The sequence below is a fragment of the Cucumis sativus genome, chromosome 5 (genome assembly GCF_000004075.3).
Source record: "Cucumis sativus cultivar 9930 chromosome 5, Cucumber_9930_V3, whole genome shotgun sequence".
In the NCBI taxonomy this organism is placed as follows: domain Eukaryota; kingdom Viridiplantae; phylum Streptophyta; class Magnoliopsida; order Cucurbitales; family Cucurbitaceae; genus Cucumis; species Cucumis sativus.
Window position 1 is genome coordinate 15,386,849 of NC_026659.2, and position 72,089 is coordinate 15,458,937.

Here is a 72,089-nt window from a genome sequence, read left to right on the forward strand (position 1 = left end):
TCTTATTGGTTGAGTTTGATTGCATACTTCCATTCATATATTTTTTTATCAATCTTGTTATTTAACAAAGTTTACAAAGTTCTTTATTTAAATTTAAAAAATATCTTGTTATTTAAGTTTACAAAGTTTTTTATCAATCTTGTTATTTAACAAAGTTTACCAACCTCTCTTTTGTTTGGTGCTGATAAAATCTTATTTACATTATTCTTTTCCTGCATGTTCTCTTTTGATATTTGTTAGACTTTTTTGCTTGGTTGTCCTTAGTGTTTTCCTCTTTAGTTGAAATTTCTCTATCTTGAAAAAAATAGAGCTTTAAAATTCAACTTTAACTTTATTTGATACTATCTTAGTCTATACTTATTTTGGTATTTCTTTCCTTTCTCACAAACACACCTAAGAGTTGCCTTCACAATATGGCAACCTTTTTCATTGAAAAACATATTAGAGGTTGGTTACTTAGTTAGCCTTATTGGGTAAATAATTGACATTTAGGTACATTTTAGTTTGTATATTTGTAGATGTCAAATCGATATGTGAATTTTAACTGTTGCTTATTTGAAACATTGCAACCATTTGATAAAATGTTGCTATGTGAATCCATTTTAACTTGATATATTGTTTTATTTTGGTTCAGGTTGTGGAATCCAAGTTTGTATTTGAAGCCAAATCCATCCAAGATCATTGAGTTTCAAAGCTTCTTTAATTAAGATTTTGTTTTTTGAACTAGAATTGTAGTCTTGTGATTTTTGGAATAGCATAGTTGGATTGGTTTTGTAATTTTGGGATTATCATATTAGGTTGGGGTTGACTGAAGTAGTGTTTTGTATATGACAGTATTGAACAAATATATAAAATTTTCGAAATGTTCATACATATATGGTTAAATGTTAATATATGTTAAAGTTTTGGAATTGTATTCGTGCATATTTATGAGATTGTTGGGCCACACTACAGGAATTATAGGGACAATACAGGAACAAAAATATAAATAAATTATAATTTAGAAAAAAATCTGATACAGGCTTAACATTTTTTAAATGTCATAAACAAGTAAATTCTTGACGTTTTTTCAATGTCATTAACAAGTAAATTCTTGACGTTTTTTAAACATCATAAACAATTGTGTTCTTGACAGTTTTTAAATGTCATAAATTACATTCTTGATGGTTTTTAAATGTCATGAATACTCATTCACTTGACGGTTTTTAACTGTCATGAATATTTGTATATTTGACGTTTATAAACTGTTAAGAATCACTGTTCTTGACGTTTTATTAACCGTCAAGAACTTTGACTTTCTTGACGCTGGCTTCAACGACGGTTTTGAAACCGTAAAAAATAGTGGTTCTTGAGAGTTTAAAAACGTCAAAAGAGTCTATTTTTGTAGTAGTGTGTCAATACGGAGAGCCACTCTATAAACAAGAGTTGTCAACAAGGCAACCAAACTACAAAATGAAACAAACGAAACAGCAAATAATCCAAATAAGGTAGGAAATCCAAAGAGCCAATAAGAGAACAGAAAATCAGAGACAACAATAGAGTTTCTGATACTATATTTTTTCAAATCTCTAGCACACGTTACACATCATTGATGGTAAGTATTTTTCCAGAAGTCTACTTTAGTAGGATCTTCTCTTTGCCTTTCACAGTGTTGAAACCATAACAACAACAAGATCGTCATTTTCCACAATGTTGACATGATTGTTGGAACTTTGACACTTCTTTACACACATTGCAGTTGCAATCTTTCACAAACCTAACAATTTTCTCAAATGCACTTGCTAGCATCATTCCCATGATTAACAACTTTTTCTTAAAATTTTGCTTATTAGGTTTGTACTTAGAAGGTTTAGCAATATGAGCCTTGCCTTCAACTTCCAGTAGTGTTTTATCTCCTTTTCTGTTATACTCATCAATGTAAAGTGTAACTGCAAGGTTCTCTATGGATAACTTCCTTCACATTTGTTTGAGATAACATTTAAAGTCCTTCTAGGAATGAGGCAACTTCTCAATCATAGAAGCAACTTAGAAGGACTCACTAATGTCCATTCCTTCAATTCTTAAATCAATTATGATAATTTACAATTCTTTCATCTGATTAACTACCAGCTTGGTATTAATAATCTTGTAATCTAAGAATTTTCAAATAAGACTTTTTTATATCAGTATCTTCCAACTTGTACTTTTTGTCCAGTGCCTCCCGCAATAGTTTTGAACTATTTTAAATATTTCTATAGTAATTATATAAAGTGTCATTAAGATCAATAAGTATATAATTACGACACAGGAAGTCTGCATGCATCCATGCTTGCTTCGTAGCTTTTGTTTTAGGAGCTACATCTTTTACTGGAATAATTCGGTAATCTTTCTTAAAAAACGTGAGCAATATTCAGTTACGTGAGATTGAAGATAATCTTCTATTGGCATATCTTGAAGTAATTGCCCTTAAGCTTCTCTGGTTTTTTAGCATGAGGTTTGACAATGAACAATTCCATCATGGTAGAAGTAGCAACATTATTAGAGGAGTTTGTAACCATCCATTCAGATTTTAATTGTCTTTAGATTATTAGGAGAAAAATGAATATGTATAAATTGAGTACACATTAGCATAATGATTAATCCTCAACTAGAAACAATACACTTAAGACATAATATTTTGTGTCAAACATAAGTCAAGATGATGTAACAAGGCATAGATGTAGAAATAGTCGTCAAAGACTTGCAAGAAAAACCTTAAAACCCTTATAGAATCCAATGTAGTCAAGACGTACACTTCTGATAAGCATCGTCTTAAAAACAACTTTTCACTTTACACAGGCTTGAAAGTAAACTACAACAATCATCTTTGGATACAACGATCGACTAACATTGGTAGAACATTGACCTTCAACTACTCAGATCTAGCAAAAGTGTTAGATACTTGCTCTCAACTCAAGAACAAAAATGAATGAATTGAAAGAGGGAGAGAAAGAATAAAAAAGGGAACAAATTTCTAATTTTGGAATGTGATGCTAGAATTAAAAAACTAAATTGCTATTTATAGGCTAACAACTTAATTAGTAACTGTACAAAATACCAAATAAAATCAAATAAATACAAAGTTTGAAGCATTTGTCTAATTTAATTCAATTTAGTGGTTATTTGACTATAATCAACCACAGTTTTTTCAAATTAAAGAAACTACATATTTAACTTTTCATACATACTAAATTTATACATGAAACATCTTCTTAATTTGATAGTTTCAATCCAATTTAAAGTTTTTAACTAATGAACAATTAATTTTATATTTTTTCAACATTCTATTGATTCACTTTCTTTCACTATATATACCTCGAACATATATAATTGGTGTACAGTTTAAATTAGTTATTCAATAATTCTATTTACAAATGATTGTTTTATAAATAAGTCTAGTTGCTTAGATATAATCGCAGTTAAATTACTAAGAACAAATATTTAAAAAAAACACACACACACAATTTCAATTCATCCAACTATTAAATATTCAAAAGCACACCCAACTCACAATCATAAGCTTCACAATCTCAAATTCTTGAAAGCCCACTACCACTTTCTTCGACACAAAATTAAGATAACACTAAAAAAACAAAACATAGAAATTGAAAACAACAATCATATCTTATGCCCTAAAACAGAGCCAAATTTGTCATTGAATATGAGAAGCACACATACCATGATACATACTACATATATATGTGTGTGCTTCTCTATTCAAGTCCAAGGTTCTTTCTCATGGAGGTTATAAAGTTATAAATCTTCTCAGGGCAAGGAAGAACACTTGCAACAGTGTCCTTTTGCAAACACCTCTTTTCCCAAGCTGAGAATTTAGGGCAACATTCTTCCACTTTGAAGTTCCCAACTTTCTCATAAGTATAGAACCAACTTGTGAATGGAATTAAAATCACATCCACAATCCCAAACTTTTCACCTCCAAAGAAATCTTTGTCCCCTAAAGCTTCCTCCAATTGCTTCAAAATCTCTATCAACTGTTTCTTGGCTTCTTCTTGCTCTTCTCCATTGCTCTTCCAAATCTTCGAACCCACATCAAATACCTTACCCAAAAGAAAACAAATTTTGAATTTATTTATTCTTGAAAGTGAAAACATATGGAATGTGTGTAACTCTAGCTAGGCAGAGAGAACAATAGTATTGAAAACCAGTTTACATGATGTTTGATAACTGATTTCAGAAATGTTTGAAAACTATTGGGTTTTTATTTTTAGTCTTTTAAATACTAATTGAATATACTATTTGAAAACAAAAACAAAAAAAAAGAGTTTTTAAAAGTTTTGTTTTTATATTCAGAATATGACTTAAGAACTTTGTATTTTTTTGGAAAAGACTCAACTATTGCTTTATGTATAATTTTCAAAAGTATAAACCAAAAACCAAATAGTTATTAGTTTTATTATTAGGTAGTTAAGTTATCAACTAGTTATGACTATGGAAGATTGTATATCGTAATTATGAGGGTTAGAGAAAATAATTAATATTGTCAAGTTTGAAGTTAAATCTAAACCTTTTAATCTAAAACTAAGCGCACACAAATAGGTAAATTTCAATAATTTATGTCCCCATTTGGTATTTAAAAAAAAATTGAAAACCATGCATATATGCCTTAGATATTCAGAGTTTTTGGTCTAACCCAATTTCAAATGCAATTCATAATATAAGATAAAGCAATTCTAAAATGCATGTTTGCAATGAGTTTCGAAGTGCATTTCAAAGTCTTTCATGTTGTAAAATACTTTAAGAAAAATGTGAAAACAAACAAACAAACCTTTTTGTCGATGTAGTCAATCCAGAACCGAGCTTGAGCTCTTTCGTAGGGCAACGAAGGAAGAAGTGGGGAAGAAGAAGGCCATGTCTCATCAATATAGCTAACAATAATGGAGCTTTCATTCAATGGCTTACCATTATGCAAGAGAACAGGCACTTTCTTATAAATAGGGTTAGATTTGAGCAACAACTCACTTTTCCCACCTTTGAAACCAAACAAATCCTCTTCCTTACTCTCATAACTCACTCCCTTCTCATTCAAAGCAATCTTAACCCTATTGCAAAATGGGCTGAGCGAACAATCCAAAATTATAACTTCCTCTTTTGACATCTTCAAGATTTTCCCTTTTTCTCCCCTCTAAAAAGGCTCCTCTCTTTTTCTATAAATCTTTGGTTTAGCACTTTGGCTCCTTGTAGATTGTGAAGCAAGATGATGATGTTTATATAGTGATGTAGATTTTGACAATATGGTTGGTTTGTTAAATTGGGATGAACCATAGAATTAGACAGGATGGGAAGATTGGAACATTTGGCATCTTGGTTTGTTCAAATTTAAACTTATTTATTTAATTATTTTCTAATTATGATTGTGATTCACGTTCAAGACAACCAAAACTTTGTTACAAAAACATTGGAGTAATTGATATATATTGGGAGTGTATAGCAAGGGACGGCTCAACAAGGAAAATTAGTATAAGCATAGTTTACAAATTCAATAATGAAAGAAACTATATAATCAACTTGACCTGCCTCTTTTTCGTTTTACTTTTATATTAATAATGCTTCCAAAGAATTGAGTTTAACAATGTGATAAGAGTATATAAACGTTCAACCTCTCTTCTGTGTTATAAATAAATGGGATTTCTATATTTTATTATATATTACAACTCGTTTATAAATTATATAGTACGGAAAGATTTGAATTCAAGACCTCTTGTCCACGGATATATACAAAAGATACTGAGTGAGCTAAACTTATATTGATAATCTCAAATTTATAATACAAAACATGTTTCAATTTTCGTTCAAATGATAGATACTCGTGGAAACAAGAAATCTAAAGAGTTATTTAAGTAAATGAATATTATTATGGACGTCTTAATTAAAATTAAAACACTTATTTGTCGAAATATATTTAAATTAGTGATATTTTGTTGTTTATTTATTATATATATGATTGATTTTTTTTAAGAATATAATGAAAATATTGATATAGTCTCCTTGTATTATCGGGAAATTTGAAAAATGGACAAGTTGTCCACAGGATTTGATTTTGAAAAGAAAAAAGATAAAAAAGTTAGGAGGACTTATTTGTGGGTAATTGTTTTAACCCACCAAATTGTTTTTGTTTTTATTTTTATCTTATTACAAATATAGTAGAATTTTGCTCGTTAACCTTCGATAAACATTGATAGATATTTATGAGTGTCTACCAGATAAACATTGATAGATATTTATGAGTGTCTACCATTAGTAGATATTTACTAATGCTTACCACTAATAATAGACAGTCACATTTTACGATATTTACATATATTTTGGTTTGTTTTTCTACATTTGAAAATATATAACTTTGAAAATAAATATTTTAGAAAATATATAACTTTGAAAATAATATAAAAAAATATTACAAATTTAAGTAATGAAAAGGAAAATTTTCAAAAATAGTAAATTTTACAAAATATAATTACGATCTATAGTAAATTATATCACTGATAGCTATTAATATGTTATAGTGATAGAATTCAAAATTTTGCTATATTTACCAAAAATGTATTAAAAAAAATTAAATATCGCTATAAACAGTGAAGATATTGCATAAATCTAAATACTAAAAAATTAAAAATAAAAGTTAATAAAATATCAAATATCAAATTAAGCAATAAAAGAAATATTAAAAAAAAAAGAGTTTTCTCAAAAATAATAAAAAATCAGTTTTTGTGTCACTTGGGTTTTAAAGACACAATTGGTTACCATATATATATCTATGAAAAATAGAATAGCAACTTAGCTAGATTTTTTTTACAAAAAAAAAAAAAACCGAAGGAGAAAACCCATAAAAATGAGGTGAAAAAACAGTACGTATCGTTACATTCATCAAAATGATAAAAGAATGTGATGATGATACAAAGAGAAGCCAATAAATATATAGAAGAGCGGCATAAAACCCTTCAATCACGTGCAATCTAAATAAAAAAGTATAGGGATAGTTGCAAATTTAGCAATTAGATTCAAAATAATTAAGTATATGGAAACATTTTAAAATTTTTACAAATATAGCAAAATTTGTCAAATTCTATCGATAATATAAGTCTATCACCAATAGACCATGTTGTAAATATTGGTCTATCGTGATAGACCATACGAAGTCTATCAGCGATACAAGTCTATCAGTGATAGTTTTGTTATATTTGCGATTTTTTTTAAATGTTGTTATATATTTAATTATTATTGCTCCAATTTTTCTAAAATATAATAAAAAACAAGAAATAAGTAAAGTACAGTCAATGGGCTTTTAGGCCAACGTTAATGGGCCTCAATCTTAACACCCACTCAAACTAACAAAGGAGGAGTCTATGACGTTGAGCTTGAATCTGTGCTTACAAAAAGGGCTGATTGGGAATATAGTATTTCACTTTAAATTAATTAATGATATAGAAAAAGTTTTAAAAAAATGTAAATATGACAAATTTTAACTTCAACCCAATTAAAAGACCAAAATGCCCCTACAACAAGGAGAAGATCCATTTCACGCTTCTACCCCTTTGTATTCCAATTTCAAACACGGACTTTCTTTGATTTCTTCACCTTCCAGTTTTGATGCCTTCACGCTTCCGCAACTTCACGTTTTCCTTCCATCTTCCACTTTCTTCTCATTTCTTCATCTTTAATTTGGTCTTTGGGTACCTTCGTTTCATTGTTTATGTTGTTTTCGATTTCTCCACTGCATCATCTATAGACTTATTTGCTTTTCGTTTGAAATTGTAAGTTATTTTTGTTCTTCCAGTATCTTTATTTTTTGTTTGGTCGTAACCTGTTTGAAATAGATATTCTTCTATTTCTATTTGTTTGAAATCGATTTCTTCAGTTTGGTAATGCTCTGTTTATCAGTTTGTGTGTTGTTACTTAGGGTTAAGGTACATAAGTAATATGTTTATATCACTTGTAGACTTTAGGGATGTTTAATTAGTTTGTTTGCATTGGAATGTTAGTAGATAATTTAGTTTAATGTACATTTTTATATGTTGTTGTTTAGGTTCTATCAGTGATATGTTTCTATCAACTTGCAGCATGTTTAACTTGTTTGTGTTGAAGTGTTAGTAGATGTTTTAATTTAATGTGTATTTTTATGTGATGTTACTTAGGGTCTTATCTTAATAGATTTGGAGGATGCTTAACTTGTTTGCGTTTGGATGTTAGTAGAGGTTTTAGTTTAATGTGCATTTTTAATGTAATGTTGCTTAGGGTATATCGATTATATATTTCTATGATTGATAGATTTGGAAGATGTTTAACTTGTTTGCATTGGCATGTTAGTAGATGCTTTAGTTCAATGTGCATTTTCTATATGTTGTTGCTTAGGTTCTATCAATTATATGTTTCTATTACTGATAGACTTGATAGACTTGATAGACTTGGAGGATGTTTAAATTTTGTTTGCACTAGGGTGTGTTAGTAGATGTTTTAGTTTATGTGTATTTATTTATGTGATGTTTCTTAAAGACTATCAATGATAGAACATATCATTGATAGACTTGGAATATGTTTAGCTTGTTTGCAATGGGATGTTAGTTGATATTTTAGTTTAATGTGTATTTTTTATGTTGTTGCTTTGAGTCTATTAGTCATATATGTTTTTGTCACTAATAGACTTGGAAGATGTTTAGATTGTTTTCATTATAATATATATTTATAAACTCTAATTCAACATTATCATTTCAGGTCGTTCAAGAAAAGGGAAAAAAAATGAAAATGACGGAAGTAACAAAGGATGTTAACAATGTTAGGCCAAAGAGACAACTTAACTGACCAAAGAAAATGTTGGAGAATGCAAAAGACTATAATATTTCAAGAGACTGATTGATTTGTCCCTAGTTTTGATTTGCAACTCTCTGATTGAGTAAATGGATATTGTATTATTAGTTTTGCAGATATTTCATGATAGAAAATATCAATGATAAACTTCATATTTTATTTGATTTTGTTTAATTGATATAGAAAAGTGTTGGACCACAGGTTGAGTATTGCAAATTGACTGATCTTCAATGGATGTTAAAGTTTATTAATGATAGACCATAACGGTGAAAAAGACTTCACAGTGACATTACCTCTTCATATTTAGTTGATTTTATCATATTAATATAAAAAAATGTTGAATAATCATTGCAAATTATGTGCCTATCTTGAATCATTGCAAATTAGTATTAATGTGTGCATTTTATTGAGAAAATGTTTTGTTAATATACATGTTGAAGTCTATCATTGATAGAAGCTATCAACGATAAACTTCATAGTAAAGTTTATAACCAATAGAAACTATCATCTATAATTTAAACTTCATTATGACATTACTTCATATTACTACTTTACAATAGAGTAATTACTACTAACATAAAAGCCTTCTATATCTTCAAGAAAAATGATTTTTATCAATAGCTTAATGTCACATCATTTTGTGACTAGCACAACGAAAATGACTACATTTTGATGACTTTTCTTCTCATCAATCAATATATATTTTTTTCGTGGTCATTCTTCTCGATGATTTCAAAATAGAGGTAGTGTAACACTTATAACATTGATTAATCATAATTTTGAATTACTACAATATATATATATAGACAATTTATCATCTCAGTGTTACACTCATAACATTGATAGAAGATAGAGTCTATCACTAATTAACTAATATCAGTGATGGACTAGGATACGAGTCTATCATTGACAAACTACTATCAATGATAACTTAGGATATTATTAGTGATGCACTAGGATACAAGTTTATCATTCATAGACTAATATCACTATGCTCATATAAACTAGTCTAACTAATAGTCTATCAGTGATAACTTGTATTTATCAATATTTTTAGGAAAAAAAAACTCAATTTCTTTTAACCAAAAAACGTAAAATTGATTGAAAAAATCATAATATGCTCAATTTCTACAAAGCTTCAATCTGATGAAGTCCAATACAAGTAAAACTAAACACATTTTTTTAATATAAAAGTACTAGTAAAATCATCCAATTGAATTGAACAAAATCAACCTACAGTGATGAAATAAAATCAAATTGTAAAATTGGATGAATTCGAATGAAAATTTTAGGGAAGAATCACAATTTGAAATATCAAACTGAGATGATGAACATAAATTGGATGAAAAAAATGAGAAAATATAGTGGAGAAGGAAGAAAATCATAGAGAATGAAGAAATGATCTTAACGTAAATGGCGAAGGATGAAGAAGTGATCTTTAACATAGGAGAAAATCATAGACAAGATGAAGAAGAAACGACCGTGAAGATGGTAAGGGAGAAAATAGTGAAGAATATGGAGAAGGGAGAAAATTGGGGAAAAATGAAGTTTTCTTTTAAAACAAAGGCAATTTTGGAATATTTTAAAAGATAATAAAAGAATTGCTATATTTGCAAATTGTTTAGGAAATTGCTATACGATTATTATTGCAAAAAGGTTATCTGTATATAATGACTAGGTCAAAATATTAGTAGTTTGAAAGGTAGCTGGGAGAGTGCACAAGAATCTTCTTATGCATCACTAAATCACGCACAAAATAAATATGTAACTCCACATGTTAGTATTAGAGTGAAGATATGATTTGATCTCAAGTGGACAACATTTAAATTATCACACCATAGTATGAGAGGTTAGAGAACTCTAATTCTAAGATTAGGAAACAAAGAACTCAATCACACCAATTCAGAAGTCCAAATAACCAAACAACGATATATTCGACCTCAGTACTCAAACAGTAGATAATTGACTACTTTTTCGTCCGCTATGAGATGAGATTGCCACCAAAATAAACACAATAATTAGATGTAAATTTACGATAATCAAGGTCGAAAGCCCAATCAAAATCAACAAAACCATGAACAAATAAGTCAGTTGGTTTGTGAAACATTAAGCTATGATGAAGAGTACCATGCAAATATTGTAGTATTTGTTTCACAAGTTTCCAACGAGTGACTTTTAGAGCATGCCTAAGCTAACATGCTTTATTAACGCAAAAAGATATGTCTGAGCAAGTTAAGGTAGCATACTATAATGCTCCAACCACACTCTTGTACAATCCCACATCAGAATGAAGTCCTTACCACCATGAGCTGAAGATAATGAACCACTCACCAATGGTGTAGTAATCGACTTGGCAGCTGCCATGTTAGTCTTCTGAAGTAAATCAGAAATGTACGTAGGTGGAGATAGAAATAAACCACCTGTTGAAAGATAAGACAATTCAATACCAAGGAAATAATGAAGTTTACCCAAGTCTTTAAGAGAAAAAGTGTCATGCAAAGTAGCAATCATGTAAGACCTTAATCGTGTACCATAAACGCGATGAAAGTTCTGCAGTAGGGATGCTGTGCGAGGAGACTTCTAATGATCAACTGCGTCTTGCAAAAGGATTATGTGATGAAATGTCCAAACACCAAGAAGGTTGTGCGATGAATGACTGGCAATTGAGCTACTTTCAACAAGAAATAATGTTGTGACCCTGATGTTAATAGGGCAACAATTCATTGAACCCCATCACCCAATCTAAATTCAAGATTAAGGTTGGGCAAAGACGCGTAGCATTTTTTAGATTGGACCACTCCTTTCCACCGATAAGATTAATCATTCCATCATATAGAAAAATTCACCTGAGAAGACTTATAAATGAGGAATTCAGACCGGTTTGAAGTTGCTTTTTTACCCTGAGCTTGTTTAAGAATGAGTTGGAGGAGTATCCATGATCTCAAGACGTAGAACAAACTCATTCCAAGCAAAGATTCATAGAAATAAAAGGGAACTCTTAGACAAGGAAGCTAGACTACGGAGCTAGCCCACTTTGAACTGTGAGTGATTTTCCTCTTACAAGTGTTTTTAAATAAAAAGGATTTCTAAAATGTGTTGAATCCTTAAAACCATCTCTACTGAGACCATGATTGTGCGGATTTTCTTATGCTTTTAGATTTCCAAAATGCATGTACTTTATGAATGAAATGGATTTCGTTTGAAAAATGAGAAGAGGAGATAAACTATATAGGTATCCTATTGGGTGAACATCTAAATGAAAAAAATGGTTTGCATATGATTCCTCTAAGCCTTATGAGGCAATTGTGTTAAAACATGTGATGTGTGTCTCTAATGACGTTAGCATTATGTGAAAAAATGGAGAACCCATGTTCCATGAAATAAGATCATCTTTGTACCCTATGTGATGCAATGTCTTATCCTTGTTGTATGATTTAGGACAAGATGTCTTATTATTACTATGTGATTTGAGATAAGATGCCCTATCCTTGGTGTGTGATTTGGGATAAGATGTTTTATTCTTATTGTGTGATCTGAAATAAAATATCTTATTCTTGTCGTGTGATTTGGTACAGGATGTCATTTGCTTGCTATGTGATCTGGCATTGGAAGACACGTTAAGCATAATGGAATTGATGGTAATCATTGAATGCGCGTTGAGATTTCTTTGCACAACTGAAACTTGACAAAAGAGTGTGGCAAATGCTTGAGCCAAAGGATGGGTACAAAGACGTAATAGATCAATATGCAGAAAAATTCTTCGAAATGAGTATATAGCATGCAAGAGGCATACAAGGCGATATGAACTGTGAGGACTAGTAAACGTAGTGGTCCTTGAGATTTATGAGTAGTTAAAACTTTTTTTTTTATGTTAAAAACATTTTGAATAAAGGTTAAATCTAAATTGTAATAGTTAATTAATTTTCAATTGCTCTTACGTAATTTACAATTGCTCTTACGTCTTTTTGGCAACGACTTGTGCGGTTAGATAAGATTGGTTTACATAAAGAGATTGAGAAAAGATCCCACTCACTCGACGATTCAGTCTAACGCCTTTCAAATGTTTCGTTTTGTTTTGTTTTCTCCTCCCACCCAGATAGCAAACGACAACTAGCATTGAACTTGCACATTTGATTGCCTATATGTTCCTCTTGATCACATCATTTTGATAGTGGTCACTATCTATTCGTTTAGCATATAGTAGCTAGGCGAGAAAAGTTCATGTATTGCTTGTGTCATGTGTGTACTAATTGTTATAAGTAGTACTAGAAGTACTTGTATTTTAAATATTAATGAAGCTGTTGCAAACCATCTTAATCCAAAATTATGGGTTAAATTTTCTTTCATTTACATTTTCATTTTCATTCTGTTTACTAGACATTTGGCATGTTACTTCATAGAGAATATCACTCAAACTATCTAGGCAATCACGTCTTCATTCCATCACATAGAGCCAATTGGGGCAGGACATGACAAATCAAGTGAGATATTTCAAATGAGGAATTGTCCATAATGAGAATATCATCAACATAAACTAATACATAATAACAAGAAATGGTAGTATGTTTAAACAATCAAGAGCTATCAGCCTTTGAGATAACAAAACCAACTTTTTGAAAGAAAAAAATGTTGGCTTTTTGGCCCTTAATCTCAATTTTATTTATTTTAATTATTCAATTAATTTATGTTTTGATGATAACAAATCTGATTTTTTTTATTGATAATTTTATTGATTTGAATAGACCATATCGTAGAGCTTGGAAAAATGATTCTAACGCCTCTTGAATCACCCAAATCAAAGTTCAAATGAAGAAAATATTGCTAAAAGAATGTTAACGGAAAAATACCCGAGATGGTGACGTGGCGACCAAGCATTCAATTTGAACCAATTAGAGAAAGCCACCTGGAGCAATGAAGGAGTAACAAATGTGGCTTTTTGTTATGTTTTATTGGCTTTTATAAAAAAAATGAATTTAAAAAGAAAATGAATTTAATATTATTATTTTTCCTTGTGTCTAACGGCTAGTTGTTTAAAAGATGGTGAAGTTGCTTTATTGATTTCTTTTTAAACAAAGTATTTTGAAAAGACATATTATTATATTATTATTTGTATTGTGTCTAACGGCTAATTAAGTTTAAATCTCAACCATTCATTTTTCTTTTACTTATATCTAATGACCCAAATGATTTTGAATTTATCTTTCCTCTCTTTTTAAATACTTCACATTTGCACAAGATCATCAAAATCTTTACAATCCTCAAAAAGTGCAAAAAACCAACATTGTTATTCTCTTTAAAGCTTCCAATTTTTATTCTTTTCATCTTATTCTTGAGAGCTTCTTATTATATTGTGAGGATTAAATTTGTGAGCTTCAAATTGTATACTCACTCTTTTAGAGAGTTTTTCTTTTGCATGATTTAAAAACTTCAACATATTGTAACGGTTGGATCCTAACCCGTGGAAAGGATTGGGTTTGCTCTTAAACCCGAAAAAGGAGCAAGAATCGGTTCGGCTCAAATCCGTGGAAAGAATCCAAAGAAGATTTTCAATCAAAATCCCAAGAGGTGCTTGGGAAAGTGGATGTAGGTTGAGTTTAACAGAACCACTATAAAATTACGGTGTCTTCTTCTCTAACTCTTTTCTAATTATTTTTTAATTTAATTTTAGTTACATATTCTTATTGGTTGAGTTTGATTGCATACTTCCATTCATATATTTTTATCAATTTTGTTATTTAACAAAGTTTACAAAGTTCTTTATTTAAATTTTAGAAAATATCTAATTAGTTTACTTTTTATTTGTCAAAAAGTTTATTTAAACCCTATTCACCCCCTCTAGGGTTGCCATACCGATCCAACAAAAAAAAAGGTGACTCTGTCAAACCAAGAGTGTGGTGCCCGTTTAAGACGATAAAATGCCTTATTTAACCAATAAATCGTAGATGAAGCATCAGAAGAGATAAAACCGGCATGTTGTTCCATGTAGACAATATTAGATAAAATGTCATGTAAAAAGGCATTTATTAAAGTCAACTTGATGAATAGGCCAATTTTAAGCAAGAGTAAGCGTAAGTAAAACACGTATAGTTATGGGTTTCACCACATGACGAAAAGTTGCACTTAATACCAATAAGTCAATCCATTGAAGTTGTGCTTGATTTTAAACACTCATTTGCAACCAATTTTTTTTTTATCATTAGATGTGTGGACTAAATCCTAAGTATGATTGTACGTTAAAGCTTTGTATTCTTCTTGCATGGCATCACACCAATGATGACATTTCATTGCTTTGTTAATTGTGGGAGGCTCAATATTAATATAATTTGGTTGGAAGAAGAGCTTTTGGTTTTAAAATGTCGCTTTTCGTACGTGTGACAATAGGATGATGGTTTGATGAGAAAGTAGAAAAATAAGCCAAATGAGGTAACATAGGCAACACGAGAGTGTTGTATATTGGGTTGAACAACTTCATGTTCTTTGTGGTTGTTCACCAGATTCATTTAGTGTTGGGATAGGTTCAGGGATTGTAGGATGGGTAGGCAACCGTTAATGAGGTAAACAACAATGGAGAATGTGTCATCCCAAAAATTAATAGGCATAGAGGAATGTGATAATAATATATACGGTAATTAAGATCAGTTTTAACTGTGGAAGGATGTTTTTTTCAACTATGTGATTTTGTTTTGACGTATATGAACAAGTTGTGCAATGCTCAATACCATGTGCTTTAAAGAAAGGAATGAGAGGCTTAAATTCAGCCCCATCAATTTGGAAATGAAGAATGAACTTGCCTAATAATTTCTCAACATTAGTTTTAAAGGAAATAAAAACATGTAATGCTTCAAACATAGTTCAAACATAGTTGTATTGAGAGAAAGGAAGAACACGATTTTGCCAATAGCACATGCTTTGCAAAAGGATGATATATTATTGGATAAAGCATTAGACATACAATGTTTAACAACAAAATTAAAAATAGGAAGAGCAAGATGACCAAGGCGTTCATGCAAACCATAGGATTTAGTTGGGTGTTGTAGGGAGAAAAACCATTCTGACCGAAAGTTCCAAAATGTGGAGGATTTAACAGATTGATTTGTATTTATGCAAAATTGATGTTGCACTCCATCGATGGTTATGGAGTGAATAACATCTATTTGTTGTATGTCCAAATTTGCTATACAATTGACATTGTGGCTTATTTCGATTATTCCACGAAGATCTACCTCCACGATTATAGTTAAAATGCCCCCGTTCGTTGTGTAAATTATCAAAATCGTGATTATTATCCCTCAAATTATCCATCTCTTTTGTGGCAGGGTTACAATAATAAGAAGATTTGCAAATGAAAATGTCCCATCTACATGGACAATCTTGTTTTCAAAATCGATTTTCATGTGTGAGAAGAGGAGCCCATCACATCTTAAACATTTTTAGAGCAAATTTTAGCAGTAATAACAAAGACCATTATTGACTCATATTCAGGACCCAAACCAAACAATATATATAGGATATGAACTTCTGTTGAGAAAGATATATTTGTCCACTGCAGTTAAAGCATCGATACACTTCTTTATTTTGGAAATATATTCATCTGCCTTTTCACTTACTTGAAGAAACTTAGGTGCTGCCTCAGCTTGTCAACATACATGTTTTTCTCAAAAGCCATGACCTTCGAGGAGAAATCCGACTTGAAATTTCCACAAGAGGAAATTATCGTTGTTTAATTTGACTGTCGAGACTTTATTTCTTGGATTGATCATCATCATAGATGTTACCTGATTATTTGCCAAAACCAAGCCAGTGTCTAATTCATCCATGAAAGAGGAAGAAAAATTTGTTTTTTGAGACTACTATATTGTTATTAAGTATGTTTGTAACCCTGGTTGAGGTTGTTTTTTTAGTTGACAATATTGTAGATCCTGAAAGATATTGTCCTCTTTTGATAGAGTATTTAGAGAGAGTATTTAGAGAGAGCCTAAATATAGAGAATGTGACGAGATCTCACCCTCAGGGGAGTCTAAGCATATTGTATTGAGGGGACCTCGTAAGAAAGCTTGAAAAAAAGCATATTGTGGAAGGTGAGAGGAGTTCAAACTTAGGGGGTGCCTAAGTTGAAAGATAGAAGAGTAAGTTATATAAGAGTCAACATAGAGGGAGTCTATTTGCAGATAAATACTTATGTTGTAATTGTTAAACTCTTTATAAATTGAAGTTTCATTCCACCGAGCACACTGTCCCCATATGTTAGTGATTTTACACGAAAATAGATTATCAATTTTTGTGTTATTATTTTTCTATTTACTTTTGTATCGATCCTTTTGTGGGATATATTGTCAGTAACATTGTTCTTGATATTGTGCCTTTGTTAGAACCACCTGTTCTTTTAGCATGAAATAAAATGACATCCTTTTATTATTAAAATTTAGTGATCAATTTACCTTATAAACAAAAAAACATTATTCAATAATTACGAGAAATATATCAAATAAAATATCAAATCTTATCATCATCTAATCGTGGTCATTATATTTGAGTACCCTACAACTTTTTGTAAATTATAACCCTCTTCAATATCTTTCACAATTTAACAAATAAGTCCATTTATTTTCATACAATCCTCTTGTCTAATTATTTGTATCTCTTATTCATATATTGTTTTACATATGCATTTATGCTTCATAGATTGTATTTAATGGATTTATGTAATTTGAGTCAATGACGTAATACCTAGGATTTAACAAATTCGATTTAATTACAGAAAGTTTGAAGGAAGCAAAATTTAGAAGGATATTGTTGTTCAATTTTTCTTTTCTAGAAAAGAATAATGTTGACTTCTTAATATTCTATAGATATAGATTAATTAAGAAAGAAAAAAGAAAAGTGGATAAATAAGAGGCATTTTTTAACAGTAGTTAACCCTATTTTCTATTGCCTACATAGCTAAACAAATAAATTTTTTAAATGTTTAAATGTTTAGATTTACCTCATTAATTAAATACAGTGTATCTCAACATTAATTGACATGATTTATATCTTCGAACGTGTTTGGCAACTTGAATAATTTGGAAGAGTTATATTGGATGAGTAAAAAGAACCCATCTATTTGGTTTAACAAGAATTAAAGAAGTTTACTATCTGGTTATTCACATCACCAAAATATTCACATTTTTCACATTGTTCTTCGTGTCAACTTCTCCAATAATATACCTATTATTATTACCAACTCAACTTTGTTAGAAGATGTCTGGGCCTGTGGTTGTTATTTTTGTTCGGAGTTTTCCGCTTGATTGCTTGATGTGGCAAAAAACATTCTTCTATGGAAGTTTGTGAAGAATATTGTGCTTTGAAAAAGATATTGTTTGGGCTCATTATGAAAAAGATTCTTTCCTTAAAAGTAGAACATTTGTTTTTGAAGTAGATATTCTTGTGTCTGATTTTTTTGATTGGCTTGGTCAAATATCTTGGTTGAGAGAGTTGTCACCGGCAATGTGTGCTGTGAAAGAAAGTGCAGAACAACGTTTTGTTCGTATCCTCAGTTCAAAAAGAACCTCAAGCGTGTAAGTTCTCATTCATTAGTGTGATTTGTAGCTACTGCTTTTGTTTTCGTGAAGATTAGTGCCAATGTTATAATATTGAAGTTTAAGCTTCTGTTGCGTGATGAAATAAAGAACTTTTGTTTATGTCTTGATGATGGACATGATTCACAGGACCGAGTTCCTCTAGTATACTCCCTAAATATATTGATTGATGAGAAACTTGATTACATGGGAGATTTTGGTTAGTCAATTCATCTTTCAAATAGTTTAGTGATAGAATTACTTTTTGTAATATTGTTTCACTTATAGTATAAAGTGAAGAATAGTTGTTTTAAACTCTGTACTGAAAATCATAAAAGTGTGACTATGATTTATATAGAAATAAAACCTCTTATCCCAAGTCAAAGACCACCTAGACGTAGATATTGTTTCATCGAACTGGATTAACAATGTCTTTTGTTCTTACTGTGTAACGACCCAACTTCCACTACAAGAAAAGGGGCTCTCCCGATCGACGCACAAAATTTTCAAGAGATATCGAGTAAGCCATGCGTCGGGATACGAGTAAAAAAAAAAAGTGTATGGAGAGGAACTCTCGACACACAACATGCAACATCGAAAGTTCCTAGAAATCTCTCGACGGTGTATGAACGTCGAAGACATTGTTAATATAGCATCGGAAGATGTCTAGAAACTCCCGATCCTGCATGTTGTGCATTGAGAGGTTCTCTATTTTTTTTAAAATACCTTTCATTATTAAATGAAATGTATATACATCCACCCTTAGGCTTGTATACAAATAGTATAAAATGTTTATTAAATTGCCCTCAGAATTACATTAATTTCTAAAATAAATAAATTAAATGAGATGACTATAAACCCTACAACCATCCGTAAGCAAGCATGTACCTTTCATATTAAACAAAAATACTATATCACTAGAAATCTTTAATCGTAACAAACACAACAGTTTGCAAATACAAGCTATACATTCAGGCTTTTCTCATTTGATAAGGAAATAAAAGAGCAAATACAACTAAACGATCTTTCATTATTAACATCAAGTTCACATCAATTGAGGGCAAAAAAATTACCTTATCGAGATCTTGTAATTCCTTGATGTCGTATGGACTTTCTCCCTCATCAACATCCATAATTATTGAGACCTAAGGTGAAAATATTGTTGGTTAAAGTATAATATTTTTCATAAAATGCTTGTGCATCAACCTATATGCCTTCAAACATCAAGCATTCAAACATTCAAACATTCAAACAATCACAGTGTATCCAATATCTTGTAGCAAAATCAATCTCATCAATATCAATTAGTAATTTCAAATCAAATCAAGTATCTATGATCTAGCTACAATGGAGCGACGTAGCCCCATATGGGTATTGCCACACCTAATTTGGAGAAGTTTATTACTAAAATTTCCAATTCTGATAACTATGCTCGAAGTTATGGAGAAATTTATTACTAAACAAAACTAATAACTTATCAAGTACTTCAACTAACTAGTAATCTTTAGTAGGAAGTTGAACGACAAATACTAATACAACAACATCCCACAACAATAACAACGCATTCATCCATAAACTAACTCTAATTCAACCATTCCTACAAATTCAAATATAAATCCAATTCAACCACAAACTAACTATAAATTATAAAAGCACCACTTTTCAACCAAACCATAACTAAAATGTACACAACAATAACATTCACCAACAATGTATATCCATCCACATACAAATTATTATTTAGAGCAACGTCTACAATCCAAAATATAACCCCCCCCCCCCCCCCCATTCAATATAACCCTCTTCGAATTCAATATAATTCCTAAATTCAAATTGAAATTTTGAACTTCAAACTCAACTTCAATTTTAAATCCTAACAACACTTCAAATTCGAATTGAATAATAAAACCTACAACTAATTCAAAATATAAATATTAAAAACTAATTTGATGATGACAAATGGCGGGACAAGGACAGTAGCGTGGATTTCCCTTCTTCTCGATCTCTCTTTCAACTCTCTTAGCCTTCTCCATTTCGGTTATCTAAATTATAGAACTGAAGTGGGTTTTTATAAGAAAATTTCTGACGCACATCAAAGACGTCGGGAGACACCTCCTATTCTCAACGTCATAATTAAAACGTCGGGAATAGTTTTCACTTCTTCCAACATTTTACTTATGACGTCGGGAATGACTAAACTTTTCCCAATGCCGTGAAAAGAGACGTCAAGGAAAATGCGAGAATTAAATACTTATTTATCTTCTTCCGACGTCTTGAACCACGACGTCAGGAATATTTATCTCGACTGACGTGTATTTTTATGCGTCAAGGATGGACCTTTGTTCTAACTCTTCTTTTGGTTTTTCCAATGCTTTTTTCTACGTTGGGAGAGTTTCGATTTCTTGTAGTGTTCTTATACTACGTTGAAGTCGTTGCTACTTAAATAAATAACAATTTTATTTCATTTAAATGAAAAAGAGGAAACCAAGTTCTTAAATAAATAATTTCAAATACTCGTTTATAATCCATAATTTGGAAAGATAAAAATAAATACTAGAAAATTTAGTTCTAGTTCGGACCCTTTCTAACTTTAAAAGAAAAATAACATAAAAATAATTCATAAGTTCTATAAATTTAAAATCAAATACTAAAAACATGGAAGGCAAAAGCAACATAAGATATCCCCTACGGCAAGTCACGGTCATTTCTTGTCATTTGACAGTTTTTATCTACCTTTACCTCTGCCTGAAAAATTAAACATAGAAAGAGTAAATATAAATATATACTCAGTAAGTGACCTACTACTAGTCCTATTAGGTGTCTGTTAACTTCCCATTAGGGTTCCGTAAGGAAGTACCCAAAAATTATCGTGCTCTCAAACACATGCTATCTAGTGATCCCGTAGTAGCACATCTGGTTTTCGGTGAATCCGAAGGAACACCTAAGAGAAACTGGTCTTCGAAGAACTTGAAAGAACGCCTAAGAGAATCGGATTGTAAGTGACCCGTCGAACCACTTATAAAATATATCGCGATAGACTGGTGGTCCAGTTGAACCACAAAGTCATAAAAAGGTGGTGATCCTGAGGGACTCTAATAGACAAAATATATGGGTACGGCCCTAATAGACAAAGTTAACAGAACACTCATCTATAGCATGTAGCATATCGTAAACATCATAAACATGACATCATCAATCATACAGTTTTTATCATGTGATTAATATATCATGCATCATAACATATCAGTCATCCATATCAGTCACATTATACATCATAGCTAAATCAATACATAATGGAAAAGACATGCAAACTCTTAATTCTATTTTTGAAGGTTTAGTAGTGGAATCTCTTATCTTGAGATTAGCTAAAACAATATTTTCTTTGTTGATAGTCAATTCCTAAACAAAAAAAGAGTCAATTTATTTAATAACTTATAAAATGTCTCTAACATCCAAGTCTTTTCGAAGTCAACTTACCAACAAGAGGGGTTTAAACCAATTCAATCTTGGTCGGAAGAAATTCCAAAAAAACTCGTCAACAACCTTCAAACGACAATAATCTGACTTTAATCCAAATAATAATTTACTTGGTACCAAAAAATAATATTTGATGAGTGTATTGAACCCAATTGAAAAAGAAATACCAAAATGGCTCAACTTGGCTCATCAAAAGGAAACTTGAGTAGGGTTGGCTGAAGACAACTCACCAACAGAGGCAAGCGACTGAGAGATAGAGATTGTCAGCTCGAGTTGGGGAATTCAACTCGGACAGTTGGTGACCGATGCACGCAGCTTGAGATAGAGAGGGATGGCTCAAGGACGTTCTCCAATGCGGACCGAACAAAGCTTCGAAGACGATTGCACAAGATGGAGGACGGAGCTAATAAAGCATGGAGCAGCAGAGACACGAAAGGAAAATAGATGGCTGGCGGATGAGAAGAGAGGGAGACGATAAAGAACGCAAGCTTCACGATGTTCACTTGTTGTGGCAGCCGGTGCTGCGAAGAGAAAAGAAGACGACGGGAACTTGCCGAAAAATTATGCGCAACGGAAAAAGCGTGAGAAGGAGAAGGTGTGAACAGCTACAACTGGGTGAGGAAGAAGGTGAATAGTTAATGCATGCTTCACCAAGAGACCTATATTAAATAATAATTTATTGTTGTTATTATTATTAACGTACTCCCCTATTTTGTCCTGTCTTTTTTATTTTTTTTATTTTTTTATTTTTTTTTTAAAAAATTGAGTTTAAATTTAAATTTAAATTTTATATTTTATATTTTAAATCTTAATTCTTAATTCTTAAATTTTAAACTTACGTTTTAAAACAAAAACATATTTAAAATTAAAATTAAAATTAAAAGTTTTTCTCTTCCGTATTTTTTCTCAACCATCCCCTATTTTCATATTCATTCGTCAGCACACTCTGTTTTTCGGCGCTCCCACTTTCTCCCAATCTCTCACCTTCTCCCAATCTCTCACCTTCTCCCACTCTCCCACCTTCTTCCTCTTGTCTGTTGCACTCCACTTCACTATCTAAAACTTCTTCACTTCACTATCTAAAAAAATTAGACCTTGCCCTATAAAAAGAGAATAGAAGATTCAACTAGGGAAGAATTTTTTCTGGGATTTGATAGAGAAGAGAGACACGTAAAAGAAATTTTTTTATCTGTGATTTGGAAAGAGGATCAAGAAAAAACCTTTTGCATTTAAGGTAGTAAGTTCTTTCTTTTATTCATGCTTAATGATACTAGGTTAATTATTTGGCACCCATTTGGTGCTATCTTAATTTTTCATTTAAATCACTCATCAATTAGCTGTCGTGTTAATCATTTGGAACTCATTTGACATCGTTTAATTATTTGCATCATATTATTTAATTAGCACCATGTATTTACATTCTGTGTTAATTACTTGTATTCATATGACATAATGCGTTAATAATTATCCCTGATTAATTAATTAGTATCTTGTATTTGGTAATACCCATTTTTTCATTTGACCTATTAATTAATTAGCACCCCTATTTGACGTTTTTAATTTTTGGCATCTTTAGTTAATTATTTGACATCCATTTGGCTATTTTGATTGTTGCGTTCTTCATTTTGTTAATTAATTAGATGTTGTGTTAATTATTTGGTTGATGTGTTAATTATTTGGTTCTTGTGTTAATTATTTAGACCCGACACTCATTTCATGCTGATTTAATTATTTGCATCTTTTTAATTATTTAAGCACTCATTTTACATTCGGTTAATTGCTTGTATCCATTTGGTATATTGAGTTAATAATTATCCATTTGGCATACTATGTTAATTATGCATTTGAAAATAATTATTCATTTGGCATACTATGTTAATTATGCATTGTTAATTAATTAGCACCCTATATCTGACAGTTTTAATTTTTGGCATCATCCATTCTGAGCTAATTATTTGCGTATCGTTAATTATTTTGGCACTCATTTGGTCTCTTGTGTCAATTACTCATTCGAATTATTTGCATTATGTATCAATTAATTAATATGCATTTTGCTGTAATTATTTGACATCCATTTTGGTACTGTGATTATTTATTTGCATCTTGCCTTAAACCTACTTTGGCGCAGTTAATTATTATTTGACACCCATTTGGCATTCTCGTTTAATTATTCATTACTGCTGCCTAGCCCGATTAATTATTTTGTATCTGCATCAATTAATTATTTTGTATCTGCATCAATTAATTATTTTGCATCCTTCTGCATTGATTAATTAATTATCTTGCATCCTATTTAATCATTTTGTACATTTTTCATATTGCTTATATTATCTATGTATTTATTTTATGTATTTATTTTATCTCAACATATTACCCTTCAAGTATTTCTCAAATTTCATAATGTTTTGTCATTGTTATTATTCATTTTCCAATTTAAATATAAAAATGTAAATTGGAGAAAAAATATTGTTTTTTATGGATTTTAGGATTTAAATTCCATGAATACATGAAATTTTTTTGTTTGAAATTTAATTAATAGATTGATTTTAAATAAACACATTTCATATTTTAAATGAGACTGAGTAGTGTTTTATATGAATTTATTAATTTATAGATACATGAAATTTCTCATTAAACACCTCTGATGGAAATTAAAATATCAAATTTTGGTATCTTAATATTCTTAAGGTGAATAAAAAAATCTTTTAAAACAAAAATAAACTTCATTTATTTAATAGCTCATATGCCACCCATAATTATCAATTTATGTTTGGGTTTTATTTTATTCGATGTGAATTGATAAACATGGGACATTTAAATAAAATCTAAATAAAAAATTTTGTTTCGTGAACCCTTATAATTTAGTTTTAAAAGATACAATTGGGCAACCATTTTATGGGTGTTGTAGGGTGCTAAATCTCATAAATTTAAATAGACCATCTTTTTTTTATTTCTTTTCTTTCGGTGACCAATCACACCTTAATATGGTTTGTGGCGACTCCAAAACTATTTATTTATTAAAAATAAATAAACTGGGAGATCGGCTTCTCCGCGTAGCGATCACATCGTGACAGCTTGGCTAATCAAATGTGTAAGAGAGTCGAGCCAGTACATTTTTATCGTTTATTCTTATTATATTATTGATAGAACTAAGACATGCACATCGGAAAAAGAATCGAAATTCTACCATAATTGCCACAATTAACATGTAACCATAAACTAATCAAATTAGGGTTTTAGGAAATATTACCTTTGAAGTTTTCAAATATCTTCGATATCTCCTTACCAATTCAATTCGAGACCACCACTATTAGTCACCTACTATCCTTTGGACAAAGAACCGGGTTGTGGAACCCAATTTGGTGTAGAAAGTAATGGAGATAAAAGGAAATTGGAAGGTAGAAGTTTTTTTGGTTGAGATATTGGAGAATGATAAAATAGTAAATTCTAATTAGTAAAAAAAAAGCAAAAGTTTTCAACCATTTGAAAACACTCCTATTTATAACCTAATTACTTGCAAAAATGCATGTAATTAATTTGTCAAATCTCAACACCTAATGTTCCACTAACAATTAGTGGAATTTAGTGGGTTAGATGTCTACATCTCATGTAGCCACATATCCCATTGAGAGTTGGTGGAATTATCCAACAAAATGTTGGATTTTTCCACTAACTTAGTCCAAGGGTAAAATGATCATTTGACATTTCAAGTCAAAAGTCAAACTTTGAGTTTTCTAAGTCAAAAGTCAATATTTGACTTTTTACCATTTTGTCCGTCTTGACTAATTCCAACCTTCTGAGCATGAATCTGCATTCATTTTTCCAAAATTCAAATCACATTTGAATATAAGGCCGGTCAAAGTTTGACTTTTCAAAGTCAAAAATCAACATTTTGACTTTTTACAACTTTGACCATTTTCATCAATTCCGAGCTTCTTAGTATGAATTCGTATTCGTACTTATAGTATTTAAAACATAAAGTTCTATTCTAATCAAAAGACCCACGACTATATCACTATATTTGTCGGTTTCTCTTTCTTCTCCCAATTCGAACAATTCAACTTATTTCATCACACTGTTCTAAGTTTAATCCATATGAGCTAGCAAGAAACCTAATGGACCTATAGATCATGGGCTCTAACGATTCAAGATTAACTAGTTAAACTCTTTTAGACTAAGTTAATTAACATTTGTTAACTAACGGGTCATTTCACTAAAGTCCCGAAGTTGCACTCCCCTCACTACAGATATATTTGTGTACATTTGATAAAACCATACTCAGTAAGTTAATCACTCACAGGTTGCTCGTAACCTTGGCTGGGTCAAAATACCGTTTTACCCCCAAAATTACATCTTGCTCCTTAAGTCTCACTAATCCACTATTGAACAATTGGTTTAAGGTCCAACCTATAAACTTAATCCCTCTCGGGCCAATGAGAGGGTGGGGCCCCTTGTTCAAGACTTGGATTCAGTGCTTAAGAGAACAACCTATCTACTAACCTTAAAGCGGGTACGAGTGAATTTCGTATTGTACCCTATGTCCCCAGCTATCCACCCGATCTTACCCCTAAAATGGGAGGCTTATTGGGTCAACGCTGATGAGCTACTCTCAACTATGCAGATCTGAAGATAATCTCGTGTGAACAAGAGCTCATAGTTAACTCAAGATTAAGATTACGTTACCTAGGTCATCAATAATCGAGATAGTCAGTTTTAAACAATAAACAATGTTATAACGTAAAAATGACTAATTCATGGTTCAGTCTTATGTAAACACTTTACATAGGATGCCCCCACTTTCATGTCTCTACATGAACGATTCAGGATCACCTCGTTTGTACTTACTACAAAGTGGGTTGCATTCATAGTTTCTCTAAATAAGGCGTCCAACCATTATTCATATACTATAGACCATTATTCATATACGAGGGGTTTCGACTCCCGTGCAGGCACATGAAAAATCCTCGCTCAGGTTAATTCTTTTGTTATTTCTTAAATAACATTAGAATAAGTTTGAGAGACTTTTCATTCTAAGAGTTTAGATGATACCAACATCATGTCATTTTCTTTTTGGCATATTTTATCCAAAAGTCAACTGTTCAAGTTATTTTTATTTATTTATTTTAACAAAGTTTCACATTCTCCTAAAATTTTAAATAATACATATTTCATTTTTTAAAAAAAGAAAAAGTTCAATAACATTATTTTCTATATCATTATTATTTTGAGTCTGATATTTAAATTTTATTTATCTTGGTTCCCTAAAAATGGGGTCATTTGGCTTCATGCATAGTTTAAAGGAAGAAGTAATACTTCATGAAAACCTTTACATTTTCTAAAATTAGCTAAATATTAAAAAAAAAATCCTCTAAAGAGCATAAAATTCTTATTTTTTTTCTTTTCTTTTCTTATTATTTTCTTTTTTACTTTTAAATTTTGATTTTTGATTTTTGATATTTTGTAAATTACTTATTTAATTATTTACATCCTATTAATTAATTAGTACCATGTATTTACACTATGTGGTAATTACATGTATTCATATGACATCTTGCGTTAATAATTATCCACAATTAATTAATTAGCATCATGTATTTAGCAATATCCATTAATACTCATTTTTCCATTTGGCCTATTAATTAATTAGCACCCGTATTTGACGTTTTTAATTTTTGGCATCTTGAGTTAATTATTTGACATCATTTGGCTATTTTGATTGCTGCGTTTTTCATTTGGTTAATTAATTAGATGTTGTGTTAATTATTTAGTTGTTGCGTTAATTATTTGGTTGTTGTGTTAATTATTTAGCACTGTCACCAATTTCGCATGCTGATTTAATTATTTGCATCTTTTTAATTATTTAGGCATCTATTTTACATTATGTTATTTGCTTATATCCATTTGGTATCTTGCGTTAATAATTATCCATTTGGTATATGTGTTAATTATGCATTTGAAAATAACTATCCATTTGGCATATGTTAACTATGTATTGTTAATTAATTAGCACCATATATCTCAAAGTTTTAATTTTTGGCATCATCCATTCTGAGCTAATTATTTGCTTATCGTTAATTATTTTGGTACTCATTTGGCCTCCTGTGTCAATTACTCATTTGAATTATTTGCATTATGTATCAATTAATTAATCTGCATTTTGTTATAATTATTTGACATCCATTTGGCTACTGTGATTATTTATTTGCATCTTGCGTTAAACCTACTTTGGTGCAGTTAGTTATTATTTGGCACCCTCGTTTAATTATTCATTACTCTGGCATGACCCGATTAATTATTTTGCATCATTCTGCATTAATAAATTATTTTGCATTATTCCGCATTAATTAATGTAGAATGATGCAGAATAATTAATTATTTATTTTTCATCCTTCTGCATTAATTAATTAATTATCTTGCATCCTATATTAGTTAATTATTTTGTACATTTTGCATATTGCTTATATTATCCATGTATTTATTTTATCTCAACATATTACCCTTAAAATATTTCTCAAATTTCATAATATTTTGTCATTGTTATTATTCATTTTCCAATTTAAATAAATAAACGGGAAGTTGACCGCACAGCGTAGCGATCACGTGGCGACAATTACCATTAAATATTTCCTTTTTTCTCTTACTTTTCTTTTTTTTTTTCTTTTCCAAATAAAATCTTTATCTCCCCATTTAAATACCCATTAAATCAATCTTTTTTATCTTCTTCCTATAACAATAACATAGACTCTTTAAATAATTATATTATCACAATATAATTATTTTCAACTCAAAATTAATTTAATTATATATATATATTTATATATAATTAACCATAATCTTTAAATCTCACCAAAATAATTAACTAATATCATTCAACCTACATCAAATCTTTAACAACAACCAAATTACAAATTTCAATATTTTATTGAATATTCTTCCGATCAATATTTACTTAATCTTAATTTCTATAAATTCCAACCATTCTCACCAAATATCTCAAAATAACACCTCAATAATTTAGTTTAAGATAATTAAGTTTAAAATTATCTTAATTTTTGGGTGGTACATACTGTCTCTACTTATTGTTTTGTGTGTTATATTATCTGCTGTGAATTGTGGGATCGTTTAAAAGACAATTGTTGATTCTTTCATTGTTTGTCAAACTTAAACTGAATTCAACTATTTGTTTTTAATCGCTAACCAAATGTCTCCTAATTATGCTGTACTCGAGAGAGAAAAATATATTACCCTATAGAAAAAAAAATTACTAACACAATGTATCAAAAGTTGAAATATAATTGTATTTATATAAAAAGAAGAAAAACTGTCACATTCAATTTATGATTACAGAACAACTCGAAATGGATGGAAATATTTTTTTTTTAACCAATCCATATGTGATATTACGCACCAAAATCAAATCTCGTGATTTTGTAAAAAGAAAAAGAAAGAAAGAAAAACCCCATAGATTTCCTGATAATCAATCCAGATTCTCAACTAAAAATTAAACTCATACTCAAACCCAAATAATAATTAATTCTTAGCATTTTCTTTGTAGCTTTTGTTTCTAAAAATTGATATACTACTTTCAAATTCAATTTTCTTCTTTTATTATTATTTTTTTTTGTCAATGTTTAAAATAAAACCAAACTAAAATTTAAAAACTACAAAATAAAAAATTAGCTTTTAAAAATTTGTTATTGGTCTTGGAATTTCATTAAAAAAATTCAACCAATAGTACCTAAAGAAAGATACAAATCACTTTGAACAAAACAGTTTTGTTCATCTTCGTTTGAAAAAATTGAAAAGAAAAGTTTAAATAGATCTATTTTCTAAAATACTTGAAAAGGAGATATTTAGTTTAAAATTAACAAGATTTTATTTTATTTTTCATGGCTAAAATTATACTCTAAAATTGTTTGAAATATTTACCAAATATAGCAAAAATATACTTTTATCAATCCAATCTATATATATTGACACAATCTAAAACTTGTTATATTTTGTAAAAAGTCTTGTTTATTATGCTATATATAAAAATGATTCTTATTTTTTATCTAAAAGAGATTTATAGTATGTTTTAAAAGTTAAAAAAAAAATGTTCTAAGTTACCTTCAAATATTCCAAGTTAATTATATTTTTAGTTCAAAATGAAGGGTTCAATTATACTCTTTTATTTTCCATATATCTTACTATTGGTCTTGCAAAAATAGAAAAAAAAAATACAAGATCCAAGTTACTATATTTTCTAAATTGCAAAAATAGAGAAGGTAATAATAGCGTTGTGACCACTCATGAACTATTTTTTTCTAATCATTTCACGTAATTTTTCTATATCTTATGCCTAAAAACATAATTCAGTTTTTTTAATGGGAGAAATATCTAAAATTAAACCTTAATCAATTAAGACTGCAATTCCTTTGTAAATGATGAGGAACAGTATATATTGATTTTTGTCCTTCTAAAACGATCACATAAATTCTTTGAAATAATGAAAATTTATTATAAAAAAATGGTAGTATCAGTCATTTATTTTCTTATTAAATTATCAAATAATTTTGAAAATAATGAAAAACCATACGTAATGTTAGCATATATAAGTTTCAATCTTAACAACATCTACAATGAACACATTTGAACTAAAAACCAAATATATACCAAAAACAAAAATATAATCTCAACGATTTATTGAAAACACAATATAAACTATTATCAATTGATAGTTGAATCTCTTGGCCTACATATATTTGAAACCTAAGGAAACAATTAATATTGGAAGGGTAACAGAGCCTACCATCAAATTCTCCTTGGAGTGGAAACTTAACTTGAATAAAATACACCTACCTACACATTTCAAGAAAAACTTGGGATTCAACTTCTATCCATTTAGCTCATATTCAATAATGTAAATTTAGACTCTTAATTGGAAAACATTCAACGTGGTTAAATTAGATATTAATTGGGTTAACTTGATTAGGGAGCAACTTGGTAGGAAAAATAAGGGAAAGAATAAACGAATTATGAGAGTATCAATCTTTTATTTTTGTTCTCAAACCTCCCGATTCCTCTCTTCTACCAATCTTCTAAAATAATGAAAAACCGTTGATAATTTTCTTTAACAATGTCAAGAGACAGACAAATTCAATAATTTTCTCTTTCGGTAACAAAAATAGACAATTAACACAAAATAATTCTCAAATAAAAATAAAATTCATAGCCAAACCAACAATAGTATCCAAAGAAGACTATAGAAAGAAAAATTGCAATACCAATCTTACATGTCGTCGAACCCCAACATTAAAAAATAAATTAAATTAAATAAAAGAAGGGCAAAATATAATCTTTACCTCAATTAATGTTGAGTGTTGGGGAGGGTTGGAGTTGATGAAACAAAGCACGATAACTGAGATAAAGAAGACGATTCTTGGCCCCAGTTCTATGAATATTTGATTGAGCACAAAAATGTTTGAGTTGCTTGAGCCTCAAACATCCAAGAAATTGCCCCAAGAACAAGAACAACCAATTGATCTTTGAATCATCTTCTTTAGATATCACTGGCATTACACATTTTTCTTCATTGCAGAAATTACAATTTGGTAAATTGGGTTTTGTCCAACAATTTGGAGCTCTATCATGCATACTATCTATTTCTTCTTCAAAGAATCTTGTTATTTCATTAACCTTATTCATTAGATCATACTCAATTTCATACTTCATCTCGCATTTTTTGCATATCACTTCCCCCTTGATTTTCATTATGTTGTTCGATTGAAGGTACTTGAGTTCGTGGACTACCGCTCGTTTGTCAGTCGCCCATGGATACGGTGGCTCAATCCTTGTCATGTCTGCTCTCGTTCTACGTCGTCTCAGTCTCCGTCGGTGTTGTTGTTGGTCATTTGAAGTTTCAATGTTGGGTTGAGGGGTTGCGTTGGATTCTTCGTTTGGAATTTGCGACGAGGGCAATGTGGATGACAGCTGGGGATATTCAGGTGCTGGAGGAGGTTGAGCAGACGGCGGACGGAGAGAAAGATCGAGACGGGGGCTCCTTTCGTTATTGCCATCTTCGGCGTTCATTAGAAGGAGTAATTATTAGGATGGGGAAAGTTTTGCTACATATGAGGTTTTAATATAGTATTAGGATGAGGAAATTAAAATAAAGTATATATACACAGGAGTAGATAAATCAAAATGAAATCTTTTTTATTTTCTACTAATTTCAATTAATTAAATATCTTTTGATGAATATTTAATCCATCCAAAGATTTAGATTTTCAGATTTACTGAAAATTAGATTAATTATTCGTTGTGTGGTTTTAAATTCAAGTTATGGATTTTAATATAGTATGCGGAATGTATTTGTATATATAAATTATTTATTTATGAAAGGTAAAAGTAATTATATTGGTGATAATATAATTATTTCCTCAGAAGTTGGATACTTAATTTGGAAAAAGAATAAAGATTAATTCATTGTTTAAGGATAATTATTTCAAAAAAACTATATTTTTCCTCAAAATTGATAACTAATAAAGGGTTATTTTTTAAAATAGTAAAATAAATTAAAATATTTATAACTTACGACAAAATTTTAGATTCTACAAATGATAGTCACTTCTATCACTATCACTCATAAAAACATATCAGTGGCTATTATGATAGAATCTGAAAATTTTTCTTTACTTCCAAAATATTTGGTCACATTTTCTATTTTTAGAAATATTTGGTCACATTTTCTATTTTTAGAAATATCTACAATAAAATTGTTTTGAAAAGATGATTATATTGAGAAAAGATAAAAAGTTGATTTGATTGATTGTACATTATAAATAAGAGAAAAAGAAAACAAAATGATATTAATAATAATATTTATTATCATTATTATTATTTATAATGTACAATTTTAAATTGAGTAAAATAAATTAAAATCCTTACAAGTTATAGCAAAATTTTGGATTTTATCCAAAAATGGATAGACTTCTATCAATGTCTATCAATGTCATTGATAAAAGTATATTAATATCTATCAAGGTGTATTATTGATAAAATCTAAAGTTTTGTTATATGTTGGAAGTAGTTTGTCAAATTTGCTATTTTTTACAATTTCTCTTTATAAAGATTGCCTCGTTCCGTGTGCAAGGAAGCCGTGTGCAAGTTGAACGTCTTCCCCTTCGTTTCCGCAGCCGAGTTGAATCCATCATCCACGTTGACCTTCTCCATGATCTGAGCCGCTCACGAGCCTCCACCTCTGCATGCCCTTAGCCACCTCCATTATGTCTATGTCTGTCTAATTTGGTCATCTACCGGTTGTCGTAGCGTGCCGCCTCTAATTACTTTTCGTTGACGAAGGTTGTTTAGTTGATTTTTTTTGTGGGTTTTGGATGTATCCATTAATTATTGGTTCTAAAATAAATTTATTTTAGATCTAATTGAAGGTTTCCTTGAAGGCTTTGCTGAACAACTTTTGAGCAAACTTTTCGATTCCAACCTAACTTTGGGTTTGGAAGAATTTTTTAGACAATAGTCAACAGTTAATTTTTGTTAATCAAGTTATTTGAATTTTTTAGGGACAAATTTGTGTAAGTACTTTTTTGGAATAAACTTTTAACTCACAGCTAATCTCGAGGTAAGAGATTGGAATAAACGTTGGAAGAGACTATATGTGTTCATAGGTGTGTTTATGGATTAGACATTGATGGTAGCTAAGATGTATAATTGGTTTGTGTAGAGATTGACCAATGTTACTTATGCTTTATGGACTGTTACGATTGTTGATTGATGTCATATTTATCCAATTGTTATTGTGGTTGTCTGTTAACTTTGACAGTTAAGCTTATAACCCACTTGCACGACTATGGTGTTCCTGCGGGGTCACTCACACAACTAGAGGTGTTTCTGTGGGATCACTCGAACGATCAGGGGTATTCATGGGGATCACTCGCACGACTAGGGGTGTTCCGATGGAATCACTTGCACGCGCAAGTGTGCTCCATTGAACACGGGAAGTTAACAAATTACCTGATGGGACAATAGTGGTCCCTTAAGGGTATATTTTACGTACTCACCCTCTTTTATTTCTATGTTTAATATTTTAGGCAAAATGATAGAGAATCTAAAAAGTTGACGAGCGATAGGAAGGATTGTGACATGTCATATGTGAATTTTTTTTCTCTTTGCTTTTGCTCCTCTTAATCAAATTTTTAGTATTTTTAACTTTAGATATTTTATTTAAAGTTTTTTCTTATTTATTTATCTTAATATTCTTTAAAAAGTGTTAGAACTATCAAGTCAGATTTTCAATAAATAAATTAAATTAAATTCAAGTGGTCTTGTAGACTAGTTTGGGAAAGTATAAATATTTTGTCAATTTTACTATTTTTCTTTTCCATCTTACTCTTTTTTTATGTTTTTTTAAACTTTATCTCACAACTTATGGTTGATTATCTTTTACAAAGTTAGTATAGATATGGAAGAAACAGGCCAAATTAAGTTCATATTGTTTTTTAAACAATATTTGTTTAGATTGATTTTGATTCCTCTTATATAATTTTGAAAATGATATTCGATTTAGTACTTCTATAATTATATGTCAAATAGTACATATTTAAAAAAAGAAAAGTATATTTCATGATTTATATTAAGGATGAGCATGATAAATAAAAAAGTCGAGCCAATCGATCAAAAACTGATCGATTGAACTGAATTTAATCGATCAAAGATAAAGAGAGCTTCAGTCGAAGTCGAATTGGAAAAAATCCAAACTGACGATATTTTAAAAAAAAAATCAAAAACTTAACTAGCTTAAACCGATTGATCGACCAACAAATGGTCGATTTGCAATAGTTTATTTATTATGAACTTGTTTTGGATTTCAAAATTTTACTTTTTCTCCTTTTGTTATTTTTTTTATCCATCAAGATGTCCAATTTTTTTAATTAAATATTTACTTTAAAGTATTTTCGGTGTTTATGTCTATTATTTAAGTTATTTAATTAATTAGTTTCACTAAATTTTGTTATCATTATATTATAAAATTAAGGAAAGCATTTGAAAATATATTAAAATTTAGATATATGTTATAGAAATGGCTATATTTGCAATTTGTTTTAAGTAAGTTAGGTACAAAACTTTTATTTACGTAGAAATAGTAAATTAAAAAATCTGAACTATAAAAGTAGGAATCATTATAACGCCAAAAAAAAATTGAATTATAAAAGTAGAAGAATCATTATATCTCCAACTTTTTTTTTTTTTTTTGTCTAAAATTAGATTTTAAACTAAAATATTATATTAATATATTTTTTATAAAAATATTGAAGTTTTTTTTTTATTATTCTTTGAAATATAATGGATCGAAAACAGCTCTTGAATTGAAAAGAAAGAATTTGAATTGAGTCTTTCATACAAAGATTTTGTTGTTTAAATTGTTGATTATTATTATTATTTGTTAAAGATAAATATCTTATTTTGATTTATAATAATTTATAAATCCTTATTCTTTTAGGATTTCTATATTTTATTTACTTTTTTGCCCCCCTACTTTGTTAAGAAGAATATATTTTTTATTTTCTTTTACATCAACTAAGGTGACATTCAATTATCATCTTCAATTCCTATCGAGATTCTTAACCAATTTAAATTGTGATGTCATATAAATAATTGTTCGATTATTTCATAGTAAATGTTTGATTCTCTCGTATAGTATATATTACTATATAGAAAAAAACTAAAAAAAGTATCGATTTATTTCACAATATACAAATATAGGAAATAATATCGTGAAAATCAAACAAATCATCTTTTATTTATGATTTTAACCAAGTATGTGTATAAGTTAGAAATTAAAATTAGAAAAAGGTGAGTTATTATAATTTATTTTTAAAATTTTGATAAATTCACTCATTATTTTTAGGTATTTATTATATAGTCCACTAATTAGTTAACTCAAAACCAAATCAAAAGTTTGTGTGGGAGAATTAATAAATGGATTGAAAACAATGAGTCCACAAGGTAAGACTAATTACTTTTGTTGTTAAAAGAATTTCTATGAAAGGTAAAAGATGATACAAATTTAAGGGTTGGAGAGATTTAGGATTAGTTTTGAAAATGAAGAGTTTTGGGACAAATGGGCATATGAAATGCCATTTTGTCCTTATAGGATAAACCAACTAATTTATTCTCTAGTAATGTAACACACCTTTTCTCCACACCTTTCTTCTCTTCATCTCTCTTGTGATGCTCCAATCTAATGTTTGTTTCAACCAACCTTACATTGGCTTTTGTAAGAACAATATATACGTATGTTTCTTTCCAAATTTAAGTTTGAAAAATTGCATTACATAACAAAAGCATTAAAAAAAAATAGGATAATCTGTTTTAAAATTTTTCATTTTTACAATTTAGAAATGCAAGTGGCATGGACTCTACTATCATTTTCTTTTTAAAATTTTTGCAAACTTTCCTTTAAATTTTGTAGAGATGGTCATGTGTATTATTAGTTGGGTGGAGGGGATTAAAGAGGTAGAGACATGGGTTTTATTATCCCTTCCAATGATCCAGATTTCATGTTTGAAGTTGTGTAAGGGGAGAGAGAAAAGTGTGTTTGTGGAAATTTCTTTTTGTCTTTCTCTTCTCAATTAATAACATTATTATTTAATATTTTAAATAATTAATATATCCTTATTAAATTAACTCTCAAACATCCATTATCCTCCACATCCAAACACAAACATTAAGCTATAATTAAAATCAATTTTTTCAATTCATTTTCTTTTTAAAATGAAACCAATTAAATTCTATAATCTTTTTCTTTTCAAAACCAACTAAAATTTACCAAGTGTCACACTTTCAAGGCTCCAAATGTCACTATTTGATTAGGTTTGATTTGGATAATTTTACCACAGTCACTTCTCATATTTTTTGGTTAAACTTGTTTAAGTTATAATTTATTCCTTTGAACTTCAATTTGAGTGATTCAAATTGCGTTGGAATCGTTGTTTTGAGCTCTATACGATGAACACTTCAAAATGCTAAAATTATTAATGAATAAAATCAAGTTTTTTTTATCATAAAAACATTAATTAATTAAAATTAACTACAAAAAAATTAACACATAAAAGTATTCTAATAAACTTTAACATGACAACGAGAGAGATTGTTTTTCATAATCTATCTCCTCTCTCTTTAGGTATAACCTTTTGCCACAAGTCTAAGCCTTAAATGTTTGTACTTTACTAATTTGATCTCATTTTCTCTTATAGATCCATTTGCAAACGATGGATTGTACTGTATATGGTCGATTTACAAATTTTCAAACGAAATTGTAGTATATTGACGCTATTTTAAGATCCATGACACTTATCCTCTGATCTTGATACATATCATTCATTCCTTATTTATAGGTTAGCTGTTAGACTCTAATAACGATATACCCTTTACGTGGCAAGGTCCTATGCAGCGAACACAGTCTGCGCGATAAAAGGAGGCTTATTGGAAAATTTGACGCGATGAACTGATAGACATTGGGCTCATTTCACCCAAAAATGGCAGCGTAGACCTTACTCAGTATGTCGGCATCTTGTGAATGGACCACCATCACCATTGGATAGAAATCATCCTTCATGCATGAAAATGCCACAAAAAAGGCTTATAAATAGATGAAGCCCAACCATTTTTGAAGCTGCTTCTACCTTATGATCGTTTGAGAAATAATTTAGAGAACATCCAAGATTTTCAGACATCTTCAGAAGCTTAAAACCAATGTAAAGTGCAAGGAAGCACCAAAGAATTTGGGGCTAAAGAGTAGGCAACGTAGCCAACTTATTGGTGAGTGGTTCTCTCTTAAAAACGTTTTCAAAGCAAAAAGGGATTTTCAATGTGTTTAAATCTTTTAATATGTTTCCCTTGAAATCTTGAATATAATTTTTTTTTACTATGCTTTTCAAAGATATGGATTTTAAAATGTGTGAGTTTTGACGTGAACTAAAATGATGAGGTAAGATGACCCTTGTACCCTATGCATGAGAAGTCTCGCACTTGCTGTGTGTTTTGGTGTGAGATGTCTTATCCTTGTTGTGCGATCTGAGATAAGGATGCTTTGTCCTTTTTGTGTACTCTGGAATAGAATGCATGTTCCAACATTTGATCTGTGTTACTACCTAACCTATTGGGGAGAATTGTTTTGAACCTAATGTATTATCTATTGAGATGCAAGATGTTTATATCGCATCTTTTGACAAAATGATTGCAACGCATTAGACAATGTTTGATTTGTAAAAGCGTTCATAAGAACTCCACTCACTAGACGTTTTTCGTCTAACTTTTCAAATGTTTTATTTTATCCCCCCAGGTAGCCAAGGATATCCAATATCAAACTTGTCGTCTTGATTGTCTAATTGACCTTTTGAACGCATCACTTGGTAGTAGCCACTGCCAAATCACATAGCATGTAGAGTGAGGAGAACAGAGTCAAGATTGTTATTTTAAAAAACCTTATGTTTTGAACTTGAGAAGGCTTGTACTCATGACCAATGTCTTTTGATCCACTATCAATGAAATATTTGTTTTGCAATTGAACTCTTTCACATTAAATTTTTTCGTTCATTTAATACGCTCACCAGGCGTTCTATGTGTCATCTCGCAGAGAGAGACAGGTAGAATGTCTTGGCGGTCACGTCTTCCCTTAGTCGTATAAAGAGACTTCAGACGAGGCATGATATTAATGGTTCCTCATGCCTTCATCAAGTATGATGACCTCAGTTTCTGTCAAGCTTATGTAACAGTCAGATTGATGGATAACCCGTCCACTACATCAAATAATTCCCAACCCTTCAAAAGGATTTGACTAATCAGAACAATTAACTACTTTATTAGAAGGACCAACCTTATTAACAACTTTTGTTAACTTATTTGTGAGTTTTTCAGAAATTTCATTTTAATACCAGTTTAGTGTGAGCTTGATGATTTCTAATGTGGTCTGGCTTTAAGAACGCAACATTTGTCGATATAAACACTTCATTCTCCTGATAGTCATAAAATAAACCTTTGTTTCTTTTTGGGTAACTTACAAATAGATATAGTTTAATTGAACAATGTTCTACTTTATTAGGATTTTGCACCAACACACATGTTGAACATCTCTAGATTCTAAAGTGGGGCTACCTTTACACCCTCTCCATAACACATATGGTATTTCTAAAACATTTTTTTAGGGAACATTATTCAAAATATAATCAGAATCTCCAATGCATGTCCCCAAAAAGAATCTAAAAATTGAGCAACTCATCGTTACATGAACCATGTCTAACAAGGTTTGATTTCTTCTTTCCAATACACCATTTTGCTTAGGCGCATCAGGTGCAGTGAGTTGAGACTGAATTTCATATTCTATCATATAGTCTTTGAATTTCAAGTCCATATACTTACCACCTCAATCTGATTGAAGTCTTTTGATTATTTGACCTAATTGGTTCTCAACATCATTCTTATACTCCTTGAACTTTTCAAGTTCTTTTGACTTATATTTCATTGGGGAAACATAGTCATATCTAGAATAGTCATCAATAAAATGATGAAATAATCATACCCTCCTCGCCTTGACATTCATTGGTTCACAGTGGTCCATAAGCACAAGTACTAATAGTTCTTTGACTCTAACACCTTTTGCAGTAAAAGATCTTTTGTCATCTTAAATCCAACAAGAAGTCTATCACTATCGGAGGTTGATAGAAGTCTATCATTGATACTATCAATGAAAAAAATGGATGCATACTTATCATCGATAAAAACTTATAGAAGTTTATCAGTCCTTTTTGCTATTTTTGTAAACAGTTTGACATTTTTTCTATATGTAAAAATTTCTCTTTTAAAAAAACAAAATGAAACATTTTATGGGGATCCCAAGTATTCACGAAAAATAACATTCAAAACTTAAATTTTGTCTAACATAAAAAATCTTAAATCAAACCAATAAATGACTCAAAAACATAAAATTGATGAGGGGTCTCATAACACAACCACGAAATTAGGTTAGAAAACAATTTATGAAAGGATAAATACTTGATATTTATTACAAGTGGTGAAACCTAAAAGTTAGCCAACCCCGACCAAAATTGTATCAATATACCACTTTAAATTGTCTTTGTGGTGTCATGTGTCATTCTAGGGTGCTAAGCTTGTCATGTGCCTTTTTAGGATAAACATCCTATGTGCATGGAAGATTAATCGTGTCATATGCCTAGAAGGTGTAAACCACGTTATGGTTTGTCACATATTTGAGAATTAACATACCTATATGAGGAGGAGGGAGGAGGTGGAAACTAACCTTTGTAGATTCCTCCTAAGGTTAGTTTCCACCTAAGAACACCACAAAAGTCTTTCGTGTTATTCTCATGGTGAGAATCACACATAAAGATGTGAGCTTATGTGATAATGTTTTGGCGAAGGAAACTTTTTTCTATTTTTAAGGAGAGATTTTAAAAGAATTGCATAGAGATCTTGAAAAACCTAAAGAGGAGGGAAAAAGTAATTTTTCTTTCTAAATCTTAATTAACCATTTAAGAGAGATAGGCAGAGGAGTTATCAAATAGTCCTCGTTAAACATGGTAACGTTCAAATGAGTTATTCTATTAACTAAATTTATATTCATTAAAAGAAAATTAATATAAATTTAAACTATATTATATCTCATATAATATAAACTTTATATTATATCATATATAATATAACCAATGGTTTAGTTCCCTCGTATAATTTATAGTCCTAATATGAATAGATTCATATTAATTTTAACTTAGAGTTTATTTATGAATTTTATCCATATTATTATTATTATTATGTAAATCGTAATTTCTCTAATAAAACAAAAACATTATATATATATATATATATATATATATATAAATTAATTAATTAATTAATTGTATCATATATAATTTATTCATTTTAATCAATTTGAACAATTCAAATTAATCTAAAATAAATTTTATTCTCATTTATCCTTATTGAACTAACAAGGAGACGTTATGGATCTACAGATTAAAGGTGCAATGGTCACTACAAAAAATCGAAGCTTTCTCAACGCTGTAATAGGTGTCAGTGAACGCACCATTGAAAAAAATGCCCCATCCCCGACGATAAAACATACATGTCGGCCAAGACTAGTAGTTTCGATGACATAGTTCAAAACATCGACAAAAGACAAAATTAAATATTTAATTATCGCATTTCTCCAACGTCTGTGTATAGAGCATTGGGAAAGGTAAAGGTAGTGCTAACATTTATATTGACTATGTCGAGAAAGTATACTATAAAATAATCTTTCAACTTCCCTCAACGCCATGCAAGAGGCATCATGAGAGGTGGATCCTATGCCCAACGTCATTAGTAAAACATAGGGATAGGTGGAAACTATTTCCAACGTTTTACTTATGACGTTGGAGAATATGGACGTATTCCGACGTCTTCGACGTAGTTTTCCTATAAAAATCAACTTCCAGTTCTGTATTCACAAAACTGAAAAGGAGAAGGCCAAAACAGTTAAGAGAGAGACTGAGAAGGAGAGAGATCGTCATCTAGCATGGTCATTTGAAGTCATCTATTGCCATTGCTATTCATTCCAATAAATGGTCATCTATATGACCTATTTTCCATTTGTAGTTATAGATTGTATGCATTATATTTATTTTATGGAGTGGCATTTAATATGCTCCAACTTCATTTATTAGTAGTGAAACGTGAATACTACACTTGAAGCTACTTCAATCAGAGTTTCATTTATGCATAGAGATTAATTAGGTAGACTTTCCAATACCTTATGTCCCTTTGGTCTGTCATTCTCTTCCATTCTAAATACAAGAAAACACAAAAGTCAGTATAATTATTCTTAAAAACAACCCTTAAAACACATTTTCAAAAACAATTAATTTTTATTTTCTTTGTTTCTAAATTTTGCTTTGAAATTTTTTTGAAAAAATTATGAACATGCAGTAATACATTATTACATTTTCAAATTTACCATCAACCACAAATTTTGAAATTGTAAATTCAAAGGGAACCTTAATTTTTGGATTTAAGACTCTTCATAATGTAAATTATATGTCTTTTTAGTCTTTTCCATGTGTAGATTACTTTTGTTAGTGATTCTCATACCAGTTTAGGAGGTTAAAATTTTTAAAATGACTTCCAAGGTTACATGCCACCATTTTTCTTGTAATACAATTTAAATTTTTAACAACTTGTAGAGTGCTTAATTAAGAAACAAAATTTATTTACTCTTGATAGTGATGATTAATGTAATTCCATCCTATCTTCTTGTTTGAGATGAATATTAGGTTGATTTGAATATTTTAGCATTTTGCCACCCAAGAGTTTAATTCGATTTTCTGCTATGTTTATTCGGTTACATTTCTTTCCTTATTTGGTTTTTCCTTTACCATCTTTGTAAAGGAAATCATCGATTGATCGAAATCGATTTTTCGATCAAATCACTAGCAAACCAATTATGGTCAATTGAAATTTCTCGAATTGAAAGTTTTTCAAATCAACATTGGCTGATCCCTCTCGTTCTGCGGCCAACGAACTTTAGTTCATTCGTCCATCATCTCACCACTAGCTTCTATAGTTCCTATAGTAGAAAATATTGTTAACAGCTTAAACTAGTTTACACTATATTATTGCCCATTTTTAAGTGAATGATTGAAATTGCCTATCATAGCTTATACTAAATAAAAGATAATAATAAATTTAAGAGAAAACCCTTAATAATATAATTTAGATTGAATTTCCGTACGCCTATCCTTCACAAATACCATCCAAAACCTCTCGAGTTGAGCACTGTTCTTGTACAATTGATGATGAAGATATGAAACTCAAAACCTATTACCCTTCGGTTAAGAAAAAAGGGGATAAATTAAGCACCCGAAATAAAGAAGAAGAAAAACCCTTTTGTAAATGCCTAATGGAATTATAGAAAATAGAAACTAATTAAAAACTTTTACAGACAAAAATTACAAGAGTGGAAAATTTCAAGATTCAAATTGTTTGCCTTCAAAAGTCTGCCCAAAGTTCCAATCCTTTGGAGCAACATTGTAGGATGTAATTGTTACTCCATCACTGCTAGTGACTTCAAACGAAAGGGCTTGATGGTTCAAATCAGCATTAATGTGCCAGTTTTGCCCCCAGTTACGACCCATCGGAAGCCAACCAGTTCTCGTGCCCTTGATCTTTACAGCACTCACATCTCCAGCGCCCGCAACGTTACTTATCAACACTGAGAGATAAATGCCATACCCAGAAACTGTATATCGAATACCCCCTTCCTTTCGGCATTTGATCCTGCAGTAATCATATCAACAGAGGTTGAGACTCACTGATTTAGGAAGATGGAGCAGAGGCAATACGATACACCAAATTATATGTTGCTAATGTGCTATTTTTAAAGAAAAAATAAAGGCCCCATTTGGTCATGGTTTTCTCTCAATTGTTCAATTGTACTTTCCACATTATTTGAATAAGCAATCCAACTTTTACCTAAATTCTGAAAACAAAAACAAAAACAAAAATTTGAAAACTACTATTTTAAAAAAAAATAAAAAATAAAAAACTATATGTTTGTGAAAATTTGAATAAAGCCGACATAGAAACTTATGAGTAGAAGTACTGTTTATTACTTAATTTAACATAATTTTCAAAACCAAAAAACAAAATACCGAACGGTATCATTAAGCCGTTTGGTGTAGGCAGAAGAGAGGGGGAAGGATAGATCTATCCACAAAAGGAATTTACAGCGAAACTACTCTAATTGGCACAAAGCAAAAGAACTATGGAAAGGATACACAGAAAAATCACCAATTTCACCTAGTCAAGAATCTCAACATAAGTTTTCTTTTATTCTTTTCATTTCTTGTCTCTTTTTATATCAACCTCATCAGAAGTTCTCAGGATGTTGGAGAAAAATCTGTTATTTATATATCAGATGTGGCTACAATGGAATTTGGAGTAGACTTAGCTTCCTTTTGAACATAAGGCCATAAAGAGGTTTGTCCAAAAGATATAAATAGTGGAAGGCTCACCACTTAAATTGAAAATAGAGAGAACATCTCGACAGAGTCAACAATCAGCAACAAAATTTGTACAATGCACAAAAAAGTGATTATGATCATCACCATGTGTTTGAAGTTTTTCAGGGAAATTATTGTAAATGACAAAATTGTTGAAAATATTTACAAAATATAACAAAATTTCGGTATCTATCCATGATAGACTTCTTTCAATATCACTAATAGACATTGATATTCTTTTTGTTTATCAATATCATTGATAGACACTAATATAGTTTGTAAATATTTTAGTTCATTGTCATATTTGAAAATGTCATTTTTATTATTATTATTATCTTCTTCTTTTTCGGAAAAGAACAGGAAAACCATTCTACGATTGCTCCGCACTAATTGGCCTAGATGTGCATAAAGATAATCTTTTTTGAACCTGATCGCTAGTATTAACTCTCTAATGCAAGGGCCTACAGTGAGGTTCAAGTATTTAATAGAATTTCTTTTCTTTTTTTTTGAAAAGGAGACAAGCTTCTTTATTATTAATAAACTCAATGTACAAGAGAGCTATACAATGAGAATAATAGGGAAGCCAAGAAAAGAGGGAGAGAAAGAGAGAAAGGATCAGTAGGTGCACCCGGACATCTCAACTAGGTTGACACCCCATAGCACCCTCATCATATCCAAAATACAAAGAAAAGACCAAAAAACAAGAACAATACTAAGGTCATGAAAAGACCAAAGTAACCACCAAAATAACTACGAAAGCTACCTATGATAGACTAAAGCAAGACTGAAAGGAAAAACAAAACGGCAGAAATACATATAAAACCCGTCCAAACTACAAACTATTCGATGAAGGTAGTCCAATTGAGGCAGATGTCTTGAATGGAGTAATCTTTGAATTCTGCATTTGAAGAACACCAAGTTGCTGCATTTCTTTTAGAAATCTCTATGATGTCAGCCCAATTCCTTTTTTTATCATGGAAGATGCGTTGGTTACGTTCAAACCAAATCTTAGCTAGAATCGCTTTTATCAAATTAACCCAAATTAGAAAAGGTTTTTTTTGATAAATAAGGCTCCCTTAGTAATTGGCGCACATTGGCACTAAACGAACCATCAAAGACCCAAATTGATTTGAGCATAGAAAATATGCTAAACCAACAATTTGATGAGAAGGGACAGAAAATGAATAGGTGAATTAATAGCTCACTATTTTCCAAGCAAAGGGGGCACACTGAAGTCAGCAAACATGTACTGTGAAGCTTCCTTTGCATAGTCTCGGAACAATTTAAAGAACCCACTGCCATAATCCAAACCAGGACATTTATTCTCCTTGGACTGCAGGACATTTAAAGTAAACTTTTTCCAAAGATGAAGAGGGAGAAAGATGCTTTGAAAGGGACTTAACTGAAAAATGGCCTAAAGATTCTAATGACCAAACTCTCCTGTCATCCAAGTCCATTAGATCTTTATGAGATATGAGTGTTAAAAGACGTTGGAAATCTTGAATTTCTTCATCTTTAAGCAATCTTCGAAATACTAATGACCAAGATTTAGTGACAAAATCCCAGTGGGCAGCAACTGAATCATTTGGCTGCAGAGCTAATCTGAAAAGATGCGAAAACTGAGATTTAAAAGGTAACCTATCCACAAATCTGTCTAGAAAGCTACTCTCCTTCCGTTCCTTGTTTTAAAAGTTGCCAACTCAACCACCTTTTCCCATTCGAGAGCTACTGATCCATGGGCTTCTAAGACTGTTTCCTGATTTGTTTAGAGTCTGCCAATCAAATTTTGTGCAGCCATGTATACTTTTAATTACTTGACGCCACAACACGAAGTCTTCTTTCAAAAACCTCCAACCCCATTTAGCAAGTAGGGCCTTGTTTTTATTTTTTAAACCGCCCAAACCTAGCCCCCTGTCTAATTGAGAAGGCTTGACCTTTTTCCATGAAGCCAAATGATTAATCTTGCTGCCAGAATTCCCCTCCCAAAAAAAATTTCAAATTAGCTTTTCGAAATCAGAAATTACCTTTTCCAGAATGGCAAAGATGGAGAGATAGTAAGTAGGGAGGTTGGCCAAAACTGAGCTGCAAAGAACTTGCCTTCCACCTCTTGAAATATTGAATCTTTTCCATCTATCCAGTTTTTTGTAAATTCTGTCTACAACTGGCTGCCAAAACAATTTCTCCCTAGGATATCCTCCCAAAGGAAGACCCAGGTACAAAAATGGAAGTTTTTCCATTTTACAGCCCAATTTTCCAGCCATGCGAGAAAGGTCATCATCCCCAAAATTGATTCTACTTAATGCTGATTTTTCCCAATTCACTTTCTGGCCAAAACACCATTCAAACAGATTAATGGTCTACTTGAGCTTAATTAGGATGTTTTCATCATATTTGCAGAACAAAATGGTATCATCGGCGTACTGAAGTAAGGGGATATGAATTCTGTCTTTTCCCACCAAAAAACCTTCAAAGTGACCGTTCAAATACAGCTTATTTATTAAACCTACTAGCACTTCACTTACTAGCAGAAAGAGGAAAGAGGGTCACCTTGACGAATTCCCCTTGAAGCCACAATCCTTCCTCTCGGTTTACCATTGATGAAAATGGAGAACTTGGTATTTTTTATACAGCGCATAATCCAAGAAATCCATTTTGGGCTAAACTTTTACGAGGAAGCCCCAATGCACCCTATCAAAGGCCTTTTCAAGGTCTAGTTTCAAAATCCACCCTTTTTTCCCTTTGGCTTGATAGTCTTCTACAACTTCGTTAGCTATAAGAATGGGGTCTAAAACCTGTCTACCTTCAATGAACGCGCTTTGAAAAGGGCTGATTATTGAATCCATTACCCCTTTAAGCCTATCTGCTAGTACCTTGGCAACCACCTTGTAAGTGATGGTTGTGAGACTAATGAGTCTGAAGTCTCTAACATGAATCGCATCTTCTTTCTTCTGAATTAAGCAAATGAAGTTTTCTTGAATGCAAGCATTGAGCTTACCATTTCTGTGGAATTCTTCAAACAATCTCATCAAACCTTCTTTTAGAACTGGCCAGTGTTTCACAAAAAATTCTGTAGTAAAACCATCCGGTCTGGGTGCTTTATATTGCCTCCTAATGCTTTAATTGCCTTGAAAATCTCCACCGCAGAGAAACTGTTGATTAGTGAAAATTTTTGAGAAACAGAGACACAAGGCCAATCTGCAATAAAAGGAAGATATCTGACTCCTAGAATTTTTTTATACAGGTCTTCATAGAACCACAATATCACCCTTTCAATGTCGAGAAAAGACTTCGTTATCACCCCTTGCTCATCCACCAATTTTGTGATTAGGTTTTTCCTTTTTTTTGCATTAAGGAATCTGTGAAAAAAGCCCGTATTTTCATCTCCTATAGCAAGCCAATTTAGTTTATTTTTCTGTATAAAATTTATTTCTTCGGTTCTGTAAATACAAAGCAACTTTGTTTGTATAGCTGACTTGTGAGCCAATTCCACTTCATTCAGACCAACACTTTCTGCAAATCCATCAATTATTTCTAACTCTCTCAAAAGCCTTTCCTCTTTCTGCTTTTGTATCAATCAAATGAGTAGCATGCCAATTTTTAACAGCAAATTTCACTTTACGTCATGAAGAATGAAACCAGCCCACCCAATGTCTGGGAGGGCGATTTTCAAGACTTCCTCAATAACCTTGTTGCACTCTTTTATCTACAACCAACTATTGCAAAATCTGAATGGGGATGGCCCCCATAGTATTGCACCTGCCTCTAATAATAAAGGAAAGTGATCGAAGAAGGTTCTTGCTTTACGGGTCACTCTTGAGTTTTCAAATTCATCATCCCATTTACTGTTAATAAAAAATCTGTCCAACAGAGATCTTGCAGCACTGCGATCCTCTCTTGACCAAGTAAATTTGCCATTTTGAAGGGGAATTTCCATTAGATTGGCAGAATCTATAAAGGCATTAAACTGTCTCATTCCTCTTGTGCTTCTGCCAACTGGAAACCTCTCATAGACCCATCTAGTGATATTAAAATCTCCTCCCAAAGACCAAGCCTCTTCTCCACATTCTGTAATTGTTAATAATTCTGGCCAAACAAGTTTCCTCTCTCTGTAACCACATGGACCATAAACATTGGTAACCCAACAACACTTCTTGCACAAAGTTACACATTTTATTGAGAGGGAATAATGTCCTCTTATGGTTTCCACCACTGTGATTTTACTTTTATCCCATAGGGTAAGAATGCCTCCAGAAGCGCCATAAGATTCCACTGATTCCCATCCTATATCCATAGAACTCCAAATTGTTTTAATGAAATTTACTTCCAGAATTTCCATTTTTGATTCTTAGATTAGCACCATGTCCGGGTGATGATTTTTTATAAACTTCTTAAGAGCGGAACGTTTATTTGGATCTTTTAGGCCTCTTGTGTTCCAGGAAATGATCTTCATGGGTAAAAATTTTGAGCATATACACTACACTGACTTAAACCAGCATCACATCACAGTCTAATAATTGGCAACAATTCCTTTGGAATTTCCACTGATTTGATTGGGGAAGAGAAAGGGAATTACTAAAAACACCACCTTCCACTTCGAAAAGGAAAATTAGATCCATTGCTTCAATTTCAACATTTGCATTATCATCTTGAATGTGAGTTAAACCCGGAGAGTCTTCACTGCTGACACTATAAGGAGAGATAATTTCAGTATTTGATAGCTTCTGCATTGACTCAACTGAATGGCATGGAGTTCCTCATACTAAAGTGACTTTAGTGTTAGGATCAGTGAAGCTTGAGTGATTAAAATGGTCAAAAGCGGGGCAAGGAGAGACAGACCTGATATTATCTGAAGCTGGTTGTATTGTGGAGGCACATATTTCCAAGCTGCATATAATGAGGAACCTTTGTAAGCTCCATATAATGAGGGTTCCTTACACATCCATTCCAGCAGTCATGAACCGGTACCTTTTTGACTTAGAATTACGTGTCTATGGGAAGCACAGACGTTAGTGAATCACTGTCAATCCAAGGTTTTTCTGGATAACTAAGGGAACTCTATCTGTACGGACCTTAAAATTAGAGAAGGAAACGGCTGGCACTTGATAGTGTGAATGGAAACATGGTTTTCTGCTTCTTCTAGCTTTTCAAGTACAAGTACTCCAACAAAGAGGGTCTTTGCCATACTTTATGATAGTAGTCCAGTACCAAAGAGAATTGATCTAATTGGGGAAGCACCAGAGTCATTAACCAAGTTTCTTTTCTTTCAGTCTCCTAATCGAAATCACATCTTCTAAGGGGGATGGAAACCATAAAGGAATTCACGAGGTGACTGACTATCTTCGCAGTTCAATTCATTTACAAAAAAAAAAAGTTGAGAAAAAAAACTTCACTGAATTCATTGCTTTAAAATTTAATCTTAGGCCAACCGGACAAAAGCATGGAATACCAACATACACAAAAGAGCAAATATGGGACCAACAAACTGAAGTATGTAAGTTCATTTGCAATCTAAAAGAGTTAATAATGAGAAGAATTTAGGAGTTTGCCCACTTTAACTTCAGCAAAGAGTACAGCATCATTTCCCAACTACAGCTAAGAAAACAATATTCTAGATCGAGAATGAACTCAAAGCATTAAAAACAAACACAATGAACAATGGAAATTGAGGAAAGATCTATTTGAACAGTACCCATGAAGCTTTTATTCTCTCATGAGGAAACCATATAGGAAAATAGCAAAAGTTGGCATCCAAATTCCGCTGTTTGCCCAGCTACTACAAGCCAACCTAAAGTCTTTCTCCCTCTAAGAACAGATCTAATGAAATCCAAGTGAACCCTATATCACATGCTTTCACTAGTTCAATTTTAATTACCTCACCTTTTCTCATCCACCAACCCATCAGCCACACTACAATACAAGCTGGTGACAGAAGCTTATTGACCCATCAAGGTTGCAAGATTCATCCACCAGACTCTTTAAAGCTTCAAAGAATCACAGAGCGGCAGAGGAACCCCTTCAATTACTCTTAAATCACCAATTAACCCAAAAGCTTAAGTTGATTGGTGAAGAAAAACTTAATATTATATTATTCAACACTCCCCTCACTTGGGAGCTTGAAATATAGAAAACCCAACAAGTGAAAACCAATTTTAATTGGGAGAAGAAATACATTGTAGAGGTTTGAAAACAAGACCTTCATGGACTCCTTACTCTTATACCATCTTAAATCACCAATTGACACAAAAGCTTAAATTGATGGGTGAAGGTAAATATAACACTATATTATTCACCATAACAAAGAATTTTACAAGAAACTCCATCTAGGTTGTGAGAAGATGGTTTAAAAAGATTCTGGAATTAAGACATCTAACCTATATGAAGCTTCCTAGTATTGTCTTTCACCTTTTCTTCATTTTTGTAATGTCCTTGCATTTTGAGTCCTTATATATTTAATTGACATGAATTTGCTATTGTAGCATAAACATCACAACTCTCTCCAAAGTCCAACAAGAATTACAGTTTCCCAACAAAACAACTGACAGTAACATCATTCAAAACATTGTTGCTAAAAAAGGTGATCATATCATTACAAGGATCTCGGCCTCTAAACCCCACAAGACAATCAATTTTAACTTGAATATCATACATCTTAAGGTTTCTCTACCAAACTAACTGATAGAGTTCTTGCGAGTGATTACTCATTCATTGTTATCATAATACCAAAACACAGCTTGGTGTTTCAAACTAGTTTAAGGTTATTATCACCACTACCAAAAATGTCAGCAGTGTCCCACATTCGCTAGAAAATAGGAAGGTCATGTGTATGGAAGTAAGGACAGCTGTCTTCAATAAGCTCTTTATAAAAGCAAAGCCTTGCGGCCTTGAAGATTGTGCAAGGCTGTAAGCTATAGCTATTAAAAGCTAACTAATTAGAAAGTAAAGGTCTAACACACTTGTACTTTCTCTTTCTTGTTGGAATCCCTCGAATTTGTTGTCTAGTACTTTGAAAGACCAAATACAGGGGTTTTGCTGACCAATGAGCAAGCTAGGGTCCAGGGGCGGCGCGCCCTGGTGGGCGTTCGAGGCAATGGCTCCAAAACTTAAGTTACTTACATATTTGCTATCTCTATGTTATTTACGTTTGTGACCCTAGAATTTAGAGAAATGCACTATATAAACTCTAAACCCTAGAGATGCCTACATTATGTAAGTAAGGACAATTCTCTCAAATAAAATTGTTATCCCTCTTGCCCGTGGACATAAGACAGTACTAGTGAACAACACGGATTTGTACATTGATTCTCTACTTTTACAGTTCTTTTTTCCTTCTTTTATATTCTTTATTTGTTGATTTCATAACACTTCTAATATGGAACTATCACATTGTAGTATTCATTTTTCCTTGAATCAGATGCATTTACGTTGAGGAAGGCTTGAGATTCTGACCTTAACTGGTTAATTGGGCTCTATATAGGGAAGGTTAACTATGTCTTAAGATGTACATCAATTCTGATGAAGCTTACTATTTTGGTTAAATACGCTAAATAATTTTTAGGCTGTCAAGTGCACAATGTGGCTTTCTAGCACATTGATGATTGAAAGTCTGGCAAGTCCACCACTATAGCTGAAAGAATCTAGAGTGATAATGTATACATATGGTAACAGAGTCAGATAAATCAGATGGTTCAATCATACGTAAAATCATGTACCGAACAAACTTCACGATGATTACGGTTGAGTAGAATTATAAGTTCAAATTTAAAAATAAAACATAAGAGGTCAAGACATGTAAAGGCAATGTGAAGTGTTAGCAAGCGAGTAAAATTCGAGTACAAAGTAAAGCAAACACAGATCTCTTTACACATTTCAATCCTCAATTAAACCAATTAGACTAAGCAAAAGAAAATGAAAGCAGCCGGAAGAAAGAAGGAGTGGAGTATATACCTCCGATACTGAACAGGCATGTTTCCCGCCTTCCAGATAGCGATCTTTTCAAAGGCCTCAATAGGGAGGACAAAATGCTTATTAGGAGGGTTACAATGGCCTCCACCCTCAGCCGTGAAGCCATAATTAGGCGCACAGAAATTAGTAACAGTGACAATGATAGAGGTTCCAGGAATACACCACCGGAGGTCCTCCACACAGCGAAGCTGAAAGCAGGCACCGCAGATCTGTCCGCGTTCAAACAACGACTCGCTGAGCCCCACAGTGGCCATGCCATAGCCTGCCTTCACTAAATCGCCATAACCACAGGCTCCGCCGACCGCATCGCGAGGGTCGGAGGCGGCGTAGTAGGTGGCACGAGCAGATCTCCAGTCGGAGAGGGAAGGGGAGGAATCCGGGGAGGGGGAGGAGGTTGTAGAAGAGAAATGGGAGGAGACTGGAGATGTGAGAAGTGCTGCGACAGTGAAGAGGAAGTGAAGTGGAAGAGATGGCGACATCAGTCCGGAGAGAGTGAGGGGGGCAAAGTGAGGAAGAAAATAAAATTATAATTTCCAATTTTTGAAATTGGTGTTAATTTATATTATTGTAAGAAAAAGGATTAGGAAGTTGTTAGAAAGAAAAACAAAATTAATTGAAGTGAATAGTTTTGCTGGTTCCGCATAGAATAATAGTTTTTATCTCCTCATGTCGGTTATGGAATCGAGGGGGAAAGGAAAAGACTGCCTTTATTTTTCTCCTTTTGTAAACTTTTCTTCTTCTTTTTCTTTTTCTTTTTCACACTATTTTTGGTGTGAACCAAGGGGTGTTCCATTATCTGTCAATAATTTTATAGAATTCTACTCAGTTCCTTCTACGCGGTTTGACTTGGTTGATTTCCATCTCAAACAACTCGTCCTCAGCATTGGAAGAAAGGAAGAAGAAGAAATTTTCCTTTTGATGGGTCGGAGGCAAGCAAACTAAGCCCCTACTCCAGCTACCTTCTTTCTTCCTTCACATATACCATTCCTCTCTCTAATCCTCAACCATGGGTTCTTAAGCAAGAAATCTAGCAAGAAAGGTGTAGAAAGAAAGAGTTGCATCCACGAGACCTCTAAACCACTCCGTGGGGCTTCACCTATCTTTCTCTTCGTATTCTCTCTCTAGTTATTCTGTAATTTCTTGAATATGATCTCTTTGATACATTGTCATATGAGTTCTCCGAACCCATAAAAATGTAATTCCTCTTCTTATGCTTTGCCTGGAAATTGCTAAAAATAATCTCATTCTTTTCTTTCATGTTTTCGAGATCGATGTACTCCTCTCCAATGATGTTTTACTATTAGAGTTTTCATATTATCAAAGAACTTTGTCGTCTCTTATTTTTCTTCATACCACTAATTATTCTAATGACCACCCCTGACAACTATCGTTATTCGCAACATGCTCTAACAAGCATGTCATGCCTCACCCCAAATGTCGCTCCCCGCGGTCAAAACTTGGAGGTAAATCTTGATCAAATGGATGGTATGTGACCTAGACATTCATCGCATACTTCTCGTGAGGTAACGCGCTAAACACCTGGTAAGTGGAATAACTCTTTTCTCTTGTCTCTTTAGCAAAGCTCTTCCACTGGAGCCTTGAGACTTTCACTTCTTTTACAACGAAAACAGCTATAGAAAAATGACATACATATATGACACATCGGAAAACTTGAACTTCTTCCTTTATTAACTCAAAGCTTACAAAAGTATAAATTACAAATTACACCCTTTGATCTTCTCACGTCCTTCTTCTTTCTTGCTTTTCGCCACTAGTAATGCTCCTTGTAAAGGGTACCTAGAGGTGTAAAGGTGGCACTTTCTCTTTCGCCTAGGTTGCCCAACTACCTCTCTTAGCAAACCGCGTTAGAGCTACTCTTCCCCTAACTCAGCTCCTTGGCTCTCTGGCTCTTCGGGTTAGGCCTTCACCAACCTAGGTATTGTATTTATCTGCCTTTTGAGTTGGTCATTCTGCACTGAGGAAAGATTTGCTTACCAACTTACTCCTTAGGCATAACATAAATTTCTATGGCTAACACTCCATGTAAGACTATAGAGACACTTTGTCTTCCCTCCTTAGTTTGGGTACACAGCCTCAAAACTAACCTAAGGAGGAAAAATACTTAAAATGTAAGTCAAATGGACTTAGTGAACGACGGGTTTTAAGAAAACCTTTTTGGAAAATCACAAGAAATCCATAATAAAATAAGCAATAAGTCATAACACAATGAAGTTCGTTGCAGCTAACAGTTAACACATAACACATAACCACCACAATTCAAAACCCACACAATAAAATACAAAACTGTACAATGACCACAATCGCAAAGTCATCCTAAGACCTGGAAATCTACCCTCGCTGACCTCGGATTTGCTCTCGCCAATATCACACGAGTTACCTAGAATATCCATCAGCCTCTTGCCATAACATTCTCACGCTCGCTTCGACTTGGGAATTCTCCACTTGCTGACTTGGGATTTGCTCTCACCAGTATTACGCACTACTTGGGATAACATTTAACATTGTGTGATAGATCAAGCCACAATCATACAACATAGTATCATTGCTTACTTATAGCACTGATCAACACAGTCAATAATGCATTTTGTAATCATCAACACAAAGAAAGAATACTCATCATGCATCATGTATAAACACTACTTCTTAGAACAAAGATTAACCAGTGGTTTAGAAATAATATTTGAACCCATTTACCACTTATAAAACATGCTCTCCATCTTTCAAAGAATACTCAGATTTGTGAAAACGTTTACCTCTTTTTCTTTCAGAAAACGTTCACGAAATGGATCTTAACAGTCGTAAAAATAGGATTTATAAGCATACTTGATCACTCAGAGAGGGAAATAAAACCACATTCATTTCTTTCGAACAATGCTCGTAAAAAAAACATTGTAATGTAATTCTGAATACATATGCAAATCACTTTTGTCAATCACAAGCAATTGTTTGAGTACCTGAAAACTAAGCTTAAATAACAACTTCTAAAACAAACAAGATGTCACACACAAAATACTAAACCTTGATTTCTCCCTTTTCGGCTTCCAGTTTTCTCTTTTCATTCGACGACTGAAGGAACCGCATTCAACATTCAAAACATTCTTTTTTGCTCCCATCAGGAAAATCTACACTTTTTTTTCTTTTAGAAAAATCGCCCTTTCCTTTGGCTCTTCGGCCCTATTTATAGAAACCTTTCACATCCAAGGGTTTCTTCTATGATTACACATGTCGTCTTAGCACATACCGCATTACACTACCAATTCAAACTTGACACATAGTCTATTCGTCATAAGCAATTTAATTTTTTCTTTGAGAAGCACACCTTATCTCATTGAGAAGCCAAACTCTTAATTGTATGACTATTCATGTTCTCTTCCCAAAGAAACTAACATCATTTCTTTTCCCACAACGTGTTGTCATGTCGCTTGACAAGACACTTACTTCCTCGCCTCAATCTCTAGGGTACTGATACTTCTTACGGTATGCAACCAATACTTCGCTCAGCGCCTTACCTTTCTCGTCATCTATTCGTATTGTGTTACTCATCTTCACACAACAGAGTCCTTTGGCTAACACTTTTCTCTTCGTGTTGTCTGCTTTTTCTCGTAATCTTTCTTACGAGATGTCTCAACACTTGTCCAAACAACTTGTTCGTCAAGGCTTTTCCCAATAGGACGTCTTTTCTGGATCAGGGCCTGACAAAGCACCTTTGGTATCCAACTTTGACGACCAACCTAGCAACCAAACTCCAACAACCACCTTCAATAATCGTCTCCAATGACAACTCCTTTGTCCAACTCTAAGCAATTACCACCTCTGGCGGCAAACTTCGTTGATCACCTCTAGTGAACATTAGCACTCAACCTCATCAATATTCAATGACTCAGCAACCAACTCAATAAACATATGTAAAATAAAAAGAAAAAAAAATAACTTGGTTGGTGAAAATGTAACTAAATATTGTAATTTAGCCCATAGTATTTAATAGTCATCTTATTGTAAATAAACAAAATCAACTTCTATCTTTACATTTATATAATGGATTATCCTTATGATCATTGATGTCGAATATTAAGAATAAATTACATACCAGATTTCATTGAAGAATTGATACTGACTATAAGATAGTAAAATGACTATTGTTTTCCTTGACCAAAACTCCAAATGCATGTCCTTAGTGGGATTTTTCTCTTGATAGGATTCAAGAAAGACGGAGTGTGTTATTGTTTTGGTGTATTGAGGACCATAGACTAAGGTCTCTTTTTATACTTGTTCAATTAGGGTTTCCATTAAACCCTAATCAATCAAGGACTAGGCTTCTACTCATTTAGACCATACTCAATTGGGATTCTAAGGTCTTAATTAAATATATCACATAATAAGGCCTAATCTAATAAAATAACTGTTGGGCTTATTTCACTTGGAGTCCAGCCCATTAGGTTAATTTTATTATGAAGTTAACTAATGGACAATACAATGAAAAAAGAAAAAAGTAGTGACGGCAAGACAGTGAAAAAGAAAGAAAAATAAAATCTTTGTGTGGTTTATATTTCAGCCTTTTGGAGATCGATTTGTGGTCCAATCAAGCTGAAATTTTGATCGTGTATTCTTGGCACGAGGTTCTTCATTATGGACGGTGGAGATTTTGTTTGGAGCTATCTACAATTAAATTCTAGTTGATAGTTGGCTACCACATGTTGTGAGATTTTTCCTTTTTTTCTTTCATTGTCATTGTTGTTTGTTGTCGCGATTGTTATTCTCGAGATACTTGCCTTTAGTTGTGACTAGGGAGAATTTTGTTGTACCCATTAAAGATTATAGTGGAGATTTTGACTTCGGTCCGTGGTTTTTTACTCCTCACGTTGAGGGGGTTTTTCCACGTTAAATTCGTTGTGTCCATATACTTTGATTATTATTATTATTATTGTTGAGTAGTATTCTCTCAGGTTCACACAAGAGTGGGATAATTGATCCAAGGTGAAGGTGTTTATCCCAACAAAGTGGTATCAGAGCGTTGGTTAATTAGTTGGGATTTAATTGGAATTGTCTTGTGTTGAATATGGATACTAGCTCAGCTAAGATGGTTACCCTTAATGGGTCAAATTATCAAGTATGGAAAAGAAAAATGGAAGACATATTGTATGTAAATGACTTGCACCTTCCTGTTTTTTCTCATGAGAAGCCTGACGACAAAACTGATAAAGAATGAGAATTATGTCATAGGAAAGTGTGTGGGTTTATGAGGCATGGGTAGAAGATAACTTTCTAAACCATATTTGTGAAGAAACTCATGCGCGAACTATGCGGAATAAGCTTGAATCGCTATGTGCCCCTAAAACTGATAATAATAAAATGTTTCTTATTAAACAGATGAAGGAGTTAAAGTATCAAGATGGAGCGCCTATGTTAGATCACTTGAATACATTTCAAGGTATTTTGAATCAGTTATCTAGAATGAATATCAAGTTTGAGGATGAGATACATGGGTTATGGGTGCTTGGTACATTGCCGGACTCGTGGGAAATATTTAGAACTTCCTTATCGAACTCAGCCCCAAATGGTGTACTAAGTATGGACCTAGTAAAAAGTAGCGTGTTGAACGAGGAGATGAGAAGAAGGTCTCAAAGTTCTTCTTCACAGTCAGATGTTCTGGTTACTAAAAAGAGGGGGAGGAGTAAAAGTAAGAGTTCGAGAGGTAATAACAGAAGCAAAAGCAGGAGTGACCGGTTTGCAAATGTTGAGTGTCACTGTTGCCATGAAAAAGGGCATATAAAGAACTATTGTCGAAAATTGAAAAGAGACAGTAAAAATTATAAGGGCAAGGAAAAGAAGAATGATGATGATAGCAATTCTGATACAATCATTGTAGCCACTGAAGATTTTTACATCTTGTCTGATGGTGATGTTGTAAATCTTGCCACACAACATAGCAGTTGGGTGATTGATAGTGGTGCATCAGTTCATGCTACTTCGAAGAGGGAATTTTTTGCATCCTATACTCCTGGTGATTTTGGCAGTGTTAGGATGGGTAATGACGGATCAACAAATACAGTTGGCATCAGAGATGTACACTTGAAGAACAGAAATGGTTCTAGACTGATTTTGAAAAACGTGAAACATATTCCTGATATTCGCATGAACTTGATTTCTACAGGTAAGCTTGATGATGAAGGTTTCTGCAATACCTTCGACAATGGCATATGGAAGCTTACTAAAGGTTCAATGGTTATAGCAAAGGGACAAAAATTTTCTTGATTGTACTACATGGGTGCAAAAATCATGGAGTCTGATATAAATAGAGTGAATGATGAAGCAAATGTTGAGCTTTGGCATAAGAGAATTAGCCATATAAGTGAGAAGGGTTTAAATATTTTAACCAAGAAAAATCATCTTCCTGATATAAAGAGTACACCTCTAAAACGGTGTCCTCATTGTTTGGCAGGAAAGCAGACGAGAGTTACCTTTAAATCATCTTAACATTCAAGGAAGCCAAATGTACTAGAGTTGGTACATTTCGATGTGTGTGGTCCCATGAAAACAAAGTCTCTTGGGGGTGCTTTGTATTTTGTGACATTTACTGATGATCATTTAAGGAAAATATGGGTTTACACCTTGAAGACTAAAGATCAAGTGTTGCAAGCGTTTAAACAGTTTCATGCCTTTGTTGAGAGAGAAACTAGTGAAAAGCTCAAATGTGTTAGAACTGATAATGGAGGTGAGTATTGTGGACCTTTTGATGAATATTGTAGAAATCATGGCATTTGACATCAAAAGACACCTCCTAAGACCCCACAGTTAAATGGAATAGCTGAAAGATTGAACAAAACATTGGTTGAGAGAGTGAGATGCTTATTATCTGAATCACAGTTGCCACAGTCATTTTGGGGTGAAGCTTTAAATACAGTTGTATATGTTTTGAATCTCACACCATGTGTTCGTTTGGGATCAGAAGTTCCAAACAGAATATGGTCAGGTAAGGATATATCTTACCTACCTACGTGTCTTTGGTTGTAAAGCTTTTGTTCATGTACCTAAAGATGAAAGATCAAAGCTTGATGCAAAAACCAAAGCATGTGTGTTTCTTGGTTATGGCCAAGATGAGTTTGATTATAGATTGTATGATCCAACTAAGAAAAAGCTTATAAGAAGTTGATATGTTGTATTTGTTGAAGACCAAACAATAGCAGATATTGAGAAAATAGATGAACAAGAGTCTAAGCATAGTGATAATCTGATTGAATTGAGTTCAACCTCTTTGACACAGCCTTCTACACAGATAGAAGATGAGGTTCAAAATTAACATTTTTTTGATACAGATGAGAGTTCTGAACATTTTTTTGATAATGTTCAAGAACAGTTAGTTGAAACAGTTGTTCCTACAGATGTTTCGCTCAGGAGATCTATCAGAGATCGACGTCCGTCAACAAGATATTCACCTAATGAATATTTGCTATTGACTGACGGGGGAGAACCTGAGAGTTATGAAGAGGCTATAGAGGATGAGCACAAAAATGAGTGGAACGATGCAATGAAAGATGAGATGGAGTCTTTACATGCAAACCACACCTTTGAGCTTGTTAAGTTGCCTAAAGGAAAAACTGCACTGAAAAATAAGTGGGTTTACAGAATTAAACATGAAGAACATACCTCAAAGCCACGTTACAAAGCAAGATTGGTTGTCAAAGGGTTCAGTCAGAAGAAAGGTATCGACTTTGATGAAATTTTTGCTCCAGTTGTCAAGATGTCCTCCATACGTGTTGTTTTGGGTTTGGCAGCCAGTCTTGACTTAGAGGTTGAGCATATGGATGTTAAGACTGCTTTTTTTCATGGGGATTTAGACAAAGAAATTTATATGGAACAACCAGAGGATTTTGAGCAGAAAGGAAAAGAGCATCTGGTGTGTAAATTGAAGAAAAGTCTCTATGGATTGAAACAGGAACCGAGCAGTGGTACAAGAAGTTTGAGTCAGGGGGAGCAAGGCTATAGAAAAACTATTTCTGATCACTGTGTTTTTCTCTAGAAATTTTATGATGATGATTTTGTTATATTATTACTCTATGTTGATGACATTTTGATTGTTGGTAGAAATGTTTCGAGAATTGATAACTTGAAGAAACAGTTGAGCAAATTCTTTGCCATGAAGGATTTGGGGCCAGCAAAGAAAGTTCTTGGAATTCGTATAGTTTGAGACAAAGCATTCAAGAAGTTATACATGTCACTAGGAGCAATACATAGAGAAAGTACTTGAACGTTTCAAGATGAGTCAAGCAAAATTAGTTAGTTCTCCTTTACCCAGTCACTTCAAACTGATTAGTAAATAGAGCCCTTCTACAGATAAAGAGAATGAGGATATGAGTAAGGTTCCGTATGCTTCAGTAGTTGGAAGCCTAATGTATGCCATGGTATGTACTAGACCTGATATTGCTCATGATGTTGGAGTTGTTAGTCATTTTATGTCCAATCCAGGAAAACAACATTGGGAGGCATTCAAGTTCATTATGAGATATTTGAGAGGTACTTCCAGTTTGAAGCTCACATTTGGGGATGGAAAGCCAGTACTTGCTAGGTATACTGATTTAGATATGGCAGGGGACTTAGACAGCAGAAAGTCTACTTCTGGTTACTTGATGACATTTGCAGGTGGTACAGTGTCCTAGCAGTCAAGGTTTCAGAAATGTGTTGCCCTTTCTACAACTGAAGAGATGTTGTGGATGAAGCGCTTTGTACAAGAGTTTGGCTGCAAGCAACAACAATATGTGATATACTGTGACAATCAGAGTGCTATTCACCTTGGTACGAGTGCTTCATTTCATTCCAGAACAAAGCATATTGATGTGAGATATCACTGGCTTAGAGATGCTTTAAATGATAAATTATTTGAGCTTGAGAAGATACACACTGATCATAATGGATCTGATATGTTGACAAAGAATCTACCAAGATCGAAGATTGAGTTTTGTCGTTCTACGGTGGGAATGACAAATTCATTCTCAAAGTGAAATAAGGGGAGATTTGTTGGGCTTATTTCACTTGAAGCCCAGCCCATTAGGTTAATTTTATTATGAAATTAACTAATGGACAATACAATGAAAAAAGAAAAAGTAGTGACGGCAAGATAGTGAAAAAGAAAGAAAAATAAAATCTTTGTGTGGTTCGTATTTCAGCCTTTTAGAGATCGATTCGTGGTCCGATCAAGCTGAAATTTTGACCGTGTATTCTTGGCACGAGATTCTTCATTCTGGACGGTGGAGATTTTGCTTGGAGCTATCTACAGTTAGATTCTAGTTGATAGTTGGCTACCACATATTGTGAGATTTTTCCCTTTTTCTTTCATTGTCATTGTTGTTTGTTGCCGAGATTGTTATTCTCGAGATGCTTGCCTCTAGTTGTGACTAGGGAGAACTTTGTTGTACCCATTAAAGATTATAGTGGAGATTTTGACTTCGGTCCGTGGTTTTTTACTCCTCACGTTGAGGGGGTTTTTCCACGTTAAATTCGTTGTGTCCATATACTTTTATTATTATTGTTGTTCTTGTTTAGTAGTATTCTATCAGGTTCACACAAGAGTGGGATAATTGATCCAAGGTGAAGGTGTTTATCCAACAATAACCCATTGTGATAAATTATTAATTCACACACACCTTAATTATACATATTATTATTTAAATGCATTCAACAATCTTCCACTTGGGCTATGTTTGTATACCTGATATAATTCTTTTAGTAGAAATGAAAGGCAAAGGTTTGGAGGTGGATTCTCGAGCATCTGAGGGTCATTTTTGATCGAGATTGAAAGCAGAAAAGGAAAGTCCTAGAGTTCTTGGAAAGATTTCGAGCATTTCCAATCCAGAAGAGTACAAATCTCATACGATCTTGAGCTGTTCTTGATCAAGATTATTAAAAGATGTACAACTTATAGATTTTTGGGAAATTCCTATCCCGCGAGAGTTAACATTGTTCAGATGCAAAGTTTATTTTAAGTCCCTGAAACCTTCATTTCTCTCATTTTAACACCGTTTCAGTTCAAGAACGAGGTTGAGAGAAGAGTTTAGAGGAGTTAAAATTTCTTGAGAGTTTAGGGCCAAAGAGAGAAAGTTTTCCTGTTGAGCTTCAAACTGAGGTTTCATGTCAAGAAGCAACTAGAAAAGTAGGGGTTTTAGCCAGTTGAGCTACGAAGGAAGAGTTAAAGCTCAAGGGTTGAATCCAAGTAAGTGCAAGAATTTCCTTCTTTGTTCAAGAAGATTTAGATCAACTTGCTAGTTTTGGACGTTGCCCTAAATCTTGATAGGAACTCGTTTTGAGCTAGGGAAAGTTTGTTAAAGCTAGTTCTAACGAAGCCAAGGTTATCAAGAGCTCAAAGAGATCAGGGTTAGTTGGAAAAGGGTTCTCTTAAGTAGAAAGAGAGAAGGAGAAGGAGAAGAAGCTAAGGTCCTTTAATTGACATGAATTTTCTTATTGTTTTAGGGTAACAAAAAATAAGGCAATCTCTAGACCGGACAACTAGCCAAAAGTTGTTCCAAATGCCACTTCCTACGACCAGACGGGGATGTGCCACCTAGACACTTATCGTGTATCTCACCACGAGATGTGCGATGAACGTCTAGTAAGCAGAATAACTGTCTTCATTTTGTCTCATCGCAAATCCTTCGCCTCAGACCTTAGAGACTTTCTCAATGCAGCGGAAAAGCATATAACCTCTAGACTTTCTCCATCGCTTAGCACTCTTGCCATAACAAAGAATATCATTCACTAAGTGGTTGTTTCTAACTCAACGGTGCCAAAAACTTGACTTGGTTAAGTTAGTTTCAGACTTAGCGACTTAGGAAATAGTGTTGTTACCTATGTTGGTATCTAATTCTACATGGTGAATCATTAGTCACGAACATTGCATGCAAAATGCTCACTATGAACCTCTTCATAGTGAAACTACTAAATCCTCATTAAGTACAAGTTTTTCTATTACTTGCCCAAGTGTAATTAAAACAATAGGTTTTGCTGGATGATTCAGGGTCAAGCACAAGGAATTGATATCAAAGCTTAGTTCTAAGGCCTACTCTTCAATTAGATAATATAAAAGAATAAATTATATAGTATAAAAGAATGTAAGCTTAAACTATTTCTACTTATCTACTCTAGAGAATCTATAAATGAGAATTAGTGATGGATGCGAGATGGAAATGTGAACTAACTTGCATTAAAAAAGAACCTTGATGCAATAAAAGAACCTTGATGCAATATAATTTAATTAACTAGCTTATGATTAAGGCGAGCACCTCTCAGTGTCTTTAAACGCGACACTTGCTAACCTCTCGGGATCCAAATGGCTAAGTTGAGTTAAGCAAGATATATTTAGAAGATTTCACCTAAGACTTATAAAGCTTCACTTTTAAGGGTGACAACCTCTCGACACCAAATACCCAAACTTGTTCTCTTTTCGAGACACAAATGTTGGAAGTTATCTCACCAAGGTGGAGTTTGTCTCCAAACTCTTCCTTGCATGGGTTAGCCATATGGTTGCTACTTTTCCTCTCAGGTAGTTGGTGATATACACTAGCCAAGTGGCCAGCTTGTCTGTCCTGGAACGACGTTTCCGTCAAAGGGTTGTGTTATAAGATTCGAAACATCGTAAACTCTAAATATGAATAGGGTCTCCCTAATTAGGTTTCATGTTGACTTTTCACTTTCGGGAGCATAATGATTCTAATATCTGAGATTCAAAAATGGAGGGTTACACTTACAAGAATTACTAAATTGTTAGTGTATTCTCAATCGAAATAGCAATAACTAAATGCTATAGGAATAGGAGATATTTAAGAGTTAGCATCTGGTCAAAATTGTCTTGGTTTAAAGGAGGAATAATCGACTACCCTTCGGCGGGGGTTATTCTAAACCTTTGAAATATCATTGCAAAACTTTATAATGATGGGTACATTATTAGTATTTGCTAAACTATATTGGCTTCTTTAGTAATTGCAGTTTCTAAATGAATATGTTTATCTTTATAGCATGAATAGCTCTATAATTCAACTTTTAGATTTCAAGAAACTTAACAGAGACAATTATGCGGCATGGAAATCTCAATTGAACACAATACTAGTAATTGATGATATAAGATTCGTCTTAACTGAGGAATATCCTCAAACCCTGGCTCCAAATGATAATCTAATTGTTCGAAAAGGATATCATCAATGGGTCAAAGCTAATGAGAAAACTCGTGCCTACATTCTTGTTAGCATGACTGATGTTTTGGCAAAGAAACATGAGTTTTTAGCCACGACTAAAGAAATCATGGACTCATTAAGGGTCATTTTGGACAACCATCGTACTCCCTAAGACATGAGGCAATTAAACACATTTACACAAAGTGAATGAAGGAAGGGACCTCTGTTAGAGAACATGTCCTAGACATGATGATGGACTTCAATATCGCTAATGTGAATGGTGGACCCATCGATGAGGCTAATCATGTTAGCTTTATCTTACAATCTCTTTTGAAGAGTTCTATATCGTTTCAAACAAACCCGTCACTAAATAAGATAGAGTTTAACCTAACCACTCTTCTCAATAAGCTTCAAAGGTTCCAAAATCTTACTTTGAGTAAGCGAAAAGAAGTGGAAGCAAATGTTTTGCTACCACCCAAAAGAAGTTTTTTAAAGGATCATCCTATAAAAGCAAAGGTGAACCTTCCAAACCTAAAGCTCAAATGAAGAAGAAGGGAAAGGGAAAGACTCCCAACACAGGCAAGGGAAAGAAACGTGCAGATAAAGGGAAATATTACCACTGCAACCAGGATGGGTATTGGAAATGGAATAGCTCGAAATACCTTGTTGAGAAGAAAACAGAGAAAGCGGCACAAGGTAAATATGATTTACTAGTTGTTGAAACATACTTAATTGAATATTATACTTCAACCTAGATACTAAATTCAGGAGCCACTAATCATATTTACTTCTCGTTTCAGGAAACTAGTTCTAGAAAGAGGCTTGCAGAACACGAGATTACTCTCAAGGTTGGAACGAGAGAGGTAGTCTCGGTTGAAGTAGTGAGAGACTTGAAGTTGTTTTTTAAGACAACCATCTACTACTTAAAGGCCAAGGAAAGGGGCTAAATGACAAGAAGTGATGGCATGGTATAGAAGGAAAGGAGAAAGTCAAAGAAAGTGGCTTAGGCAAAGACAAGAATGGATGGGCAAGACATGGAATGAAATGATGCCTTGTTTTTATTAATTAGGACATGGTGAACATGCAAATAACCTAAGAAAAGCCTAGGGTAGACTAGGTAAGGGTGTCAAAATCAGGACTTGCCAACAAAAAGTAGGTGATAGATGTCAATCTCGAGCCATACAACCTTTCTATAAATAAGGATGCTTGGAAAGAGAAGAGCATCTAGTCCACTCATGCCATTTCCTTATTTCCACTTGTTAAAGCTCATAAATTGGGTCTAGTTTATAGTCTTGGGTTGTCGGACATATTAGAGCAAAGAAGATTCGAGTTTAAGTTGAGAAAATGGAGAAATGTCAATTTATGAAGTAATCTGAACAAGGTGCACTTCTGGAAGCCTACAGAGTACATCCTTTGGAATTTGAAGCTGAAATATTGAGATAAGATAATACATTTCTAAGCAACTTTGTAGATGAAACTTGTGTCATTTGGGTTCTAAATTTTGAGATATTAGCCTCCAAAGTTGGAAGAAGGATTATGGTCGAGAACACAGTTGCTAGGCATGACACAGGAGGCCATGCGCGCGGCCATCAAGCAAGCAACCACCAGACACGTGGCATGCGCTCGCGACATCGCTGCATGGCCATGTATGCATAGCATCATGCGTGTGGCCATAGACGTGCGACACCCAAACAGAACCATGCATGTGCGCAACCTCCGTTACTACCCCTACTGACAACCCACTCGCACCAACCAACAATTTTATGCTATTTTGGACATTTTTTGGGTTTTTTTTTGCCAATTTTGCTTGAAGTTTTGGTATTTCTTATTATTTAGGATTATATGGAGTATAAATATCCTATTTTTAGGAAAAGTGAAATTTGGTGAAATTTTCCAAGCTAAGAATGGAATGATCACGTGAATGAGTAAAAATGATTTTAAATTGTTATTTGATACCATGATTTGAAGCATACAAGCATTGGTTTGTGAGTGAGTAAAATTGGTTTTCAAATGTTATTTGATACCATGGTTTAAGGCTTACCAACGTTTGTTTGTGAATATTTTACTTTGAATGATTTCTAAGGAAATTTACAAGTTTGATTACATTTAAAAGCTTTCTTAAATGCTTATGGTTCCCAAGTTAAGGTAAAAGCTTATTTAAATGTTTTCATGGATTTATGTCAGTACTATACAATTACCTCAGTCTGTGCACATCTGGTTCCCAGTCTGATTACTAGTGTGAAGACTTTATAGAGGGGCCTAATGCAATTAAATCAGTGAAAGCTTGTTGCCTATGAGGAAAAGGGGTTTAGTTATATCTAACCTATATTATGGATGTATAGTAGGAGACTAGTATAATATTCTTAAATGTTATAGATCTTTGAAGAATTTTATGAAATGTTTCTAGAGGATTTACTGTACTATTTTTGAAGCCAAAAACATCGAGTATAACTATTTGAAAATTCATGTTTTGAAAATATCACTCACTGGGTATTTTAAGCTCATTCTTTGAAAATATTTTCTCACTTCCCAGGAAAGGATCATATTGTCCTGAGCTAAACTTGTTATTATCATGTCAACCAATCTCTTAGAAGAAATTACAAGTTGTTGTAGTTAAATCATATCGAGAAGAATGAAGGTTGCACAAAGAATTGTATAGAAATATAGATGTGTCAAACATGTATAAGTAACATTGTATAATTTAATGTTGTAATGAGTTGGGTTGCACTTGAGTTTCTATAATAATATAATGAAATTTATGTTTCCACTACAATTTAAAAGATTAAAGGAGTACAACCAACATGTATCATCAAGGTAAAAGATGGTATCAGTTGACTTCACGTTGCCTCACGGGTCAACAGTAGGTGCTTCAGAAGTGGGTGTGACACTGGCGATGCTCAACTCCATATCATGAGCATGAGTTGTCAACTCTTCAAATGTGCATGACTTTATTCTCTACAAAATGTAGATAAATCTCCAATGCATACCTTAAGTGCACATTTCTACAGTCAACAATTCGATGAATCAATCTTTGCAGTCAAGACTTAGAGCCATCCATCAATTGATGTAGTCAATGACTGGCTCTTCCTTTCATTGTTTCATGTTTGTAAGTTCTATCATGCTTACGATGCACTTAGTGTTGTAGGAGAAGTGGTTTTCGAAACTCTTTTTCTAGTTATTCCCAACTATCATCAATGACTTCCGGCTTAAGATTACTATACCACCCAAAAGTGTTTCCTTTCAAGCTTCGAACAAACTGCATGACTAGTTGGTCTCTTCTTGATCCCACATTCTCGCATGTTTCAACAAAGTGAGCAATGTTCTGATTCAGGTTGCCCTTTCTGTTGAACTGATGGAATTTTAGAGATTGATACCCAAGTGGCATTCATAAGTTGTCAATTCTTTAAGTGTACCGCTTAAAGTACATGAAAGAAGTATAGGACGAGCCTCCATACTGAACTCTAATGAAGTTTTGCAAGTTTATATCCTATAGCTACTTAATTGAGTGGGAAACAACAGAATTGATTGTTGTTGTGGTTTGTTTCCTTGCACCACATTCTTTTCATCGTCACCAGCTTAAACGACATGAGTTTGACTCAACTCAGTAGTTTCACGAGTTTATATTTGCTCTCTCAAAGCTGTGATTTCGTGTTCTCGCTCCTTAAAAACTTCCATTAGGAGGTTAGTTTTCCTCTTCATCACTGTCATGGCAGCCTCGGTCATTACATCAACCATCAGGATAGACATCACATCAAGGTATGCTTCACTCTTTGACCTGCTAGAGGCAAAATCAGAGTTATCATATAAGGAAATTTTCTTCACGACAATTCCAGCCTTAAGAGACTCCATCAATTGCTCAAGGATGCTCAGCGTGATGAAAGAACATTCATCCTACTTCTGGATGATCTCTTTTAAACGATTGCGGGTGATAGGTCTCGTGTAAGCACCGCTTGCAACATAAGATTTGGATGCAGTTTTCTTTAGTGCCATTGATTTACTTGTAGACTTGGATGACGAGAGAGAGATGGTGGGTAGTGATGTTTCACTGGATGTGCCAATTTGTTCACACAAGATTTCCAGAGAAATTTAATTTATAGAGTTGAACTTGTGTTTATTGTATTTGTGTTGGATTGATGCTATGTGGTTCAATCTTTGGTATTTAATTCTCTGATTCTCTCTCGGTTGAATGTCTATGCTTGATTTGAAGAAGCAGAGCACGTGATGTTCTTGAAGTTGGAGTCTTGGAAGTACGCTTATATCTTTAAAGGAACTTCAATCTTTGAGAATGATCAGCTTCAGAAGTTAGAGGGTCTTCTAGTTCTGGGGAGAATTCTCTCTATACCTTATTGAAGTAAAATTTCTCTCCCCACATATGAAGAGAACTCCTCTATTTATAGAGTTCTCTGATAGGCTTTATGGGCTTGGGCGTAGTTGATCCATAGATCAAACCTATAAGTTCAACCACATGAATTTGGGTCATATTTAGTATTTGGGCTAAATTAAGCTTTTCTTTTTGCTCAATTGAACTTTAGCCTAAATAAATAATATTTAATTTAATCAAAATAATTAACTTAACCAGCGGTCATAATGAAAACATGTAGGGTTCTTTGAAAAAGTAGGATAGTTTTGAATTTAAATTAGGAAAAATGGGTGAGTTTAAAATAAATTTGGTAAAAGGGTAGTTTTTTTTGTGTTTTAGTGAATTTTTTTTATAATTATTTTAAACATTCATTTACCATTTTTCTCTCTCCTCCCCTATTTATTATTATAATTTTTTATTTTAATAATTTATTAATCACGTTATACTTAATGCTTTTTTATTTTTTCACAAATACATATTCACTTAATCATGTATTAATAATTATATACTTAATGAGTTTTAATTTAATGAATTTTGTAATAATTTATTATTTCTATTATTATACACCTCCATATTTTTGCAATCTGAATCTTCTTTTATTTTACTTGTATATATTTTTTCTCAATCTATTTAATAACAATGTTCATAATAATTTGATAATTTTACCAATATAAAGTTTAGGGGATGGTTTTTTTTTTTTTTGTTTAAAATTTATGTAATTAATCTATATGTTTTCATTTCTTTTGTTATTTTGAATGTAAGCAGTTCATCCTACTATTATTAAATTCATACCGTTTTTAAAAGATTAATCCAAATATATCAAATTTAAATTTAATTAAAACATTAAGAGAATTAATCAATCATAAAAATAGTAATTATTTTGATAATATTATGCTAGTATATTTTACGACAATAATAATAGTAATGATAGCAATAATAATAATGATAATGATAATGATAAATATGATTGATTAATTATTTTAACTAAATTTAAATTTTATGTATTTGGATCAATCTTTTTAAAAATTGTATTGATTTAATAATAACATGAACTCGATACATTCAGAATAACAAAAGAAATGAAAACATATAGATTAATTACATAAATTTTTTTAAGAACTCATTTCTTAAACCTTAAATTATTGGCAGAAATATCAAATTATTATGAACATTGTTATAAAATATATTGAGGAGAAAAACATACTAAACAAATTGCCAAACAGATTAAAAATAGGGAGGTTCATCACATAATAATTTTGTTTGAAATAATAAACTATTACAAATATTATTTAAATGTCATTAAGTAGAAATAATTAAGTATGTGATAATTAATACATGATTAATTAACTAATTCCATTAATTAAATATGAATTTGTGAAAAAATAAAAAAATTATTAAGTATATAATTAATAAATTATTAAAATTTAAAGTATAATAATAAAAAGGAAGGAGAGAGAGAAAAGATGTGAGTTGAGGTTTAAAATAATTATAAAAACTAAACTCTATTAAAAGACAAAAAAAAACCACCCATTTTATCTAATATGTTTTAAAGTCACCTCATTTTTCCAATTTAATTTCAAAACTACCTTACTTTTCCAAAAAACTAGCATCACCAGAATTGGTTAAAAAGTCTGTACACATTGCAACTTTTAATTAGTTCCAAATTCAGTTATTTATATTTTTTTTCATCATTAATTTGGTAAATGACATGGTAGTTTATAATTGTTTCGAAAAAGAATATTCAACAATAACATTGTATATAGGGACATTTGCAAAAATAGCAAAAATATTTACGATAATAGGGTCTATGTCACTATATTTTCTAAATTACAAAAGTAGCAAATTTAAAAGAAGATAACCCTCTAATAGTCATCTGATAGCCCTCCGATAGCCCTGATATCATTAATGATTTGTCATATTTGCTATATTCGTAATATGCAAAATACATGTGTTATGAGCTGTTTTTTTTAAAAGTTTTTTTATCATATAAATTTTCCATATTTATGTTTTCTATTCTTAATAAAATTGTTATAATTAATAGAATATTTTTGGACTTTATATTATACTAAATTAATTATGTGAATGATAACTTTCTTACTTAGCTTATTAATTAAGGTATAAATTTATTATGAAAATTAATTAGAAATATTTTATTAATGCAATATAAAATGAAATGTTTTTTTAATATGAAAAAATTTAATGATTAAAAATAACAATATACCTCTGATTTTGCATCACCCATGAACATTCTGAGAAAAAATTCTGGCGCCAGCCAGGACTTCTTCTTCTTCATAATTCAATTTTAATCGTTTCTTCCATCAATTTTGTTGTTATCAATAATCTTCTTCAATTTTGTTCAAAATTTCATTTTATATACAACTTCTGATTAGTTGGCTTCCTCAATTACTTTCGTTTTCTTCAAATTACAATCAATTACTTTTGTTTTCCTTTTCTGAAAAATTTCTACTTTACCTAGATGTTTCTTACACATATATCACCTCATATATACAATATGACATATATAATTATATACGGTAAGTAGTCTAAATTTTTTCTTTGTTATTTTTTTTTATTATTTTGTTTATCATATATGCATATTAAGTTGTTAAACATGCAGTGAACTACATAATTGTGACAAATTTGTCTTTAAATTATATGTTTATATAGTAAATATTAATAAAACAGTAGTAAACAACATGATCATACATACATAGTTTTTCTTTATAAATGTATTTGATTCCTTTATAAATGTACTTAAATATATCCATAATCTATCATAGTTATGTTATGTGATTTAGTATATATATCTCTCATATTAAATGCAATTAATACTATATAGTGACATATAGTTCTATTATTTTTTTGTAGGATGACCAGAATTGCAGTCTTTTTTTTTTATGGTTTTTTCAACGAATCTAACAATTACATTAGTTTTAGTGTGTCCAAATATTACATTAGTTGATGAACATATGTGCTATAAAGAATGTTACGTACAATGTCCTTAGATCCAAATTAGGTGGATGTATTGAGATGAACAATAATGATATATACATTTGCCTAGGTCCTATAGAATGTCTTAAGAAGGATTTAGCAATAAGGAAAGATAACGATCTTAGGTGGGTTTACGATATAATAACATCGAATGTTAAACAACATATTGTCCTTATTGTCCATTATGTTAGCCTTTTAGCAATTTCTTTGGGTTCATCGTCCTCAAGTTCATTTCAAACTAAATCCATTTAGATGAGGGTCGTTTTCTAAAAAACATAATTTTGTCTAAAATAGATTCTAACTCTGCTCTAAAAATCCACGACATGTTTTCAACTAAATCTTTGTTGAAACAGTCTGTTCAAGTCATTGCTATTAGAGACGATTTCAATACATTATAATGAAATCAAACAAGGAAGTGTTGATTTTGCAGTGCATAATTGATCATAGACAGAACTACCTTTACAATTATCAAAGACTTGATAAATAACAAAATAAGTTTAGTTGGTTTTGAATTGTCAACTCTCCAAGGTATAGTTCATTACGTTCATGTTGAACATTGACTTAAAGCATATCTTACCAAAAGGAAGGCATGCATGTGAGCCCGCATTGGATGAGATTAGAGGTTGTTCGGAGGAATCCTACAGGATTGTAGCCAAATTTGCTTACATGTTGC

At 32.1% G+C, this 72,089-nt stretch overlaps 3 protein-coding genes and 2 long non-coding RNA genes across 5 annotated transcripts; 1 reads left to right on the forward strand and 4 right to left on the reverse strand.

Annotated features, from left to right (window-relative positions):
- Nucleotides 1-3,421: 3,421 nt before the first annotated feature.
- LOC101213628 (glutathione S-transferase 3) lies at nucleotides 3,422-5,134 on the reverse strand. Its single transcript, XM_004151438.3, has 2 exons — nucleotides 4,805-5,134; nucleotides 3,422-4,076 (listed from the first exon to the last, which is right to left on the reverse strand). Exons 1-2 carry the CDS (start codon nucleotides 5,132-5,134, stop codon nucleotides 3,732-3,734), a joined length of 675 nt encoding a protein of 224 aa, XP_004151486.1. The 3' UTR covers nucleotides 3,422-3,731.
- A 2,446-nt stretch (nucleotides 5,135-7,580) lies between these two features.
- LOC105435492 lies at nucleotides 7,581-9,125 on the forward strand. The gene is made up of 2 exons (XR_969526.2): nucleotides 7,581-7,787; nucleotides 8,746-9,125. It is a non-coding gene; the product is annotated as an uncharacterized LOC105435492 (long non-coding RNA).
- A 10,159-nt stretch (nucleotides 9,126-19,284) lies between these two features.
- LOC105435493 lies at nucleotides 19,285-22,564 on the reverse strand. Its single transcript, XR_969527.2, has 3 exons — nucleotides 22,103-22,564; nucleotides 21,873-21,938; nucleotides 19,285-19,540 (listed from the first exon to the last, which is right to left on the reverse strand). It is a non-coding gene; the product is annotated as an uncharacterized LOC105435493 (long non-coding RNA).
- An 8,504-nt stretch (nucleotides 22,565-31,068) lies between these two features.
- On the reverse strand, nucleotides 31,069-31,973 carry LOC105435666 (hypothetical protein). The gene has a single exon (XM_011657904.2). The coding sequence runs from the start codon at nucleotides 31,941-31,943 to the stop codon at nucleotides 31,218-31,220; it is 726 nt and encodes a 241-aa protein (XP_011656206.1). The 5' UTR covers nucleotides 31,944-31,973; the 3' UTR covers nucleotides 31,069-31,217.
- Nucleotides 31,974-42,607: 10,634 nt separating this feature from the next.
- LOC101206236 (expansin-A13) lies at nucleotides 42,608-52,422 on the reverse strand. The gene is made up of 2 exons (XM_004148858.3): nucleotides 51,869-52,422; nucleotides 42,608-43,199 (listed from the first exon to the last, which is right to left on the reverse strand). Exons 1-2 carry the CDS (start codon nucleotides 52,363-52,365, stop codon nucleotides 42,890-42,892), a joined length of 807 nt encoding a protein of 268 aa, XP_004148906.1. The 5' UTR covers nucleotides 52,366-52,422; the 3' UTR covers nucleotides 42,608-42,889.
- Between the last annotated feature and the right edge of the window lie 19,667 nt (nucleotides 52,423-72,089).

Bases quoted from the DNA above. Each gene is read 5' to 3' on its own strand.
- LOC101213628 (XM_004151438.3), bottom strand. From the start codon at position 5,134: ATGTCAAAAGAGGAAGTTATAATTTTGGATTGTTCGCTCAGCCCATTT. The intron at 4,077-4,804 runs GTTTGTTTGTTT...CTTTTGGGTAAG, and splicing joins TTGACTACATCGACAAAAAG to GTATTTGATGTGGGTTCGAA.
- LOC105435666 (XM_011657904.2), bottom strand. From the start codon at position 31,943: ATGAACGCCGAAGATGGCAATAACGAAAGGAGCCCCCGTCTCGATCTT.
- LOC101206236 (XM_004148858.3), bottom strand. From the start codon at position 52,365: ATGTCGCCATCTCTTCCACTTCACTTCCTCTTCACTGTCGCAGCACTT. The intron at 43,200-51,868 runs GTATATACTCCA...TGATTACTGCAG, and splicing joins ATGCCTGTTCAGTATCGGAG to GATCAAATGCCGAAAGGAAG.